General features: G+C 39.4%; 1 protein-coding gene across 2 annotated transcripts; it reads left to right on the top strand.

Annotated features, from left to right (window-relative positions):
- Positions 1-15787: 15787 nt before the first annotated feature.
- On the top strand, positions 15788-62363 carry ELAVL2 (ELAV like RNA binding protein 2). Of its 2 annotated transcripts, none has more exons than XM_027780668.2 (7): positions 15788-16398; positions 18749-18986; positions 38342-38445; positions 54462-54615; positions 57106-57331; positions 60910-60948; positions 61409-62363. In XM_027780668.2, exons 1-7 carry the CDS (start codon positions 16327-16329, stop codon positions 61734-61736), a joined length of 1161 nt encoding a protein of 386 aa, XP_027636469.1. In that variant the 5' UTR covers positions 15788-16326; the 3' UTR covers positions 61737-62363. The 2 variants fall into 2 exon arrangements, with proteins under 2 accessions (XP_027636469.1, XP_005233244.1); XM_005233187.4 differs by having other exon boundaries at positions 18746-18986.
- The last annotated feature ends 9726 nt before the right edge of the window (positions 62364-72089 follow it).

Genomic DNA, 72089 nt, shown 5'->3' with positions numbered 1-72089 from the left:
GTGTAACTTTTGGTGTTACTGGTATGAAAAAGCAGGGGACTGCAAGGTTATTGGGTATTTCACCTGATAATGCCCTGGGTAATTAACCAGTGTTACGGCTTTTTTCTGTCTTCATAATTTGTATCCTTTTGGGTAAGTGCACTGCTTGTAAAGGTGCAAGGGGCCATTGCCAAGCTCTGAAGCTTAGCACAGTGCCCTAGGTACAGATGGATCTCCTGTGTGGCATCAGTGAAGTGCTTTCATAGAATCCCAGAAGTGGGAGAAATAAATTTGAACATACCCACCTGGATAATAGTATCTAGCTAGGATTTGCATCATTTACAGCTGAAATCAGACATCTGTTTTCTGTTCATCTTTCAAGAAAGCCTTCTGCAAATCTGTCGTGGGAACTGCTGTTTTCTTGGTTCGGGTCTCTTGGATTTTTGATTCCTTGTCAGGTGGCTGAAATGGGAAACATTCTAGCTGTCATGACAGGGTAAGGCTTCAAATTACTTTTGCCTGTAGTGGAAAGTTAGAAAATTACTTGTCACTTACAAACAGAAACAGTTTCCTTAATTTTGTAACTCTTCAAAACTTGACCAAAATACTCGATGGTGAGATTGTTGGGGAGTGATGCTGGAGGGTTGTCTATTGCATTACATTCTTACAATGGTGTAGGTTTTACTAAAGTATTAAGTTAGCAGCCAGTGAATATCTTAAATAGGTAGGGTTTCACATCCATTGATACACTTTCTGCTATTTTCACTTCTGTTCATGTTCTTGAGGTTGGTTTCTGTATTTAATTACTAAGAATGAAACAAATTTAACTTATTTGATGAAACTTGCTCCTAGAGGTGTACACTCTCCTGATCTCCTGAGTTCAGGAGAGGTATGGACCTACAGGAGAGAGTCTGGTGAAGGTTAATGAATACAAAAGGACCTGGAGCATCTCTACTGTGAGGAAGGGTTGAGAGTTGGGACTCTTCAGCCTAGAGAAGAGAAGGCTGAGGGAGTTCTCATCAATGTATGTAAATACCTGCAGGGAGGGTGTGTGGGTGGAGCTCAGCTCCTTCCAGTGGTGCCCAGTGGCAGGACCAGAGGCAATGGGCACAAACTGAAACACAGAAGGCTTCTTCTCAACATCAGGAAATACTCTTTATTGTGAAGGTGACCGAGCAATGGTTGCCCAGAGAGGTGGTGTAATGTCCCACTTATCCAGACAGCTTTTGAGCATCTGCACATGGTCCTTGGCAGCTGGCTCTAGGTGGCCCTGTTAGAGCAGGGGAGCTGGTCCAGATGACCTCCAGAGATCACTTCCAAAGTCGGATACCTGCGACTGTGCTTTAGTTGTTCAGGCATTCCAAGAATAGTGTATATGGTGCTTTATTGAATTCATCTTTGGAAAACCTTTGTGAAACAAAGAGATTAGAGCTGCAGCAGCTATGGGATTTGAAACATGGCAGGGTCTGCAAAATCAGGCTTCCATGTGGAAGTTCTCTTTGACTGTTCTGTGCATAGACTCTGAAATCTCTAATTTAAACTCACTTAAGTTTGATTTTTGTTGTTGAATTCTGCTTTTTGCAGGTGACTACATTTGATAGATTGAATAGATAAGAGTGCTGGGATTAAGCACTCATGTCCCTTACTAGGGCATCAGTCTTTTTACTTAGCACATCAACTTTGTCTTGTTGCTAAGTTTAGAAAGCCCCCCAAAGCCTGCTAGCTAGAGAAAAAGGTATGGTGTGGACAGTGTGGATTTCCAGACAGCATGGAGGTATGGTCTTCCTGGGAGCTGTGATCTGACTGATCACTTTGTACCACTGAGGGTCTTGGGATGGCTAGCATATGGCTAAAAGCAATTTCCTAAAAGCTGTCGGGACACACTGACTGTAGCAGGCTGTAAGGACTGACAACTGGTAGCTGTTGGTTTTTTTTTTTAAAGGGGTAAACAAATTCAAATACGTAAGGCTTGGAAGTAAAGTTTCTGTGTAATGGAGGGCTTGGCATTCTAGAGCTCACCAGATGAAGATTTTGTTTCTCACTGTCATTGCTTACCTTGTCATGTGGTTTAACACTGTGTTTTGACTTGGGATAGCCTGTTCTTCTTTAAACTTCTTGTAAATGTTATTAACATGCTAAGATGTTGAGTCTTCATTTTCTCTGAAGCTTTCAGGAGCACCTATTTTTAGCTAGAAAAACTTGACTAATAGTCTTTCTGTTCTGCAGTCTTGTGTAGCATCAGTGTTCAGAGGGCACAGCTTTGTGGGGTGAAGGAGTTTGTTTCATGGTGGTAGTTAGTCATTGCCCTCCATAAGATCCCAAGATCCCATGATTATGTGCTGTTGAATCACAAACACTTTGCTGAAAACCAGAAGCAACAAGCAGTCCTAGGAGCAGGCTGCTCCCTGAGGTGAACAGAATCTGCTGGGTCAGCTTAACGCTTGGTGCAGTTCATTCTGGGTCAGGTAATCAAATTGTTAGGCTTGCAAAACAGTTGATGCCACTTTTCTCCACTTGCTTGTCAAGTGGGTGCTCTCAGCCAACTGAATCACTTCTACCACTTACTCCTTTGTGAGGTCTGTTGAAAGATTCCTGCTGCTTCTTTTCTGCCACCTGTCTCAAAAGTAGAAATCCACCCCTGGAGTCATAACTCTTTGTGCTTCAGAGCAGTGTCTTGCTAATAATATTAGTCTGAAGCTAATCCACTTACTGTAGTGGATTCTGTAGAGAAATATAACAATCTGTACTTTGCATAAGCAAATTACGATGTAGCAGACTGGTGTGACAGTCTGAACCACTTTTTAAATATTTTGTTTTTAATAATACTTGTTTTAATATTATTTTCCCTTAACATTTTATTAGCTTCTGATTTACTGTTCGAAGGCTGTTTCCCATTCAACACTGTTTCTGCTGGTCTTGATAGCCCTTGAGGTTCGAAGGGGGAGAAATACTTGTTACCTGTGTTACAAGTCAGCTGTGAGAAGTGCTTCACTGAAGAGTGCTCACAGATCCTGGATGAATAGAATGCAATGTTTTTGATGCTGCCTGGAAAAGCAAAAGGGAAGAGAAGTACAAGAGCAATTATGGGAGAAACAAACTTTCTAATCCTAGCCTGTGGTGCTTGAGCTTACTAACTTCTGAAATACCCATTAGTGTCTGTCAGCTGGAAAACTGTTTAAAGGCACTGCTGCTGCGTGTTACAGCTTGGTGTGTGGTTGGTCTACCTCTCTCCTTGAGGTCTACCTGACTTCTTTTTGAAGGGTTTATTTAAGGTTGTGCATTTTCAGACTAATGAAGCAGAAAGCTCAAAGCTCTTGTAGCACAAACAAATAGTTTAACAATAAACTTCCTGGAACAAAATGCTTTTTGTTCCTCCCTCATTCTGTGTCTCCCCCATGGATTTGTGAATCTTTCCATGTGTTAAATGCTACTGTGAAACAAGGAGTGCAGCTGTTGAGTAAATTGGTGAAGTTTCTTGCATTCAGTGTGTCACTTTCTTTTTACCAAAGATGGGAAAGCTTTTAGTCTTGCTGCTTTTCCATATAGACAGTGCTTTTTTGAAGCACCTGGTATACATTAATCTTTGTCAAAGCTGAAAACATTAAGTAGCTTCTGAAGCTTTTCCTGCATGATGTCCCTCTCTTACCTCTCCTCTTTCTAAAATAGAAGATGAAGTACATTAATTTAACTTGATCTTGAATACTTTCAATTACTTGGTATGTTTTTTAGGTTTAAGTATCTCATGTACTGTTCTGTTTGGGACTGGATAACTTGCAGTCACATGACTAGGAGACACTCTGGAGACCAGAAATCTTTTGTAAGACTGGAAAAATGCTTGTAAAATTTCAGATGAGGATATGGTGAACTTTTTAATGCAACCCTGGTCTTAAACAATGGCCTTCATAAAAGTATACTAGTATATCAAAGGGCAATTGATGACTCCCAGTTGTTACAAATAAAGTACTCGGGCTCAGGTTTGAGATGTTCTTGGTGGAGACAACATTTCAAAGTCTTTGTTTTAGTTTAGTAATCTTTTACTGAGACTTAGTGTGCGCTGTACACTCTTTCAAAGTTTTATTGAAGTGGGTGGAAGTTTTACATAGTTCTGTATGGGAATCCGTAAATGTCTGGGGTTTTTTGTGTAAAACTGATGCATGGATCTGTTCTTAACCAATATTTGTCCAAGTTGCACTAAGACCTGATCTTTTTAGATCACCCATTGTCACCTGTTGGAAAGATGATCTTGAAAATCCTGCAGGTAGCTTGGATGTTTCACTTGATTTCAGTGTGGCTGATAACAAGCTCCTCCTATGTTGTAGTCTGAGTTATCTTTACAAGAGACATGGGTTTTTCAGTGTTTAAAGCAGGTGAGTACTTCAGTGATCAAGGAATGCAGACACTCTGCAAGCAACTGTCTGAACATAGCTGGTAGCATATCCCGTCTGATATCCCCCAGATAATGTATCCAAGATATTACAAATGGAGGTGTGTGATTTGTGTTAGTTTTACGTGCTCAGCTACAGTACAGGGATCATTCAGCAGCTGATGCTGAGTACAGCTGACTGAAGGATGCTGGAAACTTGGAAACTGTTCAGCCACTGAGCTCTGAGCTGTTCCTTTTATTTGTAGTAATAAGCTTTTGTTTATGGTACATTAGGTGCAGCTGCAATGAATTAGAACCAGCTTAAATACAACTCAGCTGGTCTGCTTTGAATGCTCTAGGTATTGTCAAAAGTTAAAGGGTGCTTTCCTTTCAGGTGCTTGCTAGAAAGAATATTTAGTTACAGAAGCTGAACACACTTTGAAGGGGACAGAGTTTTTCAGTTGGAGCTGTGTTCTAAAAATTATCCCAACTTGTCTTTTCTTTATGCAGAGGATAAGAATCAGCTGAGGAGCTGGTAGTTTGGAAACACCCATGTGATTTCTCTAACCTCTGATACTTAACAGTCTAAAAACAGTTACCATATGGGTTGTCTTTATTGTGAGGACAGCCTCTGCTACTTGAGAACCTTTCTGTGTTTAAGCACTTTCTGTGCCTAAACATTTTTAGCTATTTCTTCAGCTAGATGAAGTCATATGGCTTTGAATGAGAGCTGCTGTCACTGTCCACAGAGCTAGGAGGAAAGGGGGTTATTTTCTCTGAATTTAGTAGGGGTGGATATGGCAGTATTCTGTTTGATCTTTTTCTACTGGATCTGTTTTAGATCTTGGTTGAAAACAAAATGTAAAAAACTTAGACCTTACACCAGTGAAAAATGTAACAAATCTTAATCTCAAAACTCGACTTGTATTTATTTCAAGCTGGTCTGTTAGTTATTTAACCTTACAGCAACCTTCTGAGGAATTGTAACTTCAGTGGCGGCTATTCAGAGAAGTGGGTGGCAGACCCTACTTCAGGAGTTGTTCTTGCTCTTGTAGAGAGTCAGACTGCTGAGAGAAGCAAGAGAACACATGGTACTTGCCTGTATTGAATCCATTTGCCATTTAAGCTGCTGTGTACAAACAGAAAAATCATTAGAGTGGTTGCATGTCCTTTCAAAACGCACAGCAAAAAGCAAAATCTAAACTGGCAGACACATGTGGTGCAGGTTGTACTTACTATATGTAATTTAGCTGGCATTTTGCTGCTGGCAGTTTGTAGGTTTAGGAGGTAAGTTACCAACAGTCTACTTCTTGTAGTACAGTAATTATGTCTGATTTACAAGCTCTTTGTGTCATCAGTTAAATGATACTTGATGGCAGGTCCTCAGTGTCAAGATGCTGCTCTTCATGTTCTACTTGCATGGTGTCTTGATCTTGCCCTCCTTTTGTTCCTTTCTCTCCTGATGGTGTGGACTTTATAGTGACTTGTAGGTTTGTGAATTGAACTTTAACTATTCCAGCCTTCCCATGCACTGGCTTTTTAAAAGTCTTTGCAACATCAGGCTCCAGAGCTTTGGTATGGTTAAATCAACTTCCATAGTCGTGAGTCTCAAACCAATGTTCTTGTAATAGGTTTTTTTCTATAAATTAACAAGTTTACTGCAAATGCAGCTATTGCTAACCTTAGGCAACTAGTCCTTATTGTGCACTCTGCTCAGCATAAGAGTTTCAAAGCGTTTGAAATGCCCTTTATGCATTGACTGAGCACTTACAGATCTTTCAGCTGAGGCACTGTCTTGCAGAACCAGCTTGCAGGTGACTTGTAGCGACCATGCATTTTGTACAGTATTTACGCAGGATTTGCAGTAAGAGGTTTAAATCCCTATTTTTTTATTACTTTCCCAAAAAATCTTTACAAAGCAGTGAGTAAACTAATGTACAGAAGTTGAGCATTGACTGAAAGACCCATTTAATTTGGAATGGTATAACATGCCTGCAGGGTGAAATAAGTAGATGAACATCTTTTTTGACTGAGTTGGCTTAAAAATAAGCTAATAATGCTATGTTGTTGTTTAATGTTATTCCTATATAATGGGACAATGATATAGTTGTGATCTTTCAGGCAGAGATGTGAGGTTCCTTGATATCAGGACTTCAGGGTTTAGAGGTGCTGGTCTGTGTATTAGGAAATAAGTAGAAGATAGTTCCAGTATATTTTGTCATCTTTTTGGCAGCAGGAAAGAAGCTGGGATGATGGCACTACTTCTAGGAAAATGTGATGCTTTTAAGTAGTTACCTACACTGTAACTAAGGAAAAACCCTTGCCTCTTAGCTGTAAGACAATATAGCAATTTGTATAAACTGATGCCTTTCAAAATCCTGACATTTCCGGAAGTGGATGATTGTCTTATACCTATACCCTTCTGTTCTTAGTAATGCTGTTCTTTTAAATGCCCACATCGAAAATGTGGGCAGCAGAGTTTAAATGAACAGCCTGTCGATGAACAGTGTGGAGTAAATGGTTTTCTTGCAGATATGCTTTTTTTTGGAGCTAGACCATGCTGACACCTAACAAAACAACTTCTTCAAACTCGGAGCTCCTTATATTATAATTTGCTGAAGAATCTGTTCCAATGTGATCTAGATGGCACTTTCTTGACAATGGGGTCTATGGAAGTCAGCTACTACAGAGGAAAATGAACCTACTTTAATGTAACTTTAAACCTTTATAACTGTTTGGGACTCCTGGGTATATTTAGTGGGAATGTGTGATCATATAGGATAGTGAGAATGCGTGTCAGATACCAGCAAGGTATCAGATACGCAAAGAGCAATTTGTTCAGACTTCTCCATAGTGTTGGTGGTATTTAACCTGTTCAAACAGCATGTCTCCAGTGCTTGCTTTTGGTTTATTTTGTTTATGCTGTGGTAAAGCACATTTTTTTTACTTGATGCTGGTAAAGTATATGTATAAGTATCTTGTAGTTTAGGAGATTTAAGTATCAACCACTGTCATATTTTTTGCAAGTTAAAAGTGCCAGGAGGGGAGAAGCATATGTGTTTCTTGAACAGCCTCTACTAATTTACTGATGCCTTTTCTTTTTAGCAAGACATCCCCTTCTGTCCCCAAGCATGATGTTCACCCCATGAAAGTGGACTTGATTATTTTTGGAAGTAACTTGTCATGATACAAACTTCCAAATTCACATTCTTCTCTCCATGTCAGAGGGATATCACAGCATGAAATCCACGATCTGGTTTATTTTGAGGTATTCTTCAATACTTGAGAGGTCAGCCTTTGGGTGCCATGGCAAATAATGTGGTTTGACAGGTCTGCTGTAAAGGGCCCTACAAATAAGGAAGGTCTTAACTTCCTGATCTCCAACTGGGGTGCTGGGTGAGAAAAACTGCCCTTCTTCTGTGCCTCAGAATTGGTACATCGCTGTAGTGAAACAGAAATGAAAATAGGCACATTAGCCCACATAGGAAGCAAGGGTATCTTAAGTCAGATAGCATCAGCATTGTATTTTTCACCTGTTGATGTTCTCAGAGTAATTTCTGGTTGTCACTGTGTGTCTGATTTCTCTGTCCAGAGAAATCCAGGTCTGTCCAGCTTTTTTTTGTGTGTCCGTGTCCTGTATAGTGTGTTTTATAGGGAGGTTTTATAGGGGGCATAGGGGATTTTCTAGTGCTTGATATGCACTGATGCAGGAAAGCATAAGTTTATTCAGGGCTGTGTGCTGTTGGGACTGTATTCTGGCTATCATGCTGTCCTGAAACTTCACACAACTTTTTGTGAACAATTCTCTTGATTTTTTTTTTTTCCTTTGATACTTAAGTTTGAAGATGTACACAGGAGAATAAAATCAGATTGTGAAAGACTGTTCTGAGTATTTGGGAGCTCTTCTGTAGTGGTGTACTTCTGTGACTACTGTTTTTCTTGCTGTGGAATTGGACATATAATTTTATTATGAAATGTGAGATTACTTTTTTGATGTAATCTCCTAAGACAGTGAAGTGTCAGGTTTTTTAGATTACCTAATTAGAACTTGCTGTTAAAAGGTCTAGGTTTCAGTAGTGTGTATATACAATGTTTAATGGGTTAGACATGGATAACAACTTCCACCTTGATGTGTTTCTGTGGTAGATATGTCTAAGAGGTTTGGGTGTAACACCTAGCATAGGATAATACATGAAATAATATACCATAAGAATCAAACTTGTAGGTTAGCCGGTGAAAGGAACAAAGATAGCTTGCATCAATTTAGTGTTGCATAGTTTAATAAAAATTAGAGTACTGGAAAATGCTAGAGGTGGAAGACAAACTAGGCACAGCTTCCCATGAACAAAAGGTTAGGGGAGAGAGCTAGAGTGTATAGAAACCTAATCAGCCCAGGAACTTCCTGTTCTCTGGACAGAATGGTAGAAAAATGTGATTAGTGGTATCAGTTGTGATGTAACCTGTTCTTAATAGGTTTAACAAAAGGTTGTGGCATCTTCGCTTGCTGTGTTTCTATGTTGAATTCACATTTGTGCAGGGATTCCCATTCACAGAGGTTGGAAACATTAAAGACTTGGGTGAGACTTCTGTGCTGACTGAAATAAGATTATTTTAAAATATGAAAACTTCTCTAGTATCAGTCACTGTTTTAGTTGGATTATACAAACAAAGATTTCTTAATCTGCTACTGGAAGCCTTTGTGCTGCATTCATGGACCTGTAGTGACTTCCTACTCCTGGTGGGGCAGGCAGAGAGGACTCATAGCTGTCTTGAGGCTTGTTTTTTCTAGAAGATGTGATTATTAACTTCAGACCATTAAGAATGCTACTTGGAGACTGAATAGTTAAGTCTCTTCAGTAGGCATTCAGTAAACTAGCTGTGGCCATGTCTTTCATATTAGTTTGTTAGGAATTGTTGACAAGAATGACTTGTTGATGTATTCTCTCTTTCTGCGTGATTGTGTTCTTTAAGAAGTGAAGCAATAGAAGCCTTATAAGGCTGTAAGTGAAGTCCGAGCTGCTCTTGATTGAAGAGGGCAGAAAATGCTAACTAGAAGTGTTTTGGTTTGGACAGTGTTCCTTTTGCTCATGTTTTTCATGCCCAGCTGTGAAAAACATCTGTGCTGCTCAAGTTGGTTGGTACCACACATCCTTGTTTTTTGCCTTGTGTGCTACTTTGAGGCCCTTCACCAATGAGGGAAGGCCAGTATTTGGTGTTTGGATAGTGTTTAACACCTGTAAGATGTGATCCTAGGTCACTGAAGCAATTTTGAACAACATGATGTCCCAGGCTGTCCAGGTAGTCTGTTTGCTGTCACTTTTGCTGTAATGCTGGGTTCACGCCAGACTCTGGTGCCTCTTGCTTCATCTCACTAGGTGAGCTCTTGTCTCACAGGAACTCTTCTTCCCTGGAAGATTTAATGGAAGGATTAACTTCTCCTGTGTAAAAATGGCTCAGTTCCATATGTATGTAGTGGTGTGTGTTTCAGTTTGGCTGGAATACTTTTTTGTGTTGCATGTAAGCTTTGCTTGTCATCAGTTTTGGCATCCTTCTTTTAGTGCTGTTTCCAGCTTGTGACATGGCTGGCTGTCAGGCCACTGGTGTCCTGAGCTGGTGGAGGTAGATGACACTGCACGCTTTATGTTGCTGTCTCTGCCTGATGCTGCTTTGAAAGAATTTGTGGGGGGATATGGGGGGGGGGGGGGGGAGAGGGGGGTATGGAGGCTGCTGGGGTTTGACTTTCAGCTCTTGCTTGTTTTCTCCTTTGTGTGGGGTTGATGGTGTCAGTTGCTGAGCTAACTAGCTGCATATGTGGAGGTCTAAGGGGTAGGGATGTTCAGTTGTGCAGCTTTTCTGATATCAAATGTAGAGCAGGCAAGGAAGCTTACTGTGAGAACAAAAGCTCCCCCAAAGGGAGGAAGCCAAAGGGATTCATCTTGCACTGTGAAGAGCAGGGCTGTGATGGAGATACCAAGATCTCAAAATCTGGCCCTGTGGGCCGGTGGGGGGCATGCCTTCAGCAGAGTGTCAGGGATACTGCCAGGGTTTGGGCCCAGCCATCGCTCCAGTTTAGCAGGGAGCTGTGAGCAAGAGGAGGGCTGCTGTGAAAAACTGGTAGAGTGAAAGTGTTCCTCAAACCTAGTCAACTTGAGCCTGGGAGATGAGTCCTGCTGCCTGTCACTGGGGCCCCTGCGCTGAGGGAAGTTGGCTGCAGGAGGAACAAAACCTTTTAGCTTTGTTCTGCTTCAGGGAGATGAATGGGAGAGCAAATGGAGTAGTGCACGGCCTTAAAGCTGGCACATGTTTTCTTGGTCAGGAAGAAGCTGCTTTTTTAACTTATGTTTCAAATTTGGGCATCTCTTCATACCTGGACTGACCTGGTTTGCTTCCTTTTCCTGGCTATTGGAAAAACTTCAGCTTTTGAACTTGCTGGTGGAGCAGAAGTGTGTAACTGCATGGTGAAAGGGGAAAAGCTTTACACAGCCCAACTGGAATAGTGAGGCAAATGCTGAAAAATTGAAGTAGGCATTCTATCTAGTTCAAGTGGAGAAGACTCTATACATCTTAAAAGTAGATTTTGACTTTGTAACCCTTCAAGCTATCAAGATGCTGTATTTGAGAAGTCCTCAAGCTGTCTTCTCTCACCCCACAGAATCTGTCGTCTTCTGTTACTCTCTGTAGGCTCAGGCAGACTGCAGATGTATAAGGCTGAAGGGAAATGTCTGCAATAGGATACTGTTACTTCTTCCAGAATATGTACTCACTTTGACAGGATTGTATTGCCTTGGGGAGCACTTTGCTGGAAGGCTGGGAGCTAGCCCATGAGTCTGGAGCAGCGTGCGCAAGTGTTTAAATGAGTAAGCAAAAACTGTTCTTGGCAAGATCTTGTGAATGGTAGAGTGCAGCTGAAAAGTCTGAGCTTATTTCCCTTGAACAATGGTCTTACTTGAAGTGTCAATCAAGACTGGAATCATTCACAACTTGAGTTCTGCTGTTTGAGGTCTGAACAGCTGCCTGTGTGATCAGGTGGTAGTTTTGGTGAACTCTTGTTGAACATCAGCAATACTGGCTGTGTTCAGACAGCCCAATTTGACACTTAGGATTTCAACTGTAACAAAAGTAATTGTTTTCCTTCAGCTGGCTTTAAATCTTTTTAAATGAAAGAGGACAATTAGAAGGAAGAGTATAATTCTGTGCTGAGTTCTTTCATTGTGAAGAAAATCAGTACTGCATGTTGATACTCTCTTGCTCGGGGAATAAGTTATGCTGGTAGAAGTAGTTATGTGTCTAAATTGTTCTGACTAGGTAGGAAAGTAAAAATGGTTTTACTTTAGTGGAGTCTCACTTTGAACTGATCACTTAGTAGAATGCAGGTGTGTGTTTTTCTTTACAGATGACTATTCAAGTTGATATTTCTGGTATGGTTTCTAGGATGACTTAAATTACCTCAGTTTACCCCAGCTGACAAGATACTTACTGAGTAATCACAGTCAAAGTTCCTGCATGGTCTCTGGATTACTCTGACAGGCAATGTCCTCATCTTGTTTTACATGCATTTTTTCAGAACTGCTTGCAGATCTTTATGCTGGCTTCTTTCCTAACAGACCAGTAGCATCACTGTGGCATTGTCTAGAGCATCTCATAGGTTCTTGGTTGTCTTGCAGGGATACTAAGAGTTTCCAAAAGCATTGTGTACTGTGTGGAGACACTTTTTAATTTGTGTGTACGTTTCTAGTGTTCCCTATACATTTTTATATTCAGTAGATAATTTGTACTTCCTTCAGTCCTTTTAGTGCAATCACTAGGACTGTCCAGCCCTCTTCCTGATAGCAGAATTCATGCCTGTACCAATGGCTGTTTCTTGTTTGGCTGTCAGCAGTTGTCCATTTGTCTTCTCATTGCTCACTTAGAAATAGGCAAGCCTGTCTTGCTGCCTCTTCATCCTTGCTGAAAGCTGCTGCAGGTTAACTTTTGCAGTACCAGTCACAAGGATAAATTAAAATCCTTTTGCTTACATCCCAGATTTTTCATATCAGTCTTCAATCTCTTCCCTCACTTTCTCACCATGCCTTTGAGGCCAAGGTATAGAAGAGTTCAAGTGGTATTACTTGTTCAGTGAGAGCCAGTGTGGAAAGGTTTCCCTTTTAACCTTCCACCTTAGAGAGGCTATATATAGTTTAGGTTTTTTGTTGTATAGGACTCCTCTGCTTTCTAGTCTTACAATTGCCTGTGTTTACCTTGAAATTTTTAAGACCACCTTATTAGAAGCTAATTCTAAGCTTTCTGTGAGGTTTTTTGTCCTTGAGTATTGTATCTCAAAGTTCTTGCTCATAACTTTGCCCCATGGAGAGATACTCTACTGGCTGGTTGTCTTAGGCTGAGTGAGCTTTTTCCTGAAGCAGTACCCTAATCTAGTTCATACTACAGGCTACAGATTTTTCAGTAGTGTAATGGAGAGAATGACATGAATGGACGTGCAAGCAGGGAGGAGCTGCAAATGAAATGCTGGTTTATACAGTTTTAAAATAACAGTGAACACATGGGCTAAGAAATAAGCATTTTTTAGCTTGTTTGTGCAGACTCACCAAGCACAATTTGTGCTGTTAACTGTGGATATCAGAATAACCATCAAGCTCTGCTTGATTGATCTTCCTACAGTGTCACTGAAAGAGTTGAGTATGGTTTTGTTCTGTCAAGCAAGGTGGTTGACTGAAGAGATGCCCTGTGGCCTTGTATATGCTTTTATCTGTAAAGATGTTCATATTCTAGCAGCCTGTGTAATAGTTTTTGCATATGCTGGATTCAACACCCGCCATTATCTCCAGCTTTTTTGAGTAAGCACAAATTAATGCTGTGCTTTCATGCAGGCTCGTAAGATATTTGGCTGTTTAAAGAAATTGTCCTTCAAATTAACACTCTAGTAAAAAAACGAGTAAAGAAAAAGTATTAAGAATTGCACCTATTTAAAGTACAAATAACTGCACTTACAAGTTTTTTTAGTTACTAGATTTTTCTGTGGAGTTCTGTTTCTTAAAACAAAATTCCACATCTAGGTTATGTCAAGGCTTTTGGTTTCACTGAGCCCTCAAATATTTTTCTCTTGTTTTTAAAGGTGTTCAGCAACACTACTTATAGACAACAGCTTATGTTCGCTAAATTACCTTAGCTACTGCTGTGAGTCAAAGTGGGTGGTATAAATCCTCTGTAAAACACACTGTATTTAAATTTAAGAAAGGAGAATAACTGCACAAGCTGATACAAAGGTCTAAACCAGAGCTTTAGTATCTGGAAGATAAAAAGGACATGGTATTCAGTCACAGGGTTCTGTTTGGTCCACTATTTGGAACTATGAGAACAGTCTTTAAGGTTTGTTTATCTAAATGGCAACATGTGATAATTGTTCTGTGCTTCTATTGCCTGCCTGTACCCAAAGAGAGAAAAGAGGCAAATGCTGAATTCTAAAATGTGTTGTGGAGTCTCCTGGTGTGTGGTGCTTCAGCAGGACCTTCATGAGCATGTTTAGCATCTCATAGGCTTTTATCAGGAGCATTGCATCAGCTGTGACCCTTGGGGCTGGAGGCATCTTGGGCATCTTGTGGTGCAGCTTCAGTTGCCTCTGAACAGTGGTGACCTGTTGGAGGAGGCACATGTGTTCAGTATCTGATGTCTGACTGCTTCAATTCAGAACACTGTTTTTTCTGTAATCGCCTTTAGGTAATACCATTTAGAAGTATAGGGCTTGACCAGGGCAGACATCTCTCTAGTGATTTTGGTGTAGTGTCTATAAATAAAAATAAATTCTGTATATGAAACCTGTGTGAAATTTTTCCCCTCTATGATGGAGATGCACAGGTGTGAATCAAAACAAGCAGTAAGAGGGTTTTTGAAGCAGTACAGGTATCTCCATAGCCTATGTCTCTAAGGAGGTAACAGTGGTTGAAGGCTTTCCTGTTTTGTCTGCTCACCTTTGTGTCAGCTCACCTGTGTGTATTGGCAGGATCCAACCTGAGCTTCTGTTTCCAGCTGAGCATGAAAAATTTAGTATATTACATACCAGAACACCTATTTTGAAGAGTAAGTTAGTAGATCACTGTAGTTCTACTGCTCTTCATCTTGCTAGCTCTGCTTTACTTTCTGAAGCTCTCCTATAAAAATGTACTGTTGATATATAACTGGAACTGTTCTATGGCAACCAGAACTGCTTAAACCATATGGCTTTTTAACTCTAATGTCTTTGTTTGTTTTTTTTAAAAAGCCTGCTTGCTGCTTTGCTAGGCAAACCTTACTCATTACTTACTCGAACTGCAGCTAATTAGAAACTGGGATTCGGTTAATGCCACAGTGAGTGTTTGTATTTTAAATCCTAACTGTGCTTTGTGAATTCAAAGTTAGTTACTTGAAAGGTAGATGGCTCCCATGCATTGTATGTTAGCAAAGTGAAACACTTGGTTTGCTGAACTGAACAACTTTGTCTTCAGTTCTGTTTCCTTTCAGGACTGTAAAGAAAGAGCAGATTTCCTTTTCCAACTTCACTTAATTGTTCTCCTCTTAATCTGAATGTATTTAAAGACAAACTTACATTTCTTTAATAGGCATAGAGCCCTCTTTGTGAACTCTACTGATTTCTTAGGATTTGAATGCAGTAATTGCTGAGCTGTTTTAATAATCCAAAGTGTAATACTGTCTCTGAGGCTGATAGTCAAAAACTATTGGCTTTTTAATGGTGCTGCTGGTTCTTCAGTAGTTCAGTGTCTTACAGCTTTGGAGACCATTCACAGTTTGAATTCTATTGCAACTTTAAAGTACAGTGTTCAGGCTGGAAACCGAATTTTAAAAAATGGCATTTTTTTTAATTGGGTGTAACTGGCCATATCCCTTTTTTCAGGTCAGATAGAAGTGTAAATGGTAATGGTAAGGACTTGTTTTCCAAACTAGATGTAAAAGACCATTTTGTACAGCTTTGAAAGTAATAAATATGGTAAAGGAATTAATTGGTAGAGCAAAATTTGAGACAGAAGTGCGGTGGTCAGGGAACTGACTTTTGTATGTTGATGTGAGTACCTTGTGGAACTCTGAGGAAAACAGTTGTGTTACAGACCGCAAGTACCTCAAATGAGAGGTGCTCTTAGCTTTTGTTCCAGAAGTGCTGTGGTGCTCGGGGGCACCGTGAAGTCTGTGTCAGCACACTGAAGCAAGCTGTCCTGTTGGAGGTTTCCGTCTGCAGTACACAGCTCACGGGAAGCAAATACCGTATCAGGTCGTGCGTGCTGCTTTGGGAACCACAGAGATACAAATAGATCATCTTTGGGGACAAGAACACCCTTATGAAGGACTCTCTTTTCAGTGTCTTCCTTGTTATTCCACTTGAGAAATCCTTGAGTCTGCTGCCACTTGTATGCCCAGCTCTTGCAAGGAAACTTACTGAGTACAGTCTGTGCAAGATTTTCAAGTTACTTAATTTTTAAAACCTAGGATTTTAACTGGATTCTAGCAAAGTAGGTTTTTTGTATATTTTGGTTGTGGGCTGGGAGAGAGACAGCATGTAAGGGAAGCTGTTTTTCAAAGGTGCATGGTGAACTTATGTGCTAATTGAAAATCCACTCACTGTTTGTTTTTTTTTAGGGTTTTTTTGTCTTCCTTCAGTCTTGAAGATCTAAAAATATGTTTTGTGGTATAGTACCTTTTAGGCATGGTGTGGTTCTGGAGGTAGTTTCCAAGGTAGAGGCAGGGATAACTAGACTGCATTATCTTAAATCTTTTTAAAAGTAAGCATCTTGATTCGTGTAAGAAAAATAAGTTTAGAACTGAATTTGGAAAGATTAGATTGGAATTGCCTCAAATCAAATTAAGCCACACTGCATGGAGTGCTGGGAATAGAAATGCAATTACTGTAAACTTGTACAAACTGATCTGTTGCATTATCTTGTTAATCTAACATACGGTACTTTTTGTGTCCATATTGCAGACAGCAACTCCAAACTAACATGGCAGTCAGACTGTGTGATGTGGCTTCTCTGCTTAGAAGTGGTTCGTGGGCAGCAGAGCCTTGGACTGGGGTCTGTGGGACTTTTCTTAAACTCTGTAGGCTGCTACTTTTCATGTTACTAGTGCTGAGGCCATACCAAACTCTTTAAACTTGGAATGTTAACTCTTCTATGTTTTGTTATAGGCTGTAGGTTGTGTCCCTATTCTGTGAGAGCCTAGAGCACACTGGCATACCATGACAACTTTTTCTATAATATTGTGACCTCCTGTAGCAATTATACTGCTTGCCTCTTTTCTAATGTCAATTAGATTTTAGTACTAATTCAAAACACCTGGTGGATAATTGAAGAGTAGTATTGTATGAAAATGGTTTTGGTATGGTCTGAATACTAAATTGTGGTAACTTTAAAAAGCTGTATATTGTGTATTTATGATTACTATTTTAAAAGTATATATCTAAAAAACTGTTTGAAAACTGTAAATTTATCTCAAAGTATCTTTCTGGGTGAAAAATATTTAGTAACTGCTGAAGATGTGCTTTGTTTTATGAACAGTTGTATTCAACCTATCAATGGAATATGCATTATTTCTAAAACATATTAGAACCATCTGCTCTGAAAAAAGTGATACTATAGCTGAGAAGTGCTGTAATTTCAGCACACAAGCTACTGCAGCTGTTCACTTGAATGTTGGCTTAGGATCTCATTCTTGCCACCTGAATTTGAAAATAAATGTGCAATTAAGTGGGGATTGTTTGTTGTCCTTGCTGAATCCTGCTAATTTTGATCAATGAACACTTTAAATTTGAGAAGAAAGAAAAAGGGGGGAGGGGGGGAAGCAGTCCTAGAGACAGAGTACAGCATTTGTGGCTACTAGCTCTGCCAGATACACTAGTTTTTGAAAAGCAATTTATCTTAATTGGGATCATCTACTCTTCTGTTTAGTAGATTTTTCATCACAGTGGCAGGAGCAGGTTACCCTTGGAGTTTGTCACAAGGGAAGAAAATGTTGTTCCAGTTGTAGCTGCTCAGGAAAACTAGATCACATTAGGTATAAAAATGTTCTTAATAGATGCCTCTTCCCTTTTTTGTGTTGTGTCCTCCTGGAAAATACTTCTGTAAGCAGAACACAGAAATGTGTTCCTAGGAGTGTCTGAATTGTCGCTTAACATGCTCAGCTTGCCCCCTCCCCTTTCCTTTTTCAGAAATTGCAGCTGTTTGGGTATGCATTGATTGCATATGCTGCTTTGAATAGGACAGAACCTCTAGACTTCCTGACATTACACTGCAATTTTCCTATAGCTTTAGTGTGAAAACTAGAAATTTTAGTATGAGGTTGGATTTCGGTGATTGCTGGGTTTTTACTGAAACTTCTTGATGAATCTTGCTTCTGTGCTCAAACGTATATTACTGGAGAATTAACTTACAGAATTTTGTATGTTGTCCTGTATAGTTGCCTCAAACAGGGTAAGCTGCTTAAGTCTTGGATATTAGGCTGCCATTAATCTACTGTGTTTGTGAACTGTTACCATTCAGTAACTGACTGAGATGGCAGAGAGCCTTTTGTACATGTGGTAGCTGGTAGGCAAGTACTGATGCTTCTCCAAGTGATTAATGCTGTGCCTGCCAATCATGCAGTCAGTTACTCTGGAGTGAAACACAGTAGTTCCTGGAGTGGGAGTGGTGATCACTCCCTTTCTTTGATGTCTAAATCAAGTTAAAAGTATCAAATTTAACTTTTCAGGGTGCAGAGGAGAGAAGAGGTGAGGACCAGGAATTGTCAGGTTTCTAAAGGCTTTTATTTGATTAAACTAACTCCAACCTGTGCTGGCGGAAGGTTGACCTAGAGGTTATCAAGAAAATGTTTGTTTTCCATTGCAGCACACTCATGTATCTCTTAAGTTTGTCTTTTAATTACTTGCTTTCTGCTATTGCTAATGAGAAATAGGCCCAGGATACAGTTATTGCCCACCTCTTTTTGCAAATAACCAAATATTATCACTTTAAAAGCTACATTTCGTATCGTCTCAGGATGAGTTGTAAGTTTATAGAGCTGATTGATTACCCCTGCAGCAGGCCAGTTCCGCTTGGTAACTTCCATGTTAGGAAGGCTGTGATGCCCTTAAATGAAGAGATTTGGGGAGGGTGAAAACCAAGCTTTGAGTGTTGACTTCATTGAGAGCTTGTAGAAGATTTTGGTGTCAACTTCTTTATTGGCCTGTAAGTTTTTAAAGTGTTGCCTTGACTAACAGTTAAAAACCTTCTGTATTGGTGGGATATTTTTTTGCATATAGAGTCAGTGTATGGCCCTGGCAATACCATTTCTGCATAGTAACAGGTTTTCTAGATTTTCTGCCTGGACTTGTCCTAATAGATGGCAAAACATGAATTTTGAATGTGCTTATTTTCTGTTTTTCAGCAGATAATTGCTGCCATGGAAACACAACTGTCTAATGGACCAACTTTCAATAATACAGCCCATAGTTCAACCACCATAAACAATTGCTCATCACCAGTTGATTCTGGGAACATGGAAGACAGCAAGACCAATTTAATAGTAAACTACCTTCCGCAGACCATGACACAAGATGAGCTGAAGAGTCTTTTTGGCAGCGTTGGCGAGACAGAATCCTGTAAGCTTGTCAGGGACAAAATAACAGGTATGCTGGTTTTAAGACTTTCTGCATGTTCTTATTTTCCAAGCAGCAAGCTGTCAGTTGGTGTTCTGCAGTTCTCTTAAATTATGGAATAAAGGCAGAAGAAACCAGTGCTGATGTTGCTGGTCAGAAGGAACTTAGGTTTATCGTTACCTAGATTCTACACCCAAAAGTTAGGTGTGTGTATTTGTTTCATCCAGGTTTGTATGAGTGCTATGAATGCTAACAGGACACTTAAATCTTCTGAGATTGAATCTTCTCTCCAAAGACTCTAAGATGTGGAAAAGCAGATACTTATGCAAGGTTTACTTGACTTTCTAGTGAACTCCATTGGAGTCATGACTACTTTGTTCTAGTCGATGCAAAACCTCTGTTTTCAGGGGTGCAGGTAATTAAACTTGTACTTTGGGAAAATGGCAGGTTACTTTACTTCACAGGTAAAGCTGCTTTTGCATTGCAGCACTTGAGCAGTTTTTCAGATGCACACTTGAATCAATCAACGTGTGCTGTCAGAGTGCAGGTATGAACTGCATTGTGACTGTGTGCTGTTAGTACATTATTTTAGCAACAGCTGGTGCACAGGTCATGTATTTAGACCAGTTGTTTAACTTCGAAAGAACAACCTGATGGATTCCTGCACAAGAATGAAAGGATAGCTGGCAAAATTCAGTTTCTCACCTCTATTTTCAACTCTTAAGTACTCTTGAATTCAAAGACACTGATGTACCACTTATGTTGGCATTTCTTCAGTTTTGTTCAGAAATGTTGAGTTTTTCCTGGTGCTTTTTTGCAGTGTCCTTACATACCCAGCTTTCAAGAATACATCTTGAACTTATGTTCTTGGTTGGAACTCCTGAGTTGTACTGGTTAGCTTCTGTGTGTTTAAAGCCACTCCTCTTTGAGGCTGCATGTTCTCTTTGTTTTAAGGGATGGAAGCCCATACTTTCCTATTACTGAAATTCAGTGGCAGAACATGGACACTTTTTTCACACTAAATAAAAACCTCTGTGACTCAGTGTTCCTTAAGCAGCAAATGGGAAGGCAAAAGCTTCAGTTGACACTGATTGTGTAGCTTCAGCCCCTGCCATGTGTTGTGTTGATGGCTTGGATATGCTGGAGAGATGTGTTCCTGGACTGTGTATATGAATAGTGGCAGACAAGTCCTAAAAACTTTCAGACAGCTCTAGCACCAACCCAAGGACTTGTCTGGTAGCACATGCTTTCTTCTCTTGTCTTGATGACACAGTTGTTTCTCTAGTGTGGCAGTAAAGTTATGCCACCCTTTCTCACATTGATGCTGTCACTGCTGTGTCATCAGTACAAGGGGATGATGCCTAAACCTGAATCTGGCAGCAAAAAGATACCAAGAGGAATATGTCCCAGGTGTTTAGTGCATCTGCTGCAGGTGGAGGACAGCGAGCTACCGTAGGGATTTCTTCTCCTAAATTTGACCACCTATCTGCTGGACAGGGAAAGTAACTTTAGCCAGAGCTTATACCTTTAGTGAATAATACAAAGTACTTCAATTACCAGTGGTCATATCTGCATTCTGCTAATACACAATTAGTGAAAATCCTGACACTCAGTGACATAGGGCAATCGCCCATCTTTTTTGAGAATGCTTTTGTCTGACATTATTTGATGCATGCTGAAGACTGTATTTGTGACTGAGTAGTTTTTTGTACTCCCATATTGCATGGGAATTACCTGTTTCCTGTAAAAGGATGTTTTTGGCATTGGTCACTCTTGCTTGTAGGTCTTGGCTGCTGTCCTCTATAAGTTTTGCTATCAAACTACACTTGTGCGTCCCTAGTCACAAGGTGGATTCTCAGGCCTTACTTCCTGGGCTTTCTGCAGTTCAGCTCTGTACAGCATCAGTCAACTTTATGCTTGACTTTCAAGTGCTTTACAAAGTAGAAACTAAAGAGGAGAAATGTCCATACTCAGGCCTAGAGTGGAGATGCTGTGCTTCTGAGATGAAGAATGGGATTTCTTTTAAGTGTTGATATTTTGTAGAAAATTTGTAATTTGAAAGCCAGTTCCCCCAAAACAAGGGAATCCTGCCTGAAGAGTAAGACTTCAAGATTAACTGCCAGAACTGTATACCTGTGTCTTGTTGAATTCGGTAGTCTATGCTTCATGGCTGTTCCCCATTTCAGTTAGTAATTGCTGCCAGCTTACCCAGTCTGAGGGTATGGACCATTTAGTGGCACAGAGTGAGTCAGGTTAACAGTCTGCTTGAAGCTCAGCATTGACCTTTGGTTTCCTTCTTATTCAATAGTCTCTGGCTGACTTTGCCAGGTTGCTTTGCCCTTCCCCTTTTGCATCTGAATGACTGGCACTTCCTACCATAGCAGTTGGCTTCCTCTTAAGACATTAGGTAGTGGAATGGTTAAACTTGTGAGGTACCCTCCTTCAGCATGGTAGCTTTGGCTACTGAAACCACTGCTTTTAGTCCTTCTGGGCTGACCAAATCTCAAAGCAATCTCTGCTCTTCACTGGGAAGAATACTGAACATGGTCGGGGGTGCCAAAGAAACTAGATGGCTGATGCCACATGTTGCTGTTTTCAGCTGTAGGCTGGTTGGTGCAGGAAACAAGCCTGTCTCTATAGGTAATGACTTCAGTACTGGTTTTGAAAGAAAAGGTCCTTTACATAGCTGTTTCCTAACCTTTTGTTCTGGGAGTGGAAAGATGGAACTGGTACTTGATCAGGTAGTGGAATGGCTATTCAAAGTGTTTCTGTCTTGCAGATCTGCATTCACATATTTAGTGTTACTTGTTAAAGTTACTAAGTATTAACATGCTTCTCCCAATTAAGAGGCTGCTGCAGGCGCAAAACTGAGCCTCAAGGTCTTAATGATGGATGTGCAAGTTGTCTACATCCTCATGCGATGGTTTTGATGTTCGGTGTGCTAGGAGCTTATATTGCTGCTAGTGTCAAGACTCCCTACCTGGGAATAGAATGCAGAAAAACTTAGATTGCAGACCTCTTGTCTGAAGGTGTGATGTCTTTATGTATAGCATAAAGTAATGCCTAAGGATCCTGAATTTAAATTACTTAGTAGGTAAGAAATCCAGGGTTGGAACTATTTGAGATAGGTGGTGTTTCTAGCTTATCAGAGTAGCTTCTCAGCTTTGAGGCATACAATGTTTTTGCTGGCAGCTGAATGTATCAGTCTTGTTCCAAAAGGTTTTAGTATAAATGAGACTGAGAAATGTGGTATCTTGAGCTTATAACTGCATTGGGAGCAATACTTCTGATTTAAGTAGCCTGGAGCAAGATTACTTTGTGTTTGTGGATGTTGGGGAGAGATTGCTCTGGTTTCAGTCCTGTTCATAATAATTTTCAGGCTTTCTACAGAGTTATTGAAAAGTAAGTTCTCCTTTTGTTTCTACTATGCAGAACAGGGATTGTTACCAGGTTTCTGCCAAGGAAGAGATTTGGCACTAATTTCTGAGTTAAGTTGGTTTAATTCCTGTGTTAAAACAGTATTTTTTTTAATTTTAAATGAACTGTCATGAGTACTAGATACGTGGTTAATACTTTTTAATTCATGAGAAGTTCACGGGAGAATAGAGGCTGAAATACTTTCATACAGGCTAAACTTTAAATGAGAATTGGTAATGGGCACAGTTTTGGTCTGCCTTTGACTGTCTAATTCAAGTTGGTCCATATTGGGATTGGATGCATCCTCTGTCTTTGAGGTGAAGCTTCCATTATGACATGCTGGAACTGAGCTGTTTGCCAAGCAGATCAGACTGAGCAGTAGAGGAATGCTTAGAAATCTGGTAATATCTGCATTGGTGAATAAAATGAGACATGCAGGTGATCCTGAACCATTTCTCAGCAGTGAAACATTTTTTTTGATGAAGAAAACAAAATTCTGATCTATCTGCCCATATTGGCTGGCAGTTGCAAGAGTCCCAGTCTGTATACCAGTGATGTGATCCACTAGCAAATTTTAAGATATGGAGAGGCCTGCTTCATACTGGGTCACCAATGCCATGTGTTTGAATTCAGAGTGATCAAGGATGACTGTTGCCATCTTGGCCTGAATACTTGTCAGTGTCCTGTGGATCTGAACCAAATTATCTCCTACCCTATTACTTAATAATCAGTCTGTGGTCACAACTGCAATACTAGATTGCATTATAACAGTGTCCCAGTTCCATGAAGCTGTGTGCACACTTTAGTATTCGGATGAGTTCAACCTGAGGGCCTCCCTGCCTCTGGAAAACCTATTGGAGGGAAGGGAAGCATCATGGAGTTCACTTATGAATTTCATGTGAGCAGTCTGAAGCCCTGTCTTTAAAGGCCTGCTCTAGTAGTTTCAGTAATGCTTTTTCCATGGAGTGGAATTTCTTAAAACATCTTGACCGTTTCAGCCAATGACTATAGTTCCTTGCAGTGTACTGTCAACAAAGTTTGGTCCCTTACTGATTGTTATCTAAGGGTTTATTTATGAAGGAGGTAGGTGAGAAAGCAGAACTGCAGGATGTTCTCACTGGTAATCTGCAAGCATGGAATTCATGGACACAGTTTGCTGCTGGGGCAAACATTGGTAGCAGAAGTAAAGTCTACTTGGTCAGCTGAGGGAAAAACATTGGAAGTGTTCTCAGCAAAAACTAAAATTAGCTGATTGCTGTTCCGTTTTAATGAAGGTAGACAAATTAAACCTTGATGCTAATGAAGATTTTAAAGGGTACTAAACAGTCTCTTCATGTGAGAATCCCATTGACAAGAGACTTATCGGAGAACTGAGGCATGAATGTTACTTATCTTCACTTGTTAACCAGAGAGCATGTCTGGAATGAGTCACTGTGCCCAGGTTTTCTTGAGTCTGCTAACTCTTGGATGCTTTGGACTGATGCAGGTGTATGTAAGTAAACACAAGATACAAAGCAACCACATGAACTAACTATATAGATGTACAGTAGGTGTGAGACCCTGGTCTCAGGAAAGCACCATAACTGAATTCTTACCAGCTGCTCTAGGTAACTGTTTAGTTTAAGTGCTTATACATATTTAAAAGCAGCAGGTAACATTTTGCTTAATCTAATGTTATGCATGTGTAATTATAAAAATTAAGCTAAAAATACTTTAAATATAAGCAATATGATACTTTAAATGGGATGAAGTCTAAAAAAAGTCTTTAAAGCCTTTAAACCACAAGCTTTCTGCTTGTACAGGATAGAGGAGTTTAGTAGCTGTTTGCAGAATGCAAGAGACAGTAGTAGCTGCCATGTAAAAGTGAAGACTTAGTATGGCAAACTGCATTTTCTAGACCTATATTTCTGAAACTTGAAATAGGTAGAAACTACAATGTGGTGTTCTTACAAAAAAGACTGCACTACTTAATGCCAACTGTCTTTGTTGCAAATTCAGTTGTATGTGTGGAAGATAAATGCTTAGTTTTCACATTGTGGAATCTCCATGATTTCAGGCCTTTGTTTCTTTGTCGCTTACCCAGGAGTGCTTGTGGAATTGTTAGCCAAACTGAAACTTCATGGAATTCAGACTCTCATTTCAGAAATAGCTGAAATCAGATGTCATAAATTTGGGAGAATTTCTTGGCTACAAAGCTCTTGTACTGTTCTCCTAACTGTAATAAACCTATGCTTATAAAATTCACAACTTTAACAGAGAATCCATTTAATAGGTCAGACTTTCTTGTCTTTGAACTAGCAATAATGCATATACATAGACTTTGCTTGCAGTTTAGCATGCCTGCTTGTACTTCCTACAAAAGGAGGCAGGATGTGTTTAGGCATCTAGCCTGGAACTGTAATTCACATGCACAGAGCTGTCTAGCTGTGAAGCCCTGGTAACAGGCTGTTCCATTTAGTACAAGGAGCCAGGTACTCCCCACCTGAAGTTTTTTTTTGCATCACTTCCTGCCTTCTAAACCTGAAGGAAGCCTATCTCAGGATACTTGATGATCACTGTTTATGGGCCTGGTTTTCAAACTTGATCCAACTGCCTTACTGTGAAGCTTATATGTTCATTGGCAGCCTGATCTTCTTGCACGCATTTTTCTGAAAACCTGCATTCCCTGTTTGGCTTGTGGCTGGCAGCTATCTGTCATATTGCAGTGTGTTTTCTTTATGGTCAACATTATAGGCTCAGAGTAAAATTCCTCAAGTTTTATTATGTGACCTTTAAAAATTTCATAGTTACAATCTAGAAATAATACAAAGGGATGGACAGGCACATAGAGGAAGGGTCACATTTATTTCTTGTCCTATCAACTTTAGTCGTAGGGAAATGGGCATATGTCTTGTTTAATTATGCATATTTTATCTTGCCCTCTGCAGATACTAATGTCCCATTGCTGTTTTGCATGCATACTGCATTTTGCACCTGCACTAACATAGTAGGTATCTGGAACTACAGTTCAATGTCTAGAGCTACAGTTCAAAAAAAGCTGCTGTAGAAGCTGAACATTTCCAGAAAATTGTTGATGCAGTTGTAGTCAGTATGTTTGCAATTACAGTTTGTACAGAAATAGTTTTTAGTAGTTAATACAGAACACACAAATTTCAGTATTCTTGAAGAACCATGGTAACAAACGCAAAGGATTCTGATTTGGTCACAGAAGAAAACATGAGTTGGACTTGATGTGTTCAGAGTTAAGCTTATGTTGTTAACAGCAGTAATAATTCTAGTAACAGTACAAACACTGAATTGACTAATGTATATGCATACAGTCGGTGCAGTGTTAGGAGGGACTGCGTAACAATCTGACAGTGAAGAGTAGTCTCCTGTAGTGCAGAGTGCAAGGAAGGACCTGGTGACAATGCTGAACTGTAATCTGCCCGAAGAACTGAGGCTGGGAGTTGGAGGAGAATTTTTTTTCTGTGGATAGGTGCTCTGTCTCAGTAGACCATGGGTAAAACACTTGATAGGTTTTGTGCTTGCCTTGACTCTTACAGCAGTCTTCAGGTAATCAAGGGAAAGATACTGTGTGTCTTCTGTGGAGGCAGTAGAAAGTGTTGTCTGGCTGCTTCAATCTAGAACATGTGAAACTCCTTGACTTCTGTAGCTTTCTCTGCTTCTATCGTACCCATGTTAGTGTCTGTCTGGCAAGAGCAGAGCTGTTGGAAACCTTATACTTTGTCAGTGCTGCTGCAAAGCTTCTGACTTTTTCTGTATGTGAACAGTAAGTTTCAGAGCGATCTCATTATTCTGCCTAGGGTGAGCAGTTTCTTTCAAGTTTCTTGTCACTGTTGGTTTGAACAGTATTGGCTTACTCTTGAACCCTAAATCTTTCATTTCAGCCTTAATATGAGACTAATTCTAGGGCATCTAAACTAACCTTCATGGGAGTATGGGAAGAAATATTGTCATGTACTTATGCTGTAATCTTACTCTGTACTTTTTGCTGCCTTGAAGTACTGTATGTGGAGGCAAGGTTAGGAGACAACAAAGTTAGGCAAGTAGTTTTCCATTTTCTTCATCTCCCAGAGGAAGCAAGAGGAGACAGATACTATGGTGCATCTGTGGAGTGACTTAGTCTGCAGAGTGACTATTTATATACAGTGTAGGATGATTTAAACATTCTGTGACAAAAAGTGAAAATTTTGAGGATGGTAGGGCACAAGTGCCTCTTACAGGGAAGCCCACATGAATGAACAGACCACTGCAACTTCGCCACTTTCCAAGAGGTTTGCTGTTTTTGTGACACTCCCCATCTCTTTCCTTCTCAGCCTTTACTCCCAATGTGTGTGTTTGCAGTCATATCTAATCTGTCAGATGTTTCTGCAAGGTTCTGAGTGCACTCAGGGTGGGAGTGTAGTAGAGTAGTTTGGCAGCTAAAGGAGGAGCTAGCTGAAGCTGGCTGCTCTTTTGTGGGGTATTGAGTCTGAGAGGCTGGGGTTCTTGCTAGCTGTTGCTTAGTGCTGTGCTGAGATAAGAAATAAGTTCTGGCAGCCTGACAGTTTCTCATTTGGGTAGGGATGTGGAGAAAAGGTGTTGCCAGCCAAACTGTCTTGCCAGCAGGATGCCCTGTGCAGAACTTGACTAAAATGTGAAATCAAGAATAAAAACCAAATGGGATTGGAGGCAAGCTTGTATTTATATGGTGACTTTGATCTCTTTGAAGCAACTTGCTTAAGATCTTGAAGCATAGATTTTCTGGAGGTGGGCATGAAGGGGAGGGTTCTTCTTAACATCAGCTTTTTAATTTTCATGATAGTCTATGGTTTGAACTCTGCAGCTGTTAAAATGCAGTCTGATGTGGCCTAGGGACTCAGTGTGTTGTAGCACAAAGCTAGTGAAGCAGTTTTGAACTTCGTGTGCTTATTGGAAGAAAGTATGATAGCAGATCGTTGGCCTACTTAGTGGGTGATTGGAGTACTATCCTGTTTGGACTGCAGGAATAATCCTGAAGGAGTTAAATTTTCAAATAAGCCATATGTGTGGATCCAGAGCACTATTAGTGGAGACTTGTCTTAAGCCTGTTAATAATTGTATCCTATAAGTTACCCTTCTCTGATTCTGTATATTGCTATTAAATGTTATTGAAAGAGACTTTGTGGCATTTACTGTGCTTTTTCACAGTAAACTGCCTAATCTATTGCACTTTGCATGTTGCCTGGAAATAAGTCGTGCAGGCAGGTGGAGATGAAAGAACTCCTTTCATCTTACGTTACTCAAGATAGCACTTGATTGTCACTGCACTTCCACTTGCTTTTCAGGGTTCTGAAGGCATGACACTGACCTTTCAGAAGTTTATAGGTTTTGTTTTTACAAATAAAAAGGTAGAACCCCAGCACACCCCCCCTCCCCATTTGATTAAACCTGCATAGTCAGTGCCAGGGATTCAGTTAAGTTGCCTAGCTAATCAGTTCTTACTATTGACACTGTATAAACAAGCTGGCTTTGAAATGGTCAAAGTTTATTCATCTGTATATTGACCTGAATTGATGAGCCTCTCTCCATATAAAGCATAAGCAACAACTTCATGTTTTAAAACAGGAAACATTTTTATAAGGCTAAATATGATGAGGGACCTCTGAATGTAGTGATTCAGAACACCATTAAATCACCGCGTTTCAGCAAACACTGCTTTTTGATGGGGATTAATACAATATACATTTTCCTGCACTTTTCTGTGGGCAGATTAAAATTCACTTTTGTCGGTAATTGCAGTAATTTACAAGAAGCCTGTGAAAGTGTCAGGTCTTGCAAATTGGCACTGGTCCTGTAGTGATGTGGAGTATGTTGTGTGCTTTTAGCAGAGCTCTAGAACTTTTTGCTTTCAGCTTGGGAGTCCCCACACTGCCCGTTCAGCATGTCTTGATCACTGCTTACTCTTTCATAGGTGCTTGTAGATACATTTTGCTGTTATGTTCTAGTGATTCTAGGCCAGCTGTTTGAATAAATGTTAACTCTAGTGGAAACCAGTGTGTTTTAAGAGACCTCAAGTAATCTGAAGTTTGTATAGGCATCACTGCCTTTCAGGGTACCTGTGCTGTGAGATTAGTGCATAGTATTTATAATCATCAAGGCATGTTGTAGTGAAGTTTGCTTCAGTTTAGGTAGTAGTGATACTGACCTGCACACCCTGAAGCCCTTTCACTCCAAGGGTGTTGTGTAGATTATAAGGATCTGGGTATCCCTACAGAAATGAGTACATCCTTTCAGCCACCATAAGCAAAGTGCTAAGCAATAAGACTTGAAGCTGCAGATGGTCCTAACTGGATCATGGTTGGTCTGTTATGTATTGAAGCAGCTAGCATATTGCGTTCTATAAGCAAGACCTTAATTACATGTGAGGAACATTCTTCAGATCTGTGTATTTTGCTATATGAAAGCACTGTATTTATACATACTATTTTCTTTCATTATGGTATACTTCAACTAGAAGTTCCTGCAATACAGATTTGCAAGGCTGAAATCATGGGTTTTGTGCATAAGTGAAGGAAAGGATTTATAACTATTCTGTATGGATTTTTTGTCTTCCTGGAGTACGCCAAGTGTGAGTAGTAGATAGAAAGTTATAGAAGGCAGCAGAGGAAAAATGTGCAAGCCTCTGGTTTTAGTGATGTAATGCTTTAATCCGTATGTAAAGGGAGAACAACTGCTGCAAATACAGCTCAGGTCCTGCAATTTCGTTGTATGATCCCTTTAACAATTTTTGCAAATTAACCAATTCCCAGAGTTGTCAAAGGCACAGCCATGTTATCTTCAAGCTTTCCACACTATTGACCACCTGTTTCAATTAGTTTGTTTTTACTTTTTCTTATTTGAGCCATTTGGTATAAAACTGACTAAAACAGATGCGGACTTGTAATCTGAATTCTTTCCTGTCTTCCAAGTTTCTGGAGCTGTTGAAGATAAATTGCCTTTTTTTTTTTCTTGTGGTCTTCCTAGTGCCTGCCTGGTACCTGCTTCATGCAGGTTAAGCCATAGCCTTTTTTAAAGTGCATTTGAAGCCTAATGTTGCTGCACAATGGTTATTAAATCTTGGATCTATAGCAAGATGCATTATTATTCCCCCATCCTTTTTTAAAATAAAAAAAGCTTCCTTCTGGAAGAATCTCGCCGTGTTCCTATAAGAATTACCTTATGGAAACATATTTCAGTTTCAAGTAATAAAAATGTGAGCTTCTCTGTGCGTATCCTTTTCCTGTGTGTATTTTCCAACTACTGTGAGAAATGGTGTGTTTTCTGCAACTACTGATCTGCAATACTGAGTAGTTGTTAATCACAGCTATTAAAACTGAAGGAACGATATTCCCTTTGAAAACACTTGCAAGACTTTGTTACTGATCATTTGAAAACAAATGATAGTTCTAGGTTCTTCTAAGAATAAGCATTGATAGCACTCAATTAGCAGGGCTACTTTTCTTCCATTACTCCTACCTGTTAAGGAGATCAGTAAGTAGATGAGGGGAACTGGAACTTATAAACCATTTTTTTTTGTTTGCTCCTTAAAATGAATCGGTTTGTTTCACAGAAGTCAGTCTTACCTTCTAAGAAGCTTGAGCACATACTGAAAAGGTTTGAGAGTTCAGCTGATTGTAGTATTCGTTTTGGCTCTAATTACTACTTGTCTCGTGGAATGTTTTTAAGAATTCCAGACAACGTGCAGGCTTAGCAGGGTAGTCTTCACGGTTGCTTCAGAAAGGTATCTTGCTCAAGCCGTTGCGTTGGGTGTTTGATGGCTCAGATGGGAAACAGCAGCCAAGGACTCCCTCGTGTGGCGGGTGTGCCAAGCTTTCAGAGGCATCTCGCTGCATCGTTAGAAGGCCACTGTTCTAGTTCGTGTGGGTAGGGAGAGCATGCTGAAATAATGCAGGTAGCTGCCTCCGTGAGGAAATGCAGCAATAGAAACTCTTCTAGTACCGAAGGTGCTGTTTGTTCTGCACCTGTTAGTCATCTGGTAATAACATTGCATACTTTTTTCAGCACTGACCCACTAGTATCAGCTGTGTGCTCGAGCAAAGAAAGTTCTACAGTATTTGCCTTGGATTTTGCCTGGGTAGAGAGGCTTCAGTCATGCATGTAAGAAAATTATCTTCAGCTGTAGCTGTTTAGAGAGGAGATCTTGAGGACACAGATTCAGTAGACAAATGGACAGCAGGAGACTTCAAAAGCAGAAGATAAGTAAGCTTAGTATTGGCCAAAATGTCTGGGATCAGACTTCACGTTCTCAGTAAACTATCAAGATGGTTTTAATCAGTCATGAAATAAAACTACCATACCAGTCAGCTGCTCTGTAATCATGATGTTGGACAGAAAACAATGCATGCTTTTTCAGGAGAAAGAAAATGTTGCAAGACTACTGAAAATGCAGCACTTGAGTTCACTTTGCGTTTGTAACCTGGAAGGGACTTTTCCTGTGTGATAAAACTCTTGCAATATTTCAGAAGTAGCTTTTGAAAGGGCTTACTTAACATCTCTTAAGTTAGAGCTCATGCTTGTCTACCTTTCAAGCCTTTCTTTTAAGCTGTAACAGATTGTAAATGACCCTTGAGCATTTCCAGGCAAACACATGTTAACAGGATTGCGTAGTTCAGATGAATGAATCCTCTCTTACTATACATCCAGCCCAGCAGCACTGAGTAAAGAGCTGTTGAAGATGCTGCCTTTGGCATTTGTGTCTGAAATAGTATTCCTTCTTGGTTCTGAGGTGCCTGCAGGCTTTAGGGAATGTTCCTCCGGAAACTGAGTGGCAGCTCATAAGTTGAAAACATAACAGAAGCATTTTACAGCAGTTCTGCACTCTGACATCTGTTACAGGCTATCATTCCTTGGCTACTACAGAAGGGAGCAGCTACATGGAGACATTCCTGCATACCAGTCCGGTTAAAGAAGTTTTCTGTTGTTATGTACTGTAGCCCCACTTTTTTATTTACTTTCACCTGTTTTCCAGGTGTATGGGTATAGTTGTTAAAGGGACAATCTCTTTAACTTGATTTTCAAGGAAGCTTGTCTGATCTGAAGGTTTCTCTTCTCTCTGTCCTTCTTGGAAGTGCAGCATGGAAGAATTTGGCTTTTATGTGGCAGGTATATTAAATCTTTAGAAGACAAGGCACTGCCTGTGGCTGTTGTAGCTGCTTCCAAAGGAAAAAGAAAGGAAACGAGTGGTGGCAAGTCTGTTTGTCTTGCAAGAAAAGTTGCCAGGCAGGACACTTCCAAGGGAGGTTGAGAGGAGAGGCTTGATTGCTGGCCTGGTGTGGTTGTGCTAAATGGCTAGGTTCAGCTGTTTGACTCCTTAACTTAACAGTATTTTAGTGCAGGTTTCTTGGAAAGAAGATGACTGGCTTGGTGTGGGGATAGATAATTTAGTTAGGAACATCTTTCAGTTTTTACTATATTCCAGTGTAGTTCGACTACTGTTTGGAAACAAGTTCTGGATATCCCAGAGAAATGGAAGCTTAGAGGCAGCGGAAATTTGAGAAGAGCTGACTACTAAGAGATGGTAATGTGTATACTCTCCCTAGATAAGTGCAGGACAACATGACAAATTTATATATATATATTCTCTTCAACTGTTCATTAGTGTTGACAGGTGTTGCTGTCAGTCCACTTGAGGCATAAATGGCTGCCTTGGATGGGTGGGCGATCAGCTGTCTGATCCTTAACTGTCTGTCAGTAGACGGACAATAGAAAGGAGATGCCACTAGCTTTTAGAGTGCAAACACTTCGATTGAATCAACAAAAAAGTGCCTTATTATATTCAGAATATGTGATCTCTAAATTGATGTAGTAGTGTATATGCAACTGAGAATGACAGCAGACGTTAAGAAACAAGTGATGTAAAATTCCCCATTCAGATGGGGGACATGAGCTGTATTTGCTGTGGAAGTGAACTTAAGTGGAACCTTCAGACTACAGAAAGCAGCAGGAAAATAGGTGACCTGTTGCTCCACGCTTACTTGACTGTGTTCTACTAACTGTCCTGTCTAGAGCAGTCTCTATTCTTAATGGCAGGTCTTACTACACTGAACTGGAGGATTCCTAAGGACACCTAGGCTGTTTAATGCAGCCAAGTATTTCATGCATGAACACTTCTCTAGCAGAGGACTTTTTTTAGGTGGTAAGATGCATGAGTGTTCAGAAAGCTTCAGTACTTATTTTTTTTGTTTGTCACCAGCTATCTTGTTTTACTCTCAATTATGAATAACTTAGATAGTAATGGGCAATAAGAAAAAATGCCTTGCCTCTAGGTCTCTTGGCAGTGTTGGGTTAATGGTTGGACTCAATGATCTTAAAGGTCTTTTCCAACCTAAATGGCTCTAAGTTCCTGGGAGAGCTTTGCAGAAGTAATTAACAGTGATAGGTGAACTGAGTGGCTTGTAATTGCTTTTGAGCATTTGTCAATCCAGCAGTAACTTCTCCTAGCTGGTATAAATAGCCGTGCCTCATGGAAATGTGTGGTACAGTGTAGTGATGCATTTTATTTTTAACCTATAATCCTTTCCCTTAAGGAAAAATTAGACTTGGCTTGGATCTTCCTAACAGCCAGTTAAATTTCTTGTCTTCTTGTCAGTTCGTCACTTTTCTCACATCCCCCAGTAGTCCAACCTAAGTCTTCATCATGATTCTTTACTTCTAAAATTCAGTTGTTGCAATGGGAATCTGCTGCACTCTATCAGCTTAAAAGCATTGAAGCTGTTGCTGGAAATAACCAAGGTGTCCTTTCACATAAGTAGAGTTGTAGAGTTAAGTTATTCCTATTCAGGAAGTTGAATGTGTGTTGTCAGGAAAAGGAGAATGATGTTTTACCAATTCCAATAAAGGGGTTCTCTTCTGTTTTAAGGAATATTGCTGCTACTTTTAGAAGTAAAGTGTTAATAATGGACAAGGGTGTCAATTCTGTCACATATACTTTGTATGACCACTTCCTCTGTGGATAGCACCCATTTGGGACTTTTGCTGGATGCTGTATAGCAGATTTTCTTTGAGTATTTACAGCTGTGTGCAGTATTTAAATAGGCTTTTCTTATAGTAAACAAACACTTGTGAAACGACTTGGGCAGGATAGAATTAGTTTTTGTGACTCTTCCTCTGATAAGTATTATGAATTGGAGCCTGTGCATTTTTCAAGCAAAAAAGTGACATTTTTCAAGGCACAGTAGTAAATTCAGGAGCACAGTGGACATGGCTATATATTCCTACTTTATTTCCCTTTTCCAACTTGAAACTTTTTTGGCCTTTAGTTGACCATTGCCTGTGAAGGCTTTCTAATTTCCTAAGGTCTGTATCAATATGGTCTTTATTTCCTTCTTACTTAAAGCATAGATTAAATATTTTATAATTATTATGTGTGTGCATCTCCACTCAGGTCTCTTGAGAAGTACTTTCAAGGACTGATTAGAGCTAAATTGTCTTCCTCTCATCTCAAAATCTGCTCTGTATATTTACTGTAATGTCAAAATCACTCTTTAACTTGCATCATCATTATATGTGGAAAATATATATCATATATGACAAAAAATATGAATTTTTGTCAGTGACCCACTTAATGATGGATATAGTATGCCTAAGTCAAAGATGCCTGCCTGAAAGGATTTTTTGCCAGTTAGGCTTCATGTTGATTTTGTTGCAAGTCAGTTACATAAAGCATAAAACTTAAGTAATGAATATGAACTTTCAAATCATAACCTTTGCTTGAAGTCTTTTGTTCATGGGTGTGTGAGATGCACTTCTACTTCTATGTGCGTTTTGGGTTTATCAGATTTGTTGAAGAAAAATTCAAGTCAAACTGCTTTTCATCATGTATTTCCTCATTTGTTCCAGATCACTTCACCATTTTGACTTTTCCTACTTCAGGTGGTTTCTTCTTTTTACCAATTATTTAGCTAACAGTTGTTTTATTCTACACCTCATTGCCTAATACTTACAGTGATCTGAGTATAAAATCTAGTAAAAAGTGTACTGTAACAGCTTTAAACAGTGCTGTGAAATAGCCACAAGAACTATCAAGGAGAAGCTGAATCGACAGTCTGAGCATGTAGCCTCTGAAGTATTGCTCACTTCTGCAAATGATCAGAGTATTCCCCCTGAAGGTGGTGAATGTTTTCTTACTCTGGCACAAGTAGTAGCTCATAAAAATAAGGAACTCGGTTGCTCCTTTCTTTGATACAAGCTAAATTCAACAGTGTTATAGGTCTCAGTTATGGAAAAAATACCTGATGTGCACAGATAATCTCTTGTTTGTGTTGAGGTTGTGTAGGCCATAATTTTGAAGATCTGGGTAGAAGGGGCTAAACTGGCTATTCAGATTACCTAAACACATAATAGAAAAAGCACCAGGATGACTGACCTGTAGAGACGTCAGTTGTTTTTCAGATTATAAGCATAAATTTGAAAAACAGAGCTGAGGCAAGAGCCAGATGGAGCTCACCCTGTTTTAAAACAGTAGGAGACTAAGATGCTTTTTGATACACATTTTAATCTGAGGATTATTTAACTTGCAGACAACTATAGATTTACCCTCTTTCTTTGAGTCACCCAACTGAACTCGGACATGTAATCTACTTGAAGTGTGTTACTAGACTTGGAAACAAGTGTGTGTTCTGCAGGAGATGTCTGTCTTGGCAAATGGAGTTTGGTGTAGAAGAGGCACAAATAGAATAGTCCAGAGCTGTTTTCTGTCAGTGTTCAGTTTAATTCTTGGCAACACAAATTAGTTATTACAATTACTAAATAATGTAGTTCCTCTTTTTAAATATCCCGAGTGGTGGCAGATTTGGTTTAAGAGCTTCTAGCTTTGACTTGTTCTGTCTTGAAAGCAAGAAGTTTAGACATGGAGGAAGGGGAAAGCTACACAGGAGAACTTTTCTGAATTATACTAGCCAGGCATCTCTTGAGTACCATTTTTGTGCAGTGGGCATGCTGCTCTTTCTTCATCTGAAATGCATAGTCAGATGGCACTTTCCTGGTTTGTACAGCTGTAGTGGTGTGGTACTAGCATAAGTTTTTGAACTGTAAAACAGTGAAACACTTAGAAAGAACTGAGTTTCTAAGTTCTTGTAACCCAGCTGGCACTCTTCTACCAAGTGAGAAATACCACAAGCTGTGATACATACTTTGCAATAACTGGGGTATCTGATAGGTAGTTAGAAATAGCTGCTTCCACTGCATTTTTTGAAATGCTTCGCTGGATTTTCTAAAACTTAGTCATCTGAGCTGGCAAACCTCTTAAGCATCTTCCCTTAACAAAAGCAGGAAGACTTAAGTGGTCCCTCAAGCATCTGATTCCAGAAGTCAGGTTCAACTTCCAATTTTATTGCTTGTTGAGAGTCAAGATTAATCTTCTTTGTGTGCTCCTGTGAAAAAAGTGATTTTTTTTTTTACTCTGAATTATTTATAATGTGTAATTGAACTACTAATGTTCAGGCAAAAGTTCAATCTTTCTAAGATGTTTTACTTAACCTCCTCAAATATATAAGGCCATCGGAATGTCAGATCTGAACACCTTTGAATTTTAGATGATAGCCCAAGTTAAACAAAAGTAAATTAAATGAAAGAAATCATTCATGGAATCATTTGAAGGCAGAAGGGACTTCTGCAGATAATCTAGTCACCTCCCCTTCCCCAAGCAGATTCTCCCTGAGAGGGTTGCACAGGACCATGTCTAGTCAGACTGTGAGTATCTCCTGGAATGAAGACTTTGCAACCACTCTGGGTGGCCTGCTTCAGTGTTCACCCCCTTAATGCTGAAACCTCTTTTAATCGCAAAATTGCAGAATAAACCTGCAGGAGTTAAGTTCAAGCTTGTACCGAATAAATGACTGGATTTTGTTTGTGCAGCTTCCCAGGCTAGTCTACTAATAGTTACCAAGTTTCAATAATCTAATTTCTCCAGAAGAACTGGTCATGAATGATATCCTTTGTAACAGCTGGGTGTGCTCTTTGCCTGCGCTTGTCTGGGTGTTTTTAATGTGGAAAATAGATCACATGAACAGAGAGGTTGTAGGAATAACTTTTGTGTGCCTTTTTCTGTTCAGTCTGGAATTAGGGAGTATGTATTGGGAGTGTCTTACATGTTAAAACCTCAGAGGAAGCTGTTTCATCTTTCAAGGTTGTGTTTAAATGGGTTCCTTCCTAGATGATTAACATGAAAAATCAGCATTTCTGTATTTGGAAATAAGACTAAAATAAGTGTTGCACAAAAAAAGGACATTCCTTTAAGTTGCTCTTCTGGAGATACTGCTGGGAAGAGTTTCTGCAGACAGTGGGAATGATGGAGGTGACAGGTATAGAAATTCCTCTACTCATCAAACTAATAAGGAAAAAGGTACTTCTAGGATGAGCTAGGTGGAGCTTTAAATGAATACAGAAATGCTTGTGCATATTTCCATATTGTTTGTTACAGAAACACAGAATTGCTAAGGTTGGAGGCACTTCTGGAGATCATGTAGTCCAGCTTCTCACTCAGAGCAGGGTTGTCTAGAGAGAGTTGCTCAGGACTTTGTCCAATTGGGTTTTGGATGTTTTTTAATAACTTTATATATATATAAACCTATTTGTGGCTTCATTAGCCAGTTTATTTGTGTTTGTGTTCTGTTTTGAGCAGGGGACTGGGAACAACAAGGGTAGCTTTTTTAGGGGAAGGTGACATAGTGGTAGTGTCCTCTAACTTTTGGTGCTATAGTAGACTGTTTAGTAACAATCACACCACTGCAGGTATCCATGATTTTGTACAAATCAATCTCATTCAATCAGGTACAAACTTCCTATCAGCTTTTTGCTTTATATACTATTTAATACATGCTGTATAGATACCATGCAACAACTCGATACAGCGTACGTTCTTCTATATCTTTGCTGGCAACAAATTGACTTGCCATTTGTGCTTTATGTAATGTGGTCTATACTCTTACATTGCTGTGTCTCCAAGCTAATATTTCAAACTAGCATTTTGTGAATTAGATATATTGGATGCTTGCCTCTGTTTGTTGACTGGTTTTTGGACCTTGTCACTTCAATTTCTAAGAAAAGCATGGTGAAAGAGTATGGGAGTGTTTCTGAAAAGGTCCATCCTAGTAAAGGACAGTATATTTAGTAAGTGGTATCCTTTTGCTTTGTTAAAATTTTCTACCTATTTGCATTCTTATGCACTAAAAATATTTTAAAAGGGGTATGCTATTTAAGGATGGTATATGGTAGGTTTTGAAATTGTCAAGAGACAACTACTACTAAATGCAAATGTTCAGTAAGAAATGCTTAGACTGAATATGCTGTTAGAAATGGGCTGTGGTTCAGTGATAAAAGAGCTAATTAAAAAGTCCGTCTAGCATCTGATTTGCTGATGCTAAAAACCTGAAAATGTTGAGTCTTGTTGCGCGTACTAGGTTTTTTTTGAATATAGGAACAAAGTGAGCCTTTAAACTCCTTGTTACTGAGAGTTTCTATTTAGTGTATGAAAAACATCTGTAGAAACATTCAGCTTCACATTTGGTTCCAATACTGATACTGAGGTATATTTGAAACATGCTCAGTTTCAAGCATGAGTCCAGAATTTTGCCACTATACTTTGTGTTCAATTAAGGAGTTAACAGTGATTTAGTGGATTTCTAATACTATCTTACCTTTGAAGCTCCAGATCATAACAATCCTGAACCTATTTTGCATAGCAGTTTGTCTTTCATTAAACTGACTGTAGTCATTTCTGTGTTGAACTTAAGGCAGTCAGTCCATGGGAACGTGGAAGGAAGCTGGTTAAAAATAACCTTACTGGAAAAATTGGGTGTTGTGAGCCTTAGAAACTATCTGGGGCAGATACTGTTCTTTACCAGAAGCCATTTTTGCTCACTGTGTTTATATAGATTTTAGCTGTTGTCTATCCAGCGCATAGCACTGCGGTACTAATGATCACTCTTCTTCCTCTCTTTAATCAGGACAGAGCTTGGGTTATGGTTTTGTGAACTACGTTGACCCCAAGGATGCTGAAAAAGCTATCAACACTCTGAATGGATTGAGACTCCAAACTAAAACCATAAAAGTATGTAGTGTTAATTATTTAAAGAAACTGAAATGTTTTGACTTACTGTTGATCGGATGCATGATTATTTTTCCCTTTCCAAGTGTAACTTAAGCCTTCTGCTAATGTCAATAGAAAAATAGACTAGGACTTACGTAGCAGATGGTGAGTCCTTGCTAGTCTGTTTAAATTTAGTGTTAGATTATGGTTAAGTATAGAAAACTTTGATTTTTTTTTTAATGCACTTGATAACATTTTAGATGTGAGTTAGAATTGTTTCAACTGAGAAATTGTGTTGTATATTTCAGTCACAGAAACACAATATTGCATGTAGTCTGAACACTGTACTATGTGCTTCATCCTTGATTTGTTGATGAAGATGGTATAACTTACTAATACTCTTTTTTGAGGTTACTAGTGTCTTTTTTCTCCTTATAAATCATTAAAATGAAACACAGAAGTAACTATTTTGCTTATCTATGAATTACTGGACTTCTAGGGCTCCAGTCTCTAATTTGCGGTTCCTGTTTCTTTGTTTGCATTGTAACTCCTGAACCTTGTTTACTAAACTCAGTTTCTCGAATTTCTAGAAGCAGAAATCTTGAGTTACTTTCTGTCATCTCTACTCCCTTAATTATCAGAAAAGCTGGGATACTCATTTGAGCAACTGTTTGGGCTCTGAAATCTTGAGAGGAAACTTAAAACTTTACCAGGGAATGCAGACTTCTGAACATGTTTCATAGGTGTTGGTGCCTGAAGGCCATCTGTGTTCCAACTAGGCTTTTCCCCATCATTAAACAGCAGGGTTTGCTAGCTGATCACTTGGATAGGGACTGCCCATTAACTGGGATTGTGTTTGAGCCATAAGATAAAGCTCACTTCTTAAAAAGTTTGAACTTAAAGCAGTGCAGAGCCATTTACAGATGACTGAGACAAAAATATGGCAGTAAATATGGTTAAATTCCCTACCTATTCTGGATTCACAGGATTTAATAAAATGGATTACACTATTTGAAACTTATATATTGCTGTTTAACAAATGGTGAATCATAGCTGACAGTAACAATGGATGAAAAACATGGACGGACGATTTGCTGTAGAAAGCGCCCTATGTGCTTCTGGCAGTCTTTGCTGTTTTCTGCTTTGGTGGAGAGTTGAGGAAAGTCATCTTGTGCTCCAGGTTTCTGTCTTTTGGGTGGTGGTGAGAAAGGGAATGAGTTTGCATTCCAGCAGTATTGCAGGTACAATGTATCTTTGCATTTCATGTCTTAGATGACACCAGTGCTTTGTTTTCCTACCTTCCCAGGACAAGAAAGTAGAATTGTAGGTTATAAACAATACCAGACTGTGTCCCTGGTAGTGAGACTAAAGCTTATGTGTAAATTACCAAGGATTCATGCCTTGGATGTCCTCAGCTAAAGAAAATCTGAAATATTTGAGCTGTCACATGCTGAAATGACCTCTTCACCAAAACAAAGAAGATCTCTTTAGTTAGAAAAACATGGAAATGCTGTTTGTTCATGTTACAGGCAAAATTCTGACTTTAGCTACCCACGCTCAGCCCTGTTTGACTTCAGCATCTTTTAGTGTTAGTGTGCATGACCTGAGGGGGAAAAACTGCTTTACTCCCACCTCTCAAGTCATTTTCCTTCTTAGATATGAGCTGGGTTTCAGGCCAAGTTTTCATGACTGGGTTCTCCCAAGATGTTGTTTAAAGAGGCTGTTTTTACCTCCTCCCATGCTGCAGAATGGGCAGAGGCTAGGGGGATCCCTGATATATTTTAAGACCAAGGCATTTGTACGTTGCGCAGTTGCTTCTCCTGTTAAAAGAACTAAGATGTCTGTGTGGCAGTGACTTAAAAGGAGACTTACCAGGAGTTTCTGCCTCTCTGTGTATCATCAGAAATGCCCAGCCTACTGGGAAGCACTCTAATTTTACATATTCCTCTGATCAGCCTGGAGGCAATACTGAGCAGATACAAAGCTGATGTCTGAAGCCTTTGCTGCCTTAGTGGGCAACATCGGGGGTGCAGGGAGTCACTCACCAGACCTCAGTGCTAGGACCTTTGCAGAGACTACTTACAGTTTATAGACCTATTTGTCCAGAGTTTATACTTCTATTAAAATTAAGAACCTGTTTGGCAAACTCAGAATCAAACTCTTAGACTTCCTTTCAGCTTTAAAAAATGGATGTAATTGAGATTTTTGTATATACTTTCATATGAAAAATGATAAAATAGGATAGTGTTAGTGGATATTTTGACTTCCAAAGAAACTGGATGATTGTTCTCTGTAAATTTTCTGGGAATTTTTGTAGAAATTACTAGTACTTTACTAGATTGATTGAGAGCATTTGTTTCCTCTTAGTCTATAAAACTGGAAGGAATGTTGTTGGTTAGGTGATGGACCTTCATATTGTGGCTGAACTGAGAGCGCTCCCTCTCGGGGAATTTTCCTGATCCTGATGTAGATTGGGGCCATGACAGGTATCTGATCCACTGCTTCTGTACTAGCCTGTTAGTAATTGGATATTTCTCTGATTCCTAAAAGGGGATGCCACCTACTGTTTTCTTGAAATAAAATACATTGAAAAGGTGAATTAGCAAAAGGCAGGCTTAAGCTATTCTGTATGGGTAGTGGCATTATGGGTGGTGACATTGAAACCTATTATCTCATACCTTTTTAAAAAGAGCATCTTGTGGAATGCTTTATGGAGGGAGTACTCTATTGAGCTACTTGCGGAGTATCGCAAGCAGATTTCAGATCCATACCCCAAAGCAAGTTGTAGCAGTCCTAGTCTTGTCTAACCTGGTGCCAGTTCTGTTGCCTTCTGATTTGACCTGAATATCAAGGCTGTGGAGTGGGTATGTCTTGATGTTGAAGGCATGTCTAGGTGTGTTAAGATACCAGAACCCCTCTCTGCTAGCCAGAATTCCTGCACATATTACATGATAGCCTCTGTGGCATAATTTAGGTTTTGTAGTGTAAACAGGCTTATTTGTATTGCAAGTAGCCTGTGAAGTTTGGGTTTCATCTGGGTTATGCAACTTCAGTGTAAAAATAAGTTGTATCTTAGAGGTAGAACATTTTCTGTGGCTTCTCTTTTGGAAGAAGCAGCTGCTGGGAAGCACTTTGGCTCTGTTCTATTTAAAAGCCAATGAAAATGTGGAGTGATTTTTCTGCTTACCCACTTGATTGTCCATGACTTTTTTCATTTGGGTTGTCCTGGAAGGATGGTTTTTCCCAGATGTGGAAGACTGAAGAGCAAACAGCATATGAGTGCTGACTTGCACATAGTTAAAAAAATTCAGTGAATGTTTTTGTTGGGGGTGTGTGTGGGTGGGAGATAAAGGTAACTTATTGTGAGATTATCTGAATAGGAATATCTTTGTGTGGCATAAGACTTCTATGAAAGTGTAGTAAAGACAGCTAAAGAGGAGTGGGGAAAAAAATAATCCTGTCCTTTAAAACGGCAGAGCTGTGTGAGATGCTGAATATGAGGCAACTTTTTACCTAGATTAAGAGCAGCAGGAGAACACAGGAAAACCTCTTTGGCTTTTCTCTGTGGGTGCTAGACTGTTTGAATGATTGACATGGCCTTTTCTGGATCATAGCTGCCAAAGGGACACTGCAGATGGCAGTCATATAGTGCTTGTTGTGCCTCACAAAGTGAACTGGGGCAAAGGAGCATACTCAAGTAGCAGAATCTCTGTATGTAGGAGCTGACAGATGGTTTCCTTACTCATCAGCGCTGGTATAGACATGTATGCAAGTATGTGTTAAAGGGAAAAAAATCATTTGTCCAGGTTAGAGGCCCAGGAGTTGTCCTTTTTTTCTAAGACAGCATTATCTAGCTGTATCTTTAATGAGCCTAGTACTTAAAAAGCAGATTTATTGAGTTTTCCTCCTCTTTAAGTTCTTCAGACTATTGGGGTGTTTTACATGGGTAATCACCACCTGTCACGGGAATAGAGATTTAAGAAATATTTTATCTAAAGTATTAAATCTGTAGGTTTCCTTCCCACTTCTTTATAGCTTTGCATATATTAAAAAAAAGAAATGGGGCTTAACAAGTAATACTCTGCCAACTTCCTGTTGGAGTGAAGTTTGATAAATTCTTAGGCTACAAGTACAGGTGTCCTACTTTGCCATCATCACCTAGTTAACTGCCCTACTGTAGAAAGGTATGTAATGAGAAGAGCTAGTTAGAACTTCAGTAGAAGAGTGAGCACGGAAATACTGGCTTTAAAGATGCCCAAGGAAGTGCATTACAGCAAGGGAAGACTTGAAGTGGAGGGATGTGCCACAACTTCAGTAGTGTCCTCTGAGGCAGTGTCCTTAAAACTTGCCCTTATGCAATGCAGCTTCACCTGGTGCCTTGAACCATTACTTAGATTTATGGTAAGACTCATTTTAAAGGAATTAACCTGTTAATTTAACTGCCCAAGATCTCCACCCTTATGAACTTCTACCTATGACAGTACTCTGGAAAATGCTTTTTACGCTTAGTGGAAAATAACAATTCTGCAAAAAGAAACATGCTAGTTCTACCTATGCACAAACTCTGAAGAGATTGGAACTGTTCCCATCTTCACCACTGATACTTACAGAGGAAAATTTTGGTAGTGTCACTTTTTGTAGCAATTTTTTCGTTAATTAATGTCCCTGGGGAGCAATGAAGTGAGTTGTGTAAAAAAAAAAAAGTCTGTTAAAATACCAGAGGCAAGTGAGCTGTGAAGGTGAGAGAAACCCTCCTTACAGTCTTGATCCACCCCCCACACTAAAGAATAGTGGAGTAGCAAAAGGGGATCCTATCTGGAAGTTTAATTAAAGCTAGTCAGTTTTACTGATGCTATCAGTCAGCAAAGATTGAGAAGGGGGCATGGTGCCAGACCATTTAGCAGTCTTGACAGGGTAATCGAATACCTCAGGACTGTATTCTTAAGGTAAGATTGAAGTGCTGTAGCAGATCCAAAGCACAGAAACAATTTGTCTTGGAACAAAAGTAAATAAAGGTGTGTTTTTCCTCTTTCTGTAGGAGTTGTATAAATGGTAATTACACAATCTTTTAGCTATGTTGCAGTTAAAGCTTTGACAGTATTTCCATTTTAAACCCCCTCTTCACATGCCTCTTCACCCGCAGGTAAAATTTGTTCACTGAAATTCAAATCCCCTCAGACTCTTACTTAACCAGCTTAAGCTGGCTGCTTGGTTTTCATGTTGCTGAGTAATACTCAGAGAAGTCTTCATTTCTGAATGCATATTGCTGTCACTTCATGTAAGCCACATGGTCGTTCATTAATGCCTAACCACTCTGAGGAAAATAATGCAGTCAGACTAAACTACAAAATGTGCTAATCTCATCTTTAGTAACTACCTGTCTTTTTTTTTTGTTTGGACCCCAAGTGCTGTGTTGCATCTGATTATAGAGTTTCTTGCAGGAGTCTGTCCCTGCTTTCCCTGTGGCAGAGGATTCATAGACCAATGCAGCACACCCTAAGGGTGCTGAGCAGGCTCGCAGCCAAAACCCTCAGTGGTGCAGTAAGGTCCTTCCTGAGCCTGCGTGATGGTGGTGTTTCTGACACTGCAATTAGAAAGGGCTAGCAGTACTGTATGAAGCTGAGGGAAGACTGCAAGCATTGCTTGAAACCCAAGCTCTAAGCAAGCTGAAAAAGTCAACAAAACAAACAAAAACCTGCTTGTTACTACTGAGATCAGTGATGCATCTTCCAGTCTTCTGCCCTCCCTGTGCTATGCAAAGTTCTTTAAGTAGGATATGGCTTTCTGCATGGGTCCACAACACTGCAAATGCCAGGCATGGAGGTCTGTCTAGGTGGGTTTTTTTAACCCAAACACTTGTTTTCTCCATACGAATGCTTTTACTATTGTAAAATATGGCTGTGCTTATTTTTGAAATTACAGAAGTCTTGAGACAAATTGAATTCTTTTAAGTAGTGGCTTTCAAGTTTTTTGATATTAATTAAATGTTGACTCTGCATGGATGAAAGACAAACAGTAATAGTTTTTCCTGAAAGGATGCAAGATATTCCAGTGAAGTGATAACGAAGTGGCAATGGATATGTGTTGTGCATTTCTATAAGGTGTGTGTGAAATGAATAATGCAAGAGAGGCCCAAGAGATCTGCCTGCCAATGTCTGTCAGCAGCAGCAGCTCCCTAGACACAACATGGTGAAGCTGAAGTGTACTTGTTTTCTTCAGAAAAAGGGAAAACATGTGAACAGCTCACCTCTGCTTCAAAAACAGGAGGAGTATTGGGGTCTGCTGTTTCGAGATCCTGGTTTTGATGATTATTCCTGTGGAGGGTTGGATACTAACCTGTGTGCTCTTGTCCTCTAAAGTATTAAATGGTATGGGTGGTTTTTTTATTGGAAGTGTCTGAAATCTATGATGCTCTTACTGGTTGAGCATGAGTGGGGAGGGAGTGTTCATCAGATCAGAAGCAGGAAAACAAAGTATGGAGGGAGGGACTTCAAGACTATCAGAAAGTCAGAAGTAGGAAACTGAAAATGTTTGGACACTGGATGTCCTTTTATTTCTTTTAACTGTACTTAGAATTTAAGTTTATTACTTTTACAGAGACTGTGATAGTTAAAACTGCAAATTGTGAAATGTTCGTCTGTATTAATATTTCTTAATTTTTATTTTAATTTTTAATATTTAAATTTTTAAATTTTATATATTTAAAATTTAAAATTTAATTTTAATATAAAAATAAAACAAATATTTAAATTTAATTTTAAATACATATTTAATTTTTAAAGGCAGAACAGTGGAATTGCTATTGTGCGGTAGTAGTACTTAATTCCCATCTCCTGTTCTAGTGTAGAAAGAGGTCAGTGACCTTCTTGGCTTTCTTTCTCTTAGTATGATACACTTCTGATAGTACAACAGTTTACCTATATTATCTGAGCCCCTCTAGGAAAACCTCTGTTTCTGTTTTTGTCTGTAGCAGGATTTCTAGTTTTCTGTTGTTAACATGTATGTACCATTACACTTGCTTCTGTTCACCAGATGGCATTTTGGCTCTCATCTGCTTCAGACAAAGTCTTGTGAAAGCCTGTTTGTGGTGTTCCTCTGTTATGTACAGCAGCAGTTTTGTGAGGTCTTCCTCTTTGAGCAGTGTGCTGTCCTTAAGCAGCTGTAGTCTAAGCAAGACTCCTGGTCTTCTTCCTTTTAGCCATATAAAGACTGATCTTGAGACTTAATTTCATCCTGGAAGAAGGCTGTCATAAGAGAATGCTGGCATAATGAAAATGTGTAGACCTTGTATCTAGTAAAGAGAAATAGAGGGGAAAAAAACACAAACGCAAAACCCAGAAACAAAATACAGAAAAAGGAATGTGATCAAGACCTAGGAACTAAAGCTGCCAACTGGGCATAAAGTGCAATGTCAAACTGAAGTTGGAGAAGAGCTAACCAACAAATGTGGAGTGTTCTGTATTTCAGTTCTCATTCACTTTCTTCTTACAGTGGAATACATGTGTTTAGAATTAGCTGAAAATTACAGAATTAATTTAAATTCTAATAGAAACAATGCAGTTTAGGGCTGGCCCCTTGTAGTAGCAACAGTGCAGGTTAGAGCCCATCCAACCTAGTCATCACACCAGGCCTTTCTCATCTTGAAGTCTGCAGCAAACAGACCCTTTTGTCTTCATCAGTGCTTATAGCAGGAAACAGAAGGAAAGCCAGTTTACCCTTTCAGAGTCAGTATCTCTGGACACTTACTCTAAATTCAGTGAGCCATCCTTGCAGAACATGGTAGCCATTGTTCTGAGGTGTCTTCTGTCTTGATTGCTGTTTCTGACACTGCCTCTTTGAGAACACAAATGCAGCTTTTGCATAAGGTGATTGTTTTCAAAATACATTCTACTATCATTTTACACTTGGCTTTTAGCCTAAGTAAGGCCAGAAACAAATTTAGAAAGACTGCTTTTTTTTCTATGATGTTGGAAAGTCCTCATCTGGTACTGTGACATGATCTGTAAAGATCCTTTCACTGACTTTGAAAAAAATTAAAGCCATGAGCAAAGTCTAGCCATGAAAAATTGGGTTTTGTGTGTTAAGACTCCTAAAGCTTATTCTTAATCTGTCACTGATGTTTCCAAGGAATATTTTCAGAGAGCCAGCAGAACCATCCGAACATAAGACACTGCAATAGTGGATTTCTTAAGTGCAAGATCAACTTTATCTGTCTTTGCTTGCCAAGTCACAAATCTATCACCCTTGCATGAAGTAAATTCACATACCTTTGGTATAGTTGTCTGCAGAAAATTCTCTTACAAATTGGAAGAAACTTTTTTTAGAAGCGATGTTCTTCCTAAGAACTGTGGAACAAGAGGTGGTTTTCTGGTAGCTACTAGAAGTCTGAACAGGCCTGCTGATCTAATTGAAGCACCTCCACCACCCAAAAGAACCTTCTGTTGCTTGCAGACAGTGTTGTCAGACATGCAGTGAACTCTAGCTGCTCGTTTTCTTTGGCTTGTAAGATAACTGAGGGTATAAATCCTTCTGGAGCAGGTTTAGCTGCTGGCAACTGCGAGACACGAGTGATGCCTGGAGTCCCATAAGGATGTCACTTTCCAGTGTCATGCCTGCTGCTTTTCCAAATGAAAGATGGTTTTCTTGGGTAATGCAGTTACCCAAGGGTTTGAGACTGAGCAAATCAAGGCTCCTTGAATCCAAAGCAAAGGGCATCCATCTAGCTGGGTACTCTCAGCATAGGGTGGAGGAGGGGAGGGGCCTGTTCAAGTGTCTTTTGCACTCATCAGGTCTGTTACTGCTATGTGTATTGACTTTGATACCATTATTGATCAGCATTGCTCCTGCCTAGTGATGAGAACTGGCCATGTTTTTATTTCACTATTTATGCCATTTTAATGGCATGACAACTGCCTTGATGGTGACAAGGAAGATGGGTTGGTGACTTACTAATGAAAGACTAAGGATTTGTCTTACAAAGTCAGGTCTTTACAAATGTCACAGAAGTGCTCAGGCACTTTACATAGCGAGCCTTCAACACATGAGAAGATCTTGGCTTCACAAGGAGGTATTTTGGTACTTCATTTCAAGATAATCTTGGGAGGAATAGTACTGGGAAAAAAACATGACTGGAGGAGCCCAAGCTTTCTTACAAGATGTTTAATTTCAAGAAGGATTAATTATGGGCTTTCTTAGCTTCTCAGGAGTGTTGTCTTTAATGTCTCACTGCTGTCCTAGGCCTTCATCAGTCTTCTCATCCAGACAAGACCCGCTTCATAGTACAAATTCCTCTTAAAACTTGCTTTGCTGGGCTGAACTTGGTGGTGCCTGTACTTCAGTAATGAATAAATCATGTCCCATCCTGAGGAAACTGCAAAGGCGAGAGGAAGGGTTGGATTAAAATGCTGAGCTGGGACTTAGAGCCAGAATTGAAACCAGATTTTTCTGTAGATTCAGTGCTGATCCACATAAGCTAGCTCTGTTGCCTAGCTGTGTGGAGCTAGGGCTTTTGATCTGCTGCCTGCTAGAAGGCAGGGTGAGCATGGGCTGTGCAGGTGAGTAGCACAGGTGGCTGTGGTGGTGGTTTCCTGAATGACAAGAGTCAAACAGAGAAATACAGTCAAAGACAAATGACAGTGTAAAATCTTCATGAGCTCCAGTACCCACTGTTGCATCAGCAGTGCCCCACTCTGTCCAGTAACTAACCTGAAAACTGGTGGAAGCCTTGAGATGCTGGAGACCTTATATCCAATGTCCATGCTGTGCGCTAACATGTTCAAGAGTGGAGATGGTAACTATGTAAAGGTGGGAGACTTACTTGTGAGCAGTTGCCAAAGCTGCAAGAGACTACAGCCATAAGGAGACTTCATGTTATTTCAATGGCATTTGCCTGCAAAGAGGTTGTTCTTTAGTTTTGAAAAACACATCCCTGTGTTATTTTTTCCCTCCAACTCAAAAACCTCGTTGAGTTACTATTTGTGAGTCTTAGTAGGTGTGGTGTGGTGTACTTAGCATACAACTCCTTGGCAAATTGGTATTACCTACATAAAATTACTTTAAAGGAAGAGCTTTATAAAATCCAGGTACTCCTATGTTGGATAGTCATGCTTATGGGAACTATACCCATCAGTAATCGCACTGAACATCTCATTTTAGGACTGCTTGTATAAGAAGCTTGTGAAGAAATTGGAGCCTTGACCACTGTTCTAGCTGGGCTGTTGGACATGGACAAGTGCTGCCCTGGTCGGTGTAGCCCTCCTGGTATGCCAGGGTTGTAGGGGATCCTTTGTCAAGAGTGCATGTAGCAACTGATATAATTACTCTGTGCTGCGATATCCTGAGATGATTATGGACTTTACAGGTCCCTTACAAATATATCCTGTTCTGCGCAGTCCTTGAAGAGAAAGCTCTGATACCAGGGCAGTGATACTGACGAGCCATTTGTCAGTGAAGTGTTCCTAGTTCATGGCTAGATCTGGTTCTAATTGTGTCTGTTTTGTGGAAGAAAAAACTTGTCAGGTAGGTCCATTCGTGCCCTCAGCTGTAGGGACACAGAGCAGGCATGGATCCTGTGGGTGACCTCAGGCCTGTGACTCTGGCGCTGGTTGTAGCTGTCAGAGGTAGCACTCTTCTTGAGGCGTGGACTGAAATAGTAAAACCTTTTCTGATGGTAGTGCTAAAAGGCTGTTACTTCCCTGTCTACTTTTTGAATGTGGTTATCTATTGCAGGGCAGACTGTAAAAGCAAAGCCTTCATGGGCTGGTTTATTTATTGGCTTAATCTACATACATAAGTGAAGCTGTGTTGGGTAGTATGTTTCTGTAGTTCCACAGAGTTGTCTAAATTGCCTTCACAGAGGGAAGTCTGTGTTTCCAGTTTGCTTTGTCCACAGAAACAAAGCTGCTGCAAGCTTGTACCACAAACTTAAACTCAGCACAGCATGTATATATTTAATGAGGCAGTCTCTTATATGCTGGGAGAAGTGGCCTTCAAGCTCTGTTTGAAATGGAGCTGTCTTTCATTTGGGAGGAGAAAAAGTAAACTTGGTAAGTATATGGCAACATATGCTCCTGTTTCAGACAACAGCCTCCTACTGGCTAGTGGCAGATGAGCCCTGGTCTTTGCTGTGTGCTGCAGCATCTTGTTACTAAAAATCAAATTAAGAGGAGGAGTTCTTGAATCATGACATCTCATATACTAATTTAAGTGCAAGGTAAGAACACTTGCCTGGCATAGTGGTCTCTAAGAACACTGCTGTAACAATACAAAATATATCTTTGTTTTTATTGTGCTTGCCAAGAGGACTTATGTATTCCTAATGTCTTCATCTTCCCAATATAAATCTGGCTTGCAGGAAAGTTTTAACCCATTTGCATTGACTGGGCAGTAATTCGGATCTTTTGTTGGATCTGAAACATGCATTTTAAAAGAACTGGATACTATCTGTAAGGCAAATAGTGTTCTAAGCTGAAAGTTTACACTGGAAGTTACTGAATGTAAACACTTACTGAAATCCTGATTTTAACATTTAAAGATTTCACATTTAAAGACTTGAGAGAATACCTTGAGTAGCAGTGTTCAGAGCTTATTATTACTTTTTCCTAAAGTTCTTGTAGGTATTACAAACACTCTGTTTGCCCTTTATAGTACTAATAAGCTATAAAATAAAAAGATGGTGCCGAGGTGTTTATGGGTAGTAGCAGACAGTAAGAAACTGAAACACTTGTTAGGAACTGTCTACCTATTTTTTACAACTTCTTTGTTTAACCTGCTAACTTTCACAGTTTTTACTTGAAAATTATAAATCAGTACATCTTGATGTTAAGAAATATTAAAGCAGTGAAAATACATGGATTTGGTGGTGTAACATTTGCATTTCTGGAAACAAGTGTCCTTCCAACTAACTGCAGTAGAAAATTCCATTAAAACTGCTTCTAAACTGGTGTCTCCAGAGTAGCTCTGTTCAGTGTTGCACAGTGTGTGTCATCATTAAATATCTAAAACCGTATGGTTTCTGGCTGCTGCCTGACTTGCATTGTGTTCCATGGTTTTGACATTGCATAACCTTAATGTTTATCTATTAAATAGTCATCTGTTGAAGTAAAATTTTAGCACAGCTGTTGATTCAGTGCATACATACTGTTGACTGAATCTAGAAATATCAGCAAGTAATGACTGAATGGGCAAACTGACAGGGTGCAAGTAGGGAGGTGAATCTGGAGAGTTTCTACTTTAAATCTGTCACAGGTGAAATAGCTGGACATCAATAGTGAATAGAAACTGTATATCCCATACTCCAGGCAAGCTGCTTTTGCATAGGAATTAGTTCCCTTATACTAGTAATGTTTTGTGCTGTCTGTTTCTTTCTAGTGCTGCTGACTTGCAGTAATCGCAGGTTACTAGTAATGCTTTGCTGAAGAAAGTCAAACTTCAGTTTCACTGGGTTTCTGAACTTTGTTCTTTCTCTCAGATTTCTTGCCTGGCCAGACCTTCTGGGACTTAACAAGATTCCTAGAGATAGTGTCTGGATATTGATAATGAAGTACTGATTTCAGTTTGATGCATGTTATTCCTGTGACTAACCTGCCCAAATTCCAGTATGCATTAGTTAGGATACAGGAGTAGTCACTGGGATACTTTTCCATTGTAGGGTGATCTGTGATTGGTGTATGTGCTTAGATGTGAAAAAGACCCTTTAAACACACTTGAAGAATTTAAAGGGAATGACACTGAAATTGAATGTGTAATGGTAGCATTTAGTGGTTAAGAGCCTACTGCTTTTGCTTATTTTAAATTACATTCAGCATAGACTTGGACTGCTATGTCAAACTCTATTCCAAGTAGCATTTACCAGCTAGGGCATGGGCAATAGACATCAGCGGATCAGCTGACGCTGAAAGAATTTGTACTCACTTGACAGGAAAACTGAGAGGAGTTTTGAGTCTACTGTTTTACACCTTGACAGATGTAGCATAAGGCAAACTTGCAGTAAGTTAGCAAATTTTTTTTGGTTTTCCCCCTCTTCTGAGGGGCTCAGCGCGAGTTGATATCCTTGATATGTGACAGAACGTGTCCAGCAGTGTGAATTCACCTTTGGAAGACAATATCCATTTTGAATTCCTCTTGGAAGGAATAGGGGGAAAACTAATGTATCACTGGTTTTATATGAAAAGCTGAGGAATCCTCTGCCCTGGATTTACTACCTTCACTTTATACTTAAAGTTACTTTCAGACTCGGGTAGAAGTCAATTTCCAGACTTTCTACTGTTTTGTGGGCCTGGAGTCCCTGAATGTCAGTTGTATTGGTAAAGACAGGGGCAAAGAAAGCACTATGTATCCTGTCCTTTTCTGTGTCCCTGGTTGGCAGTTTTCCCTGCCTTGTTCAGCAGTGAGTTCACATTTTTCCAGCCTTTTGCTGCCGGTATATTTGTACAGCTCTTTTTTGTTGCCCTTCAGGTCTCTCACCAACTCCAGTCTATGTGGGCTTTAGCTTTCCTAACCTCATCAGTACACAACTGGGCATCACTTACCTATTCTTGCTTTCACATCCTGTACACATAAGGTTTATTTTGAAGTTGAATCCCTTGTTCATCCAAGCAGGCCCCCAGACAACTTTTGCATGATTTCCTGCTTCTTGCTAGCATGGACCTTTGGCTTGGAGGTCATCTTTCAGTCACTGGAGATGGTAAGCAGGGACATCAGCATAGTTTCCAGACCTATAAAGCTGTTAGGGTAGCTGTCTTTCGAAGAACTGTGGTATCCATGCCTATGTGCTGCTGGGTTGTTAAAATTACCAGGGAAGTCCATCAGAGCAATGTATGGGTAAGAAGAGAGAATACTAATTTCATTCTCAGCACTACTGACCTTAAAACTGTGAATCAGGCATACCTTGTGAATTGGTCATTTGCTGCTAGTTTACCTTAATGTCACTGACCAGGGGGGAAAGAAATTTTAGATATTAAGCACTGCCTCAGAGATCGCTTCAGGTTTTTCTTGGGATTTTTATGGGTGTTTTTCCCTTTGAAAAGAGCACAACTCTGATTTTTACTTACATTTGTACTTCCTCAGTTTTACATCAGAATGACTTCACTTATAGGGAAAATGCCTGTTGTCAGTGTATGCGACTGGATTATAGAAGTCCCTCTGACATGGGAAGCTGATGTGGAAAGATTTATCCAGTGATATTGTAGATGCTTGCTATATGTCAGGATTATATTTTTTTTGTATTTGGTTGGGCCTTTTTTGGTTGATTGTTCTTTGGGGTATTTTTTACACTTTGCATCGTAGACACTGAATCCATTTTTTCTAAAAGGTCTGTGGCTTTCTACCTGGCAACTTGGTGGTGTTAGTCTTCATGAGCAATTCTGTGGAGAATTCCCTAATGCATATTTCTAATAGTATAAAAAAAGAGTGAGGGGGCATGTGGAAGAGAAAACAAATCTTTAGTTCAGAGTGCCTGTCTCCAGTGCAACAGAAACTCTTCTTCAGTACATCTTTATGGGATAGAGTTGAAATAAACTGTATGGAAACTTGGAAATTTTCATTCCTGCTGTAAGACTGGACACTGGCAGCTTTCCTATTATGATAAAATTTGCACATATTCACAGATAAGTAAATTACGAGAAAAGGCTGGGATTGTTCCCAGCTGCCGGTATGGGAGATCAAAAGGCAGGCACTGTGAACGCAGATCTTTAGCTCTCATGTTAAGAGCAAGGCGCTGTGGCTCACAGGGCTCTGTTGGATAGGGTGTTATTTTCAGCAGCTACAAATTTTGCATGTCAGCCCTGGTCAGCCAGCTTTCGAAGACACCTTGCACAAAGCCTCTGGGAAGGACACTGAAAATCACAGCAGTCTTCAGAGTACTTCCTTTGCTTAGTGTTTGGGGTGCTCTGTCACAATCACCTTCTTTGTTTTGCTTGCACTGGAGTCTTCAGTTTTCTGATCTGCATGGAAACGAGGCAGGGATAGGATTTGAAAAGAAGCTTCAAAGCCCGAGTCAAAAGGTACATTTACAAAGTTAAGTTCAAGCTGCCCGGAGTTGGCTGATCCTGCATTGCAGGGGGAGGAGGAAAGGAGATAAATCTGGCCACTTTTTGAGGCTTCTTTTTACTTTCACGTTTTGCACAGTGAAAGCCCCAAATAAAGTATTTTGTCCTGTCCTGTTCCTCAAGCATCGATGTTCTGTTTTAATCTTTCCTGTAATGAAGATAAACCACTTGTACATGCTTCAGTAGGAGGTACTGAACTCTTCAACGTGCTGGTTTTGTAGCACGTGTCTTAAGGGTTGAGGAATCCAACTGATGATAAAATATTTGACCAACACTGAGATAGCAGGCAAAAACTTCTGTCCCAGAGGATCTGAGAAGCTCACTGTTACTTGGCATTTGTTTGTAAGACCTCTGTGTTGCAGAATTTGGCAAGCTGCTGAAGAGCTGAAATGCAAGTTGCATTCCTACTTCTGCCATTCATTCTTGGGCCTATAAGTGATGTAGCAGAGTCTACCTTGACCTCATGAGTCATTGTGTCATTTGATAGCAAGCTTATCACGTGTGCAAAGGGCACAGTGTTTCAAAAACACTTGCAAACCTCTTAAGTGCTTTGGGACTGTCTGTGTTTTTGACCTAGATATCAAAGTGAAATATTTATCCCTTGTATTTTTAATGTGCTTTAATGATACTTCAAAGGAAAACATTGCTGGATCTTCTTAAATTTGTCTTTAATCTTACAGTAAGCTGAGAAACTTTTTCTCTACCAAGGCTTGCTGGAGTGTGTACCAAGCTTTTCTCCTGTATTTGAAAGTAGTCCTTTAATATATAAGTTCATATAGTCAACTTCTCCTGCATGGTCTGTGTTGCATTCCCTCAGTGTTTTCACAGAAGCCAGCACAAAAACATGCTACCCACTTAACTGGCTTTGTAAGGTAGCTTTTCTGGTTGCCCTTAAAAACACTTCAGTGTCTCAGAGCAAATGATGCTGTCCTATTTCACCTATTTTTGAAGTACTTGATTTCTAGTGGTTTTCCCTTTCTTTTCCCTAAGGTTTCCTATGCACGACCAAGTTCGGCTTCTATCAGAGATGCAAATTTGTATGTTAGTGGACTTCCAAAAGTAATGACCCAGAAAGAACTGGAACAGCTCTTTTCCCAACATGGGCGCATTATTACTTCTCGTATTTTGGTTGACCAAGTCACTGGTAAGTAGGCAGTTTTGCACTTCCTCTAATTTTTGCACTGGCAGTTTAAGAAATATGTTATCTTTCTGTACACTAGTCTTGCCTCTAGAATGTATGAAAGGTGTGTGTATGCCAGAAAATACAATTTTCTGCTGGAATTGTTCATAAATATGTATGAACAAAAATAGTTTGTGGAATGTACTGAGCCAGCTTGAGACATTTCTGCCCTGAAGGTGCAGGTTTGAAGACTGTTTCATGGCTTGTAATTTACAGCTGCTATAATCTTCCCTTTCCAATCTGCTGTGTGAAAACAGTCCCTATGTGCCTTATGAAATACTATTAAACACTTTTTTTAGAAAATAAAATTTTATGCAGAAATGCGTAGCTGGTTTTCTGAGGCTAGGGTTACGAGAGATCTAGGCTGGCAATTGCTGTTAAGATGGTTCTCAAGGTTGCCTCGTTAATTTTGGGCACACTGAAGAACATGAACTTGGAGTTCTTCAGGAGCAGATCAGTTCTGTGCTTAGCAGTGCCTTAAAGATCTAAATTCCTAGCAGGTTAGTTGTGGTGTTACAGTATGTGTCTTAACCAATGACTGGGTGTCCGTGACACTCTGTGGTTACCCTTCAGATTTGGACAGCAATGCATGTGGTTTTGCTGGCTCATGTGGCTGATCTTGAGCTTTAATAATTTGCTGCCTTACCTGCTTCCAGCAGGCCTGTTCTGAGAACAAGCAATCAAATGAAATGCCAAGCATGTGACAGAAGTATTGAGTATGCAAAGTGAAATACAGAGGTGCAGGGCTCTCCAAATTCTTACCTTTCCAAACAGCTAGGGGTGTGGACTGTTAGAATTCATTTACTCATGTAAAGAATCTAAGCTGCCTTGTTATTCAGGGATTAATTTTTTTATAGTTGTACCTTTTCAAAGTTACATGTCATTGTGTGTGACAAACAGCTTTCAGCTTTAGGAGGTCTTGAAGCTTTCAAATGGTCCTTTGCAAAGATTGTGCATCCCAGTGTTTGACACTTGGCTGACCTGAAGAGGACTTTGTATGTACTCATTTGCAATTCTGTCATGTTAACAGAAATCTCAATACTGACACATAATACTTATGGAGTGTTTTAATAGCATGTGTAGATGAGTGTAGAGAGGCAGGGAAGGGAAAGCTAAACACCAAATAGTGACTTGTAGAAGCAGCAGATTTGCAGGTCAGACTTTCCAGTCTTTGTGCAATAACCAGCTGTTTACATGATGTTCCTGTATGTTCATGCATAGAAATAGGTAGGATTTGACAAATGGGCCAAATAAGTAAATGTAATTAAACTTTGAAATGTTTAATTCTCTACTGTAATTCAAAGTTCTCGTAAATCTTAGTGTGTGCACAGTAGTTCTGTGGCATAGTGTTGTTCAGGTTTAAGCTTTCTTCCCTCCTTGGTAATTTCGAAGAAGTAGACCCAAAATGATAGGAATATAATAAGGTTGTGACACAAACTGACAGATAAAAAATGCAAAGTTGAAGCTGTGACATTTGCTTCTTTAAGCCTTTCTTATGCTTGCTCATTGTCACTTTGATTGCTTAAAATATTATGGACAGAATGCTTTTCTTTTTGTTAATGTCTTAGGTGAGGACAATTGTCTAATTTGTTTGTTTATTCATGAACCCAAGTGTAAGGGGCCTTTAAATGGATGAAGAAATGTTAGAACAAAGCATGCATCTAATTAGTGTGGGTTGTAGTAGCTTTAATGTTAACTGGTTCAAATATTGACACCTCAGTGTGTTTATATTTAAGACACAGTATAAATTTTTGAGATGTGATGTTCCTAAGATCTTCAACAAACACTTGCTGACCCCTTTGCATGTTGTCTTGGCTTTGTATACCAAGGAAGATTCCAGGGCCCAAGAAAAGTTAATTTCAAAAAATTATACCTACAGAAGTATGGTTGTATGCTGAAACTTAATTTTTTACATAGAGGTAACCTAAGAGCTGTTAAAACAGGGCCATAATTCCTATTACTGCAGTCTAGAACCTGCTCTCCATTCTTTGTTCCCTCAGCATACTTGCTCCAAAGGGAACTTCAAAGGGTGCTGCAGGAGAGTACATGTTACTTCTTGCTGCTAGGAAGCAGGTGACTAAGCTATTCTCAGAATTTCTGTGAATGTAGATACTGCAGGGTAGCATGAACTGAACAGAGGTTACAGTGCAGCTGGTTGTGTGTTCATCTCCTCCCCACCCACACCCCCAAATGCCTTGTTTCAGAATTACCCTTTCACTTGCCATGTTTGTCTCCACTATGGTTTCCCTCAAATGTCTAAGCTTTCTACACAGTGTACCTTCTGTCAGTTAAATTAAAAAAAATAAATTACAGTAGAGAACTGTTACTTTAGCAAAAGCTCAGTTCTAATAAGATCAAAATGATGTGTTCACAGCAATTAGTTATAAAAAAGTGAACATCTAATATTCCAGTGTCCCTGAATCAATTACTATATGCTTTCTTCCCCATGTGCAGGAGTATCAAGGGGTGTGGGGTTTATCCGGTTTGACAAGCGAATTGAAGCAGAAGAAGCTATCAAGGGCTTGAATGGCCAGAAACCTCCAGGTGCCACAGAGCCAATCACTGTCAAGTTTGCTAACAGTCCAAGCCAAAAAAACAGTCAGGCATTCCTTTCCCAGCTGTACCACTCTCCAAACAGAAGGTACCCAGCACCTCTAGCTCAGCAGGCTCAACGTTTTAGGTAAGTCGGAATGCTTTGTAGCAACTGTGGTGGAAGCCCTGTGTTCCTATGATCCTGTTTTGTTTCCCTCTGGTCTTTCCCTACTTGATTTCTGGGTGTGAAGGAGACGCATGAAAATGCTGAACTTGTGCTATGCCTCTACAATACAGCTAAAAACAAAAACACATTCCACCCTATTGATAACATTTCAGTATCTAATAAACCTACTTAATTACACTGAGATGACATCTTTTTCTTCCACATAGTCACTATAAAAAAATCCCCTTTAAAAGGTTGTTCCGAGATTATTAATGTGCAAGTTGATTCTGTTAACATTGACCTAAGCAATTCAGTTTTCTTAGCCATATGGCATGCTACAGCCAGCCTCCTCTTACCCACCCCCTGTCTTTCCTCCCCATTCTGGCTTTCAGTTTGTTTCTAGTCAGTTTTCTAAATCCTGTGTGCCCTGCTTTGTCTTCTCTTACCACAAACTTTTGTCATAAAGATTATTCAGATATCTTCTGCATGTGTGTTTTGCGGATATATGTTCCTGTCACATTGAAAGCACAGCTATACAGTTCCCTGTGGTATTTAGTGTATTGAAAAAGACAGATGGTGAGAACAAAGTGAAACAAATATCGTATTATCAATATTCATGAGTACCTTTTATTTTTTTTTTCCAGTGATTTTGATTGTTTCTTCCCACCCTCTGCCCCTGGGCTATGTGACTGGAATACGTTAAACAGTAATACACTCAAACAGTTTGTATCTTATTTTTCAAGAAGTAAAATCAGCTGGCAGTTTGCTTCAAAGAGAATATACCAAACTTCAAAAGTCCTGTGCTGGCTACTCTTGCTTTTAGGCCAAATGTTCAGAGCTCACAGATTGCACTTCTGGCAGAACTTCTGAATTCTTTTCTTAAGCTTCTCAGCCTTACATGCTGCAAGTGTCTCAATAGGTGTGAAGGTCAGCACTAGAGCAGGCTTTCTGCTCTAAGGGAAGGGATAACCAATTTTACACGTTTGGTGGATTTTCTTACTATTTCTTAGGAATTAAAAGGGTTTGTTTATGCTGAATGTTGAATAAAAGTCCTGCCATTGCTCCATAGGCAGAGTGTAGGGGCAGAAGTTGCACTCGCAGAATGGACCCAGGTGCATTTTATGAAGTAAGTTCAGGAGGGAGCTGTTGTACAGCCTATGTTACAGCATTCAACATATTCTGGCAATTCTGGCCTGCTGACTTCTTAAGTTCTGAGTACACTTGTTACCAAACACAGCCAAGTATCTGTTATAACTGATACTGGCTGGGATAGCATCTGTATGTAAGTGAAAGTACTTGTTACCAAACACAGCCAAGTATCTGTTATAACTGATACTGGCTGGGATAGCATCTGTATGTAAGTGAAAGTACATGTAGAGCTCTCAAGATTTGTAAATTCTCCAACTTTTGGATAGGACCTAAAAAGTTCTTTGCAGTTAAGTAATTTCAATAGACTACCCCTGTCCTGCAGCATCGGGGTCTGAGCCTTAAAAACTTATTTGATTGATTGTGACTTCTTTTTGTTTAAATAGGAAGTGTATTTTTATGAATGCCCATTTAAATTTAATGGAAACTTTTCTTGCTTGAGGGTTCTTTTTCTGAGATACTAAGTGTAAAGTGATGGATGCTTGAAACAACTGTAAGAGATAGTGTGATTTGCTCCGCTTAAAAGTATGATGGTAACAAAAAGCTCTGAGTAGGTACCAAGCCTGTAGTGAATAGGAGGGAGAGTAAAATATCACTTTTTTTTTTTGGTGTGGAAGGAAGAACAAGGTTGAATTGGCTGGGCAAAAGGTAAACTGGAGTTGCAGACAAAATGAGGTATTTTTTTGGCAAGGCTTTCAGGCTTCTTTTTCTTCTCTAAAAGGCAGCTGGGCCACATCTTATTTTTTTTTTATAACTGTAAAGGGAAATTGTTTCTTTTGGGTTTTTAGTTCTTTGCTTTGTTATTGCAGCATTCTAGTTCTGTTGGTGACCACACAGTTCAGATTGCGCCAGTGCCTCAGATCTTCCATGTTTTTTCACATGCAATAAATGTTAGCTGTTCACATTTCAGACAGGATTACCTGCTACAGTTGCCCTCTCCCTATTAACAGTTAACAGAGGCCTGAAAACAGTCAGCTTAAGCTTTTGTAGGAAAGACCAACAGAAGCACTACAGTGCTTATGAAGAAAAATCTTGAGCTGGAGTTTCAAAAGCAGTTCTATGTAATTGTTCCTTGGTTTCTGTAGGACATGTAAGTTAAAGCATCTTTTACAAATTGTCCAGTGAATGCCCCTGAGAATTTTTCCAGAATTTAAGTCATCTAGGTAACGGATGAAAAACTGCTAGTGATATTACTGTTTGAAGTCCTCGGCCAGCTGCTCTACAGCAAAGGCCTGTAAGTGGTGGTGGTTCTGGAACACTTCATCTTCCTCTCCACCCCCAAATGTTAATGACAGACCTCTGTCATCCACACTAAGTCTACTACTGGTAGTAGTCAGGCTGGGTTTTTTCCCCTTCTCTGCTTTCAGGGGTTCAGTGGCTTGCTTTCTTGTCAGTGTGTTCTGCAAAGCCTGCTCGCTGCAAAATCATAATACTCTATGCTGCAAACAAGACCAAGTACCTTTTTCTTCAATTTTTTGTGTGCAAGTGTACTTACACTACTGCAGCACTTGAGTTTAGATTCTGTATACTAGCAGTGGTTCTTAAATCCTGTAGCTTGTTACCAGAGAGAAATCGTATTAAGGTATACAGATCTGTAAGGTAGCTGTAAACTAAATCAAGCTAAAAAGCTAAATCAGTGTGCCTTTTTTACCTAAGCTCATATTTTGTGGAGTCCTGAAGAGAACCTTTACAAGACTTTCTCTTTACATGTCTGGGCTTTGCCAGGAAGAAACCAGATCTTTAGGGTAGAAACTTCCTTAAAAAGTGCTTCTCTAAGAGGCTTCAGGAATAAGATTAATAGGATTGGTAGACACTGCGCATTCCAGGTATTGGCTAGGTGATTCCAAAGGGTTTAGAATTGTGGTGGCATACTACAATTTAGCATCTTGGGGGAAGGTGAGGGAAGAAACACATGGAGGAAGCTTAGTCTAATATATATATGTATTTTGTGAAAACGTGTTATGCTGGAAAAGAATAGGCAATTTTTTGCAATTCATATTATAACATTTGGTGCCCCAAACCCTGCATCTGCCTGTCTCTCCATTTCAGCACACTGAAATGTCAGAAGCCTTGGTAACTTTTTCATCCAAAACAAGTTAGTAATCTTGTAAATTTCACTGAGCTGGTCACTGACTAACTGTATGCTAAGTGTTGGACTTAGCCTAAACTTACGGTAGTAGTCCACTTTCTGAACTGAACTATTTATGGCTGTGGATGCTATGGAAGAACATGTGGTTTGTATTCACTAACTGTATCATGTTGTAGTAAGGTGCCACAGCTCTTTCAGTGTTGATATTTGTAACTTTGCATGATCTATACAGTGCAAGGGACATGGCAGCAATAGATGATGTTCCCTTAAGATTAAAAGCTGGAAAAGTCTGAAGACTTAACACTTTGCTAAATGTGTTTTGCAGGTTGGACAATCTGCTCAACATGGCTTATGGAGTAAAGAGGTAATAAAGGACTGTTAAGTTCATAATAACCAAATAAATATTTTGTGTACTCTTTCAGTAAGACTAATGTTGGATTTTTCCATGTTCATACTTAAGCTGAGATTGTTCATCTTGGTGCATTGTGCATGAAAGAAACAAATCTTTTGTAGCAGTTCCATGGAACTCCCGTTTCAAATGACTTGCTAATCCTCACTGGGTTTTATAGCATGCTTTTCTCTTTTTCTGTTTTATTTCATTTGAGACAGACATACCACTGTTCCTCCTACTTATATATAGTACTGTACATTGTATTTGTGCAGTGAAAAATACTTGCAGTGTTAACTCTTATTAGTCTGGCCAACACATTCACATTGTGAAAAGCCCTGTATAATTTTCTTTTTTATTTTGAGATTTCTTTGCTGGGACTTTCTGTGAACAGCTGCTTCATGATTCTGTTTTATTTCCCCCCATTCTTCCACAGATTTCCTCCAATGACCATTGATGGAATGACCAGTTTGGCTGGAATTAATATCCCTGGACATGCAGGAACTGGATGGTGCATTTTTGTGTACAACTTGGCCCCTGATGCTGATGAAAGTATTCTCTGGCAAATGTTTGGACCCTTTGGAGCAGTAACCAATGTGAAGGTCATTCGTGACTTCAGCACCAACAAGTGCAAAGGTTTTGGTTTTGTGACAATGACAAACTACGATGAGGCAGCTATGGCAATAGCCAGCCTGAATGGATACCGCCTTGGGGACAGAGTGTTGCAGGTCTCCTTCAAAACAAACAAAGCGCACAAACCCTAACAAGTTATTCTCAGTGCATTAATACATGAAAACTATACAACAAAGGCCTTTTACAAGAAGCTTTATGCATTAGTAAAGGCCTTTGTTGTATGCCAGTGTGGAAATGGGGATAAAATGACTACTTAGCATCCTAAGAATATGTGAGATTTTTTTATTGCTAATATTTGAATTAAAACTTCTTAAATATCTTCTGTGTTTGAATATTGACAAGAGATACAGGGTTTTTACCTGTCACAATGCATATTCTATTGCCTTCTTTGAAGAAGGTGGACCTTTTAAAACGTTCCAGCTAAGGGAAGAAGTCTTGTCTTTACATGACTGCCTTTAAAGTATGGGCTAATACTAAGGCTTTGTGTTATACTTAAGTTGTTGTTATTTCTTGATTTGCCTTGTGTTTAACTTACACATTCAATGATTTGCTGTTTTGTTCAATAAAAGTATTTGATGTTTATACTTTATTTATAAAGTTATAAGCAGTATTTATTTTGTAATTATCGTTTGGGTTGGGTAATGGGAACACATTATAAAAGCTTATTGTAAGAATACTGGAGAACTTTTCGTAAAGCAGTACCTTGCCAAAGAGATAAGAGCCTCTTTGATGTGGGTTTAAAAAAGCATCTATTTTTATAAAAAAAGAAATTTGGAGAAAATTTTTACTGGTCCTGGAACAAATATTTTGACTTGAATACTTTGAGAAATCTCTTCATATGACACCTAGTGAGCTTTTAAAACTTACCAGGAAATTTGCAATTGTTGGGGAAAATGTAGGAGGATTTATGATGTAGAAATACTTTTGACACCTTTGTGTTAAGTAGTCAATGGGATGCACTGTTGGTTTCATTTTTGTAATCATCAGTGGAGTCTTTGATCATCCTGGTTATTAAGTGATAGGTGGCTCACATTAATTTGTGATTTTGAAACAAATGAAAATTTTACAAATAAGAGCAAGCAGGAAACTTAAAATACTGAGAGATGGGGGAAAAAAATCTGTTCTTCCTAAAGAATTCCCTTCAGATAGAGCTCATGGTGTTTAGTGATGTACTTGCTATTGTTTGAAGAATTGTTTTGTCTTAAAAGACATGGAGCATGGTTTGTACAGTAGCAAACCAGAAGTGGCCTGAATTGGCTGTATTTGGAGGTATTTTGAAAGTTATGTTCAAGGCTAACACCTGAGCTTTGTGTAATGTAAATAAGATCTTGAGTTATGAACCTTTCAGCTAACTTTAACTTTGGTTTATTTAAGTTACATGCCAAGTGATGTTCAATTTTGAACGTTTTTGTATGAGTTTTTTTCTTTGTAAATGACATTAACATTGTTACTTGAGGTCTGCTTATTCATTTTTGTTGTCCTGAGGACTTGAATTTACAGTGCATCACATCTGTTGCTATTTTTGTCTGTAGATAGTCTAGCTTCAGCTGTTTATGGTAATGCTACATTTCTGTTTATAAATATGTTTGTGGTAAGAAAACAAGTATAATCATAGGTTTTGAACAATTTCCTTACATTTTTCATACAAAACCCATAAATACCTGTATGCTATGAAAATTAACTTTGTATGATGCTTAAATCACTATTTGGGTAAATAGAAAGTCTTTACCATGTATTGAAGAAATTTAAGAAAACCACCAGAATATTTTCTGATTAGCATCTAGCTTATTAAATTTTTAAAAAACAGCTGAGGGTGTGATGTCTTCACCAGGATGCACTGACAACTACGTAGTTACATCCTGCTTTTTGTATAAACTGAGATGCTCATATGCTTCCCCTTAGAAAAAGCAATGTTCTATGCATAACATAGTTGTACACTATCTTTGCAGTTGCTTTTGGTTCTTATTCTTTTAAACTGTAGTTACAAATTTTTCAGTATAGTACAGTACATATACTGTGAAGCGCGTGCTAAGGTGAATAAGCGAGTTTTCATGCTGACCCACTCAATGCTATTCAAAAATCAATTGGCTTCCTGGGCACTTCCTCATTCTTAGGTGCATTTAGATTGTTAAAGCTAATCCTCTGCATTAAAAATTGTATATACTATAGAAATTACAAACTTTCCAATGTGGGGAAAACAGTAGCTACATGCTTCTTTCCTATACTACTGTAGCAACTAACGGCATTGATGAGAAGGCATGTAAATTGGGCTTCACTTTACAGTGTTTATCAAAGCACTTAGAATAATATAAGGCTGGTATTTATTTGAAGTTGTGTAGTATGACTTCACATCTGTTGGAATAGAAAATATATTCTGTTGAGTATTTAAGAGGTTGTACATGTTTTACTTTGTGTTTGGATCCTTTGTACTTTTTCATGTTCAGTACATCAATAAACAAAGTTGAAGGGAAAACAGTGTCATGAGCAGATCTTTTATTATATTGTCCTGTGCTTTAATGAGTAAGCAATGTGACTGAAAGGTTTCTGCAAAACTTTTGAGCTCCTTTTAACTTGGCTTAGGATCCTAGTTACCAACAAGGAGGTAAGACAGTGGAGCTGGGTACCACTTCTGTTATGTTAGAATTGGGTACCACTTCTGTTATGTTAGAATTGGGTACCACTTCTGTTATGTTAGAATTGGGTACCACTTCTGTTATGTTAGAATTGGGTACCACTTCTGTTATGTTAGAATTGGGTACCACTTCTGTTATGTTAGAATTGGGTACCACTTCTGTTATGTTAGAATTGGGTACCACTTCTGTTATGTTAGAATTGGGTACCACTTCTGTTATGTTAGAATTGGGTACCACTTCTGTTATGTTAGAATTGGGTACCACTTCTGTTATGTTAGAATTGGGTACCACTTCTGTTATGTTAGAATTGGGTACCACTTCTGTTATGTTAGAATTAGCATTGAATCTTTTCACTTTGGTTTTATATGAACCACTCGATACTTAGGCTGATACAATAAATGAAGGTCATTGAACACATTCAGTAAAAATTTGCTGTCTCTCCCCCCTATATCTATCCTAACCCACTAGAAGGAAGGATTTACTCTTTATTGCAGTGTCCATTTGATGTTCAATTACTGCATTAATTTCTGGGCTCCATTAGTCCAGTGAATATTAAGTTAACCTTGGCTTGCTGTTCATTTCCCTTCCCAGCTCTTGAAGTTGTCTAAAAATCAGTTAACTAGCTCTTGCCCTCTTAAAATATGTATACTTGTAAATTCATTTGCTTTGCTCAGTCGAATGAGTTTCCACTAATGAGAATGCAATTTCAAAAGTGGCTTATGCAGTGTAAATTTTATTTTTAACTGTCTTTCCCCTTCTTTCACATCTTCACTGTGAGATTTTTTTATATACAAAACCTCATAGCATGTGTTGTGGTGTGAGGTATCTCCCATCAATCACTACAGTGTGATGGATACTTGGATGATGGGTCATAAGTCTGTGAACATGTGTAGGTAATAGTACCTCAAGATGTCAGTCATAACCAGTGTTAACAAACTGGGTCTTATACATTTAGTAATAGAAATAGTATGTACTGATGAGTGTTTATGCAGTTATGTTCTTTGGTGGCTGGAGTAATGAAAAGGATGCAAGACACAGTGCTTGGCAGCAAATGAGGAGCTATATTTTGAGTTCATATTCCAGCAGGGAAATCTGTGTGTTCAGCTTGCACTCTTTCACAAAAGGATACTTTCAGTTCTGAACTTACACCAGTTTACGTAACTGCCTTTAGTTTAAAATCAAAACTGCCTATATTTTGAGGATTAGCTGCAGATAAGCAGGCAGTCAATGAGCAGCACTAAAAATTATTGGTTAAGTCCAGTTGCCCAGAGGAAAGGTCAGTGATGAAAAATGTAGATTTGCTTATATGTAGCTGAGCAAGTCTTGGTTGTAGGTGCTTCTGTGTAAGAGAACCTGATGCAGATTTCTACAGATGTAGTACTTTTTTTACTATATTAAAATTTTATGTTAAAGCTAAGGAGATTTGAAACTGCTTCATGTGGTGGAGGAGGACTAATTTCTTTTGCACCTAAATAATAAAGAGTTCAAGGAACATCTGTAAACATCTGAGGGACTAACAGTGGTAGATAAAATGAGTTGGAAGCATGACCCTGGTAAAGGGTGAGCTGTAGCAAGGTGACATGAATGTTAGCAGAGGCACTTGTGGAAGGGCTTCCTTATTGCAGATACATGCGTGAGGCTTCTGTGGCATCTTCTGCGAAAGGTGCATACAACGAAATCAACAGTTCCCACCTGCATCTCAAAAAGCCTTCCTCTGGCAAGAGCATTTTCCCAGCATGAATGGAAAAGGTGCATGTTTTAAAATGGATGGTCGGCTGTTAGGATTGTACATGATGTATACTCATTGTGTAACACCCAAGGGTCACCGGGTACTAGTCAGTCTGGGGTACTCTTATGTATGGCTAAGCAGGCTTGACTGATGTTCAAAATTTGTTTTCCTTTGTATTGTCACTTCAAGTACTGTGTGAAAGTGACTAAATGTGTAGGAATACTGACTTAAGTTAAAGCTTGAAAAGCAGCAATTAGTTAGGACTTAGTGTCAAAAAACTAAGAGTATTTCAGGGTTTTTTCACTACAACTTGAGAAATTAACACAATTTAAGATGTGCTTCATCATATGTATAATAATAGCCTGGGATTGTGCTAACTGACCCCTGTCAACACAGATTCAGCTGTGCTTGCACTTTTAACAGTGGGCTTTGTCTGCCCAGTTGTGGCATCCGGTCTTCAGCATTTCAATGTGCATCTCAAAAGCAAGAGGAATGTACACAGAAGTGTTCCTAATTAGATGTTGATGTAGAGGCAGCTGTCCACAAAACTACTGCAATGATTAATGCTTTGAGCCAGCAGGTGTGCTAGCACAACAGGTCATCTGGACCAAGCAGTTTAGAACAAAGCTTGGGGGAGAGATTGGATCTTCTTGTGGGAGGAGGTGGAATAGGTACACTGTGACAATATGGGAATCTGCTGCTGGGGTCAAGAGTGGTTTTAATCTGAAGAGATTGACTTGTTGCCCAGACTTCCAGTAACTGGCAAATTGAGGAAGCAATGTAAACTTTCAGGTACTTTCAAAGCAACGTGAGCAACTTCAGTGGGTTGAAAGATTACCTGACTTCATGCGATTAAGTCTGATAGATTACTGTCCTGTCTTGTAATTGCTCTCCTATTTTCAGCATTCTGCTCAGAGACATAAATGGGAACAAGGAAAACATTAATTTTTTTATACTTGAAAGGCCACTCTAAAAACCAAGCATAACTGCAGAAAGCTAGTAAAACATCTGATGTCTTATTTTGTGCTATATCATGTGACTCCTATACATAAGTGAGTTTAAGTCTGCAACATTTTTAGTAACCCTGTAATACCGTGAAGAAAGTTACTAGAAGTACTGGCAGAGTACTGATTATAAACATTGCAAAAACATAAAAACTGAATTTTAATTTGAAGCAACTCTTACTAAATTGTTGTATTTATGCAGTAGGACCCTTGTGTAGCACAGCGCATGTATTTCTGTTGCTTTGAGTGCAAGGATGTTCTTCAGTTGCATGTGTTTACTTGAATGTTCTGCTGATAAAAGCTTCTGCAGGTCACCCGGCTGCTGATACAATGGGGCTATTTGCCAACACTTACAAAAACCAGTATTCTCTAATAAAAAACTAAATAGCACTGAAAGCTATTCCCCCACTTCTTGACGTCTACCTGTCTCAGAAGTTTGGTACTAACTTTCAAAAATAAGAAGTATTCTGCAGCAGCATGTTCTCTGACAATGAGGGTGGAGATGAGTCAAAAGTGAAACGCTTCTTTCCTATGACTATCTGTACTTCGTACCATCATACAAAATGCAGCAAGAAAACTGTGGTGGCAGACTTCTCTTCTGTCCTTGATTGAACGTTAGCACTATTCTGATGGATCCCAAACAGTTCAGTTGTATGCTTCACTTCAAGCTGCCTGTCTTCCATGTTCAGCAGTTCATGTTTTCTGAGCAGTTATGACTCCAGAGACTTCCTGGCTGAGTTACTACTTTCTTGTTGCATATTCATTGCAAATAGCTGCAGTATTCATTTTTATTGCCACAAACTCAGATATGTTAAATCTGAATTATGAGAGAAACTGTAATGCTTGTGTTAAGTGATGCCTATTGGTGGAGACCTTTCTTTGTACGGGCAAAACATGTACTAAAGTGAGTTTAGGCTTCCTCTGATTCCTTGTCATTGCGCTAACACTCAGCAGCCACACATTGTGTTGTGCCCCATCCTACATCTCTGATCTGTTATTGGCCAACCCATTCATTGTGCATCCAAGCTATGCAAACAGATTTGTGCAAGTAACAGAGGAAGAGCTTAAGAACAAGAAAGTAGGTAGCTATGTGCTTTACAGGCTTCAGGGAAGACCAGAAAGTGCAAAATTAGTCTTCAGATTAATTTTATTAGGTTCCTATCTAAGACTTACAGAAATGGATCCACAGCTGACCAACAATTTTCTTTCAGGTGAGATCTCATTCCTGGCTGCTACAGGTTACTTTCCTGTTTGAAAGCAGGGTCTTCCACATTCTAAATCGCTTAACAGTATCTGCTGTAACCCTGAAGCTGGTGCCTTAGGAATTTATATGGCCGTCTCTCAGCAGCTGGGGGAAGAGAGAAGGGAACCCCAGAATGGTCAGTTCTGGACCAAAAAGGGAAATTAAAGTTGCTGAAAATTCAGTTTGTCTGAAGCTTATCAAGACTTACCTTGTTTCAGAGACTACCCTCCTTAGTCCTTCTGATTGTTCTTGCTTTCTCTGGGAAAGTAGGTATTTCATTTCATTCTACCAAGACAGCTTCTCCAGAAGAGCAGAAGCAAAGCGAAAAGAGGATGTGAAAAAAAAGCAAAGGCAACAGAAGCCTGAAAAGGAGCTTTCCAATTGTGATACCAAATTTTAGCACTTCTGTCAGTTGATTGTGAGCTCCTTTGAAATCTATGCAAAGCATGGAGAGCAGAAAAAAAAACCAACCAAAAAACTACTCACCACAAAAAAAATGGAAGGTGAATTTCTAATGCAATAAAATTCTAATAAAATAAATTAGATGTGAACTTCATCTTTGGTTGACTGAATTGCCACCTGTGGAGTCTTGTGTATTTCTTGAGGACTTCACCTGGTCATGGTAAATCTTTGAAGAGACTCTGAGAGTCCCTGCTTGAAGTGTCTGTGCACAATATAATTCTGTAGCTATTATCTAGGAAAACTAAGGGTTGCAAGAAAGTGATGACCAAATTTCCTTCCTCATGATGGAATTTGAAGTTATTTTGATATGTCTAATAATTACTTTGTTCTCTGTTCCACTTCTCCAGCTGTGGAAAGTTCCTGAAGGTACTGCTGCAAAGCCTTTCTTTTGTCTCTGAGATACTTTCTTCCATTGATGAAAGTCAATTTTGTAAATATATTCCAGGTGGGAATGTTAATGTTTTATTTCGGGGTACTAAGGCTGAGATCATCTTATAGCATTGTCTAGTTCTTAATCTTTTACTTTTATGAACTTTGAACAAGTCTCACAAGTTCTAATCCAATGAATACATAGCATGATTTCAGGAAGTCTTGTCAAAGCATTATGTGACCGTATTTGTTGTTATTGACAGCATTTTCTCCCTGGATGATCCCTAAACATGAAAAATCCTTCAGTAGTATGACACTATTGTGAGAGATGTCACAAAATATTCCTCTTCAAATTCTGATCTTCAGCTTTTTTCCAAATACCATGTCTAGAAAACAACCTTGTAATCTGCTGAGTCTATCCCACGTCAAGTTTCTCTTCAGCACAAGGGGCTTTGAAGAGTTGGGTAAACGTGCAAATTCAAAGCTATTTGGCAGAATCTAGCAGTAGTCATGGTAGCAGGCACCAGCAGGTTTTTGGACTGGAAGTTCATTTGGGATTTTTCATGGCTTTGGGCAAAGCAGTCTTCTCCAAGTATCCATACATTGGGAGAAAGTGGTGTCAGGCTCTGGGAGAAACACTGTTCCTATCACAATCTGGTTTCACTTAGCCACCAAGTGGAAAATTAAGAGTTAAGACTTTAGTTTCAGAAAGTTGCTTTGAAATTCATTGTTTCTCCAGGAATCCATACAGTATGTGCTGGAAGTCACCAAAATGATACTAACAAGTGGGATGAAGTGAGCAGCTCTGCACTTGGTTATAGGACCCTACTTAGCCAGAAGAGATGCACTACAGCTTAAACAGCTCAACTTGGCTGTGGAGTAGAGGAGATGGACTCTGTTGGAGGCATCCAATGCGAATCTCCCCTCGGACTTGCTGACATGCTGTTCATTATCTAAATGAACCTACTTGCACACCAGAGCTTTGGGAAGATACCTTTTTGTCATGTTGTACTGTTACTGTTCCACCTTGAGTAACTCTAGGCTGCCACAGAAATAGCATCTGAGGTCTACCTAGTTTAATTCCTGCTGTCCATTCAGACTGCTTTGCCTATGGACGAGCAGATGTGACATCTTTACAGTGAATGGCACTTAACTTTGAAGGCCACGGAATTTTTGTTTCTTGCTAGGTCCCCTTAAATGTCTTCAAATATTGGCAAGCCTTACAGATTCTCAACTGTTCTTTCTACATCCAGACAGCTGCTCACCAGCTGAGTTCTATCAACCCTCTTAAGAATCTGATTTTCTTACTAGATGGAGCAAAGCTGGTTTGAAGGACGGTGGGTTTTTTTCCCCCACTTCTTAGCCTTAGCTGCCCGTGTATCATCACTTCCAGCTTCAGCCTGGTATTTTGTGCATGATGCTTTATGGAAAAAGCATTGCTTCATGTTCAGAATTATTAATATTAGTGTATCAGTATTACTAGTATGATGTTTGCAGATTCTGGAGAAAAGAAGGGGAGCAGCAGGATCAGAGAGCATTCTTTCACTTTGAACACTGGTATGTTTTTCTCTCTTTTTAGCTAATAACATGAGCTTGCAAGCTAAGCATTTTTCACAGAGTCTGTACTCTTTCCTACTGTGTGGACTGAAATGCAGCATTCAGCTCAAACAAGTCTGTATTCTTAATTTCTTTCCATCCTAAAATTACAGTAGTACCTTGCTACATGTGTTACTGATGCAGTCACAAGGTCATAAATTCTCACCACTACAAATTAAATTGTGAAAGAAATCATGTGCTCTGGAACTACTGCAGATTCAGTGGATAATGCAAAATAAAAATAAATCTCCCCAAACATGAGGGAGAAATTCATGAAGGAAAGGTTTAGGAGGGAATGAGAGTTACTTTGATGTGCAAATACTAACTTTTTTCTTAGTTTAGATTGCACATGACCTTTCTGTTGCAGCAAGATGTATGGATACAGTGACAAGATGCATCTGCTCAAGGTACAGTTTCTTAAGTGATTGGAAGCTCATCTGGATTCCTCTGCCAGCAGATGTATTTACAGGTAAGAAGAGATGGCATTGTTCACAACTTCTTTGTAGTCTTTTTCTTTCTGTGCATTTAAGCACAATCTTTTTGCTACTCCAGTTGAAAGGAAGTTTAGGGAGGAGTGAGGACCAACAACCCAAGTGGTCTTGAATATCAAACATGGAACTGATGCTTCTGTATGTTTTGCTTACAGAGCCAGAGATCCCTCATAAGGTAGACAAATCCACCACATAGTTTTGTGTCTGTGAACAGCGCTTATACTCCCCTGTAAGCATGGCATTTTTCATGCTGCTCTTCCCCCACGATGTATTTCTGATGTGTGCTTTTGTAAATAATGTACTGAATTTTTAACAGGAGTAGGGTCTAAACATGCTAAATTGTTCATAGCTATAAGAGCTCCCTAAAAGCACCCATCAGGAAATCATAAACTGTCATACAGTGCTGAAGATATGCAAGAATAGCTACATGGGAAGAGTGAAACAGGGCTCTTGTTCTTTGTGTGTGAGAGTTAGGATGTCATGTTTGGTATCTGCCATGCCAGGCCTGGCAGGCTTGTTTAAAGAACCTGTCACCCCTTGTCCCTACCTGTCCTCAGTGCCCAAGTGGAGGCAAGAAAAAACTTGATTTCAGATGTAGAATGGGAGCGTGGGCATCTCTGGTTGATGATCTAGGGTTTGCTTGGTCTCTTCAGCACACAGACCGCATGTGCAGGGTCAGGCTGGTGTTGGAGGACACGTTGTGTGTTGGTTTGGCTTCTCTCTGGCCACAGGGCTCTTGCAGTTGTGGTGGTTTGCTATCCAGTGCATATCTTGGCAATAAGGTAGGCTTAGCCTTCAATGTTTGTGGGTAGCTACTCCATCAGAAATCTGTTAAAGGTTTTTTGGGAAACTGATGTCTAAATAGATGATGAGTATTAATACAACTTACTGGGATAGTCTTTTCTTTTTTTTTCTTTTTTTTTCTTTGTCTTTTAGGAGCCTTTGTCCTAGGAAATT

This window comes from Falco peregrinus, chromosome Z (genome assembly GCF_023634155.1).
Source record: "Falco peregrinus isolate bFalPer1 chromosome Z, bFalPer1.pri, whole genome shotgun sequence".
Taxonomy (NCBI): domain Eukaryota; kingdom Metazoa; phylum Chordata; class Aves; order Falconiformes; family Falconidae; genus Falco; species Falco peregrinus.
This window is presented reverse-complemented; position numbering and strand designations above follow the sequence as displayed.

Coding starts and splice junctions, on each gene's coding strand:
- ELAVL2 (XM_005233187.4), top strand. CDS start 16,327: ATGGCAGTCAGACTGTGTGATGTGGCTTCTCTGCTTAGAAGTGGTTCG. Junction 57,332..60,909: donor CAGCAGGCTCAACGTTTTAG/GTAAGTCGGAAT, acceptor TGTGTTTTGCAG/GTTGGACAATCTGCTCAACA. Junction 60,949..61,408: donor ATGGCTTATGGAGTAAAGAG/GTAATAAAGGAC, acceptor ATTCTTCCACAG/ATTTCCTCCAATGACCATTG.